The following is a 72089-nucleotide window of genomic DNA, read 5'->3' as shown; positions in this document are numbered from 1 at the left end:
TGCTATGGAGGATTTTTCTCATCATTGATTTTCTCCAGACTGAAACAGCCAATCTAGAAACCTCAATCTTTTTCTCAATCAATATGATTTCGCATGCGTTTACTAAAGCTGAAATGGGCTATTATAGTGAAACAGCAACTCTTTAGAAAAAAGGCCTATTTGATGAGAATACTGTGTTACACAAAAGAGTTCTTAATCTGTCCGTTTATTGCATTCTGTTCAATTGATTATAATGACGAATCAAATAAATAGTACTACAAGAATATCAGCTTAGAATATTATTCATTGATTTCAATATGTGCATTCCGTATTATTCAAAAAACTTTTAAAAAATAAGATTATCTTCCCACATAACATTGACACATTTCACGTTTCCCACATTTCTTTAGTGAGGTCCATGTTATAATAGCAGTGGAGGAACATAGGATATCAACGTTGCCGATCCTCCGTCTTGTCAATGCCTTCTATAGACGGTAGCTGATACAGGTTTATTAATGTAATATTAAACTGTTCATTCTCGTTTGAAATAATCAATTATATTTTATCAAGTAAGAAGTTATATTTTTCAATAATTTCATAATGAATTTTCATAATTAAGACGAAATATTTTGTTAATTAATTATCAATTCTACATTGTTAAAAGGCGATCTGGTAACAGAGCAAAACGAGAAAGAGAAAGAGTGGGCGCTATCCGCTTTGTTGAATGATAGACAAGGATAGGAATACCATTTCTAATAAAACACTGCCATTATAACGTGGACCACACTATAGTAACATTTTTTAGAGTGTATAAAATTTGATTGTATAGATTCTCTGAAACAGATGTTAATTGGACGGAAACATGTTTGGACAGAAAAGTCTCAACAGTAGCCAATTTATCATAACAATAATTGGATATGAAAGAAATAGACAGATGCGTATGATATTGGTCACGAGAACGCTGCATGTTAAAAATGAATAATGAAGGTTCGAACACAACTCCATGCTATACTTTTCAAGTAACTAACTCATGTTCCAAAAAACAGGTATCCTATTGAGTTGAAATAACTTGATTTACGTGGTTCGCTAACAGTTGAGACAGATTATATTCTACAATCCACGATCCTGATTTCATTTTCAATCTATACAGAAGAGTGGAGCGTTTCATTCGGAGTACAAACATGCAAGTTTTATTTGTAACAAACATAAGTTTGTATTATACACGTTTCATTACAAATTAAGTATGCTATAGTAAGTAAGTTATTGATCGCATTTGAAAACAATTATTATTTTAATATAATTTACATGCGAATCATAATATCATGCATATTGTTGAAACAGTCAGGTTATGCCCTGTCAACAAGAAAATTTTTCTCGAAAATTCTTCATGTTCTTATAATAAGATGTTGAAAAAATCATGGATGAAGTAATGAGATGGATGATAGTCAATAATTATGTTCAAATCAATTATGAAAGCATGACGCTGCATAGAACTTTTATGAATTTTAATTATAAATATAATGATGACATCGTATAAATAACAAAAGTTATGTCCTTATCACATAATAATATTTTTTCATCTTCTTTGTGGGAAGACTATGAGAAAAATGTTGATGAATGTATGTATATCCATGTAAATGTAAATCTACCGGAAATGCTTGATTACATTTATCCATTCTTATCCTTATTCTCTCATCAATGTCAATCTGATAAACTGAATTGTTAAAATTAATACATAAATCAGATCAATTTATCAACACTATTTCATTTTAAGATGTATGGAAGATCATACAATAGTTCAAGCATAGATGTATTTTAGAACCTAGATTATAGTAGAACATTATCGCCACGTCTCATGTGTCTCGCAATGAGGCGAATTCTCTCCAATATTATGTAAGCTAAATAAAGTCAAGTGAGGTATGATAAATCAAGCTCACGGCCCGTTACAGAAAAGTCAATATCAGTCTGTTCTCTTGTTCAATATTAATAAAGAGAGAATTCCAATGAGCTCGTTCTGCTCTCTGCCTGGAATGAGGAATCCGTTAGACCAAAGGATGGTATGAGCCTTCGCTAGGATTTGCATACGCTCCAGCTGTTTTCGATGTGCGATGTGCGCCTCTCTATACATACATACCCTTGCATATCACTATCACGACCAGCTCTACAAAGGTGTGTGAATAAATCTCTACTCATTCACACGTGAGGGAATCTCGGCCTAGCCGACATCAAGGAGACCCAGCGATATGTAAACATTAATCCAGCCTCTCAGACATCTGTTCATGTCAGCTTAATCACTCTTCAATTCGATATTATTTATAATCGTATCAGAATATTTTCTATTCCATCTCAACTCACTTTGCATTTCAACAATTGCACTTCCGATGCCGTCGATATCTGGTTGTAGCCTGCACGAATAATCTGAATGAAAATTATCGCCCTTGAAAAATCAGGCCGTGAATTATTATTATTCACCGTGCAAGGGTTGCCATACAAATTGATTCGAAACAATTAATCAAAATCGACGCTTCTGCCATTAATGTATAGTGATAACTAGTTAGTGAACATTAGGTGGAGAGGCTTGTAGCATCTGCTTTGTGTGTTACATTTGTATAACAAATGAGCGTCACATTGTAGCCAACCGAAAATTATGGGTTACAGTGTGAATAATATTTGATCAGTTTTGAAATGTAAATGACTCTGTACATCGCAGTAAAATTTTTCTATGATTTACAAACCATAGTGCCGGTTGCAGGAGAGCGGGTTAAATTTTGATCGTGTTTAATACCACGAGAACCAATCAGAGAAGCCGTCTTTTCAAAACGCCTTCTCTGATTGGTTCTCTTGAAATTAATCACGGTTGAAATTTAACCGGCTTTTGTGCCAGAATTTTTATCTGATCATTTCCCAATTGAAGCTACGCTAATCACGGTTGATACTCTAGAAAGAGAGAGCACAATTCTAGCACTCTTACCGAAGTTGAAATGGAAGGAAGCGAGGAAGAATGAATATATATCTAAACTCACCAATGCTTGTAGAGAAATAAATGGTCTTCCCGAGAGTAGTGAAGAGACTTATGAAGTATTGAATAATCTTGTATATAGAGCTGCAAATTATGTGCCCCAACTGATAGAAAGAGAGAAGGATGGAGAGAAAAGTGGTTCGACAAAGAGTGTGCGGTTATGAGAAAGCGAGTGTTCAGCCTATTGAATGTGTTTAGAAAATCAAATTCGGAGCAGGTGAGAGAAAATTATATGAAGGTAGTAAAGGAATAGTCGCAGTCATTGTCATAGTCACGTTTGTATTAAATCTTGAAAAACTAGAAAATTGAACACAAAATAAAATAAAGAGAAAATAGTGTAAAGTTTCAGCTATTTTGAATTATTCAGGAATGTCTAATTCCGTCAAGGAAAAACGTTCCCAATTATAGAAATGAGAAAATAAAAACTAAGACTTCTATTATAAAAGCTGACCTTTTGGAAAGCCAATTTTCTGACAATTGATGTTTAGAGTCTGGGACTTAGCTAAATCCTGAGCTCGGAAACCGGCCTAAAAGTTCTAGTTTAAAAAAAAAATTCCAGCTTTGAAAGTTTCAAACTTCAAAAGGTTGAATCCAAATATGGAATCAGAAATCATCTCCCATTATCACTCAATAAAATACGAGAAAAAGTAACCTTGTACAGTTAACTTCACTGAATTATTTACGTTGTCGGGATTTCAATTTTGTCATACAACAATCTAATTCATTAGGTTGAAATCGTTGAATATTACCATGGATTTCCTGTTGAATCATTGACTTAAAATCTTTGCAACAATCAATAAAATCTATTACACAGTATAAATATGCAGTCAGTGAGTATAGAATGTAACATTCCATACTCACTGCATACAGTAGGCTATAAACATTGTGCTGATCTGAACAGTGAGTATAGAATGTAATTACATTATATTACTCTAACAGCTAACTGGATCTGAATTGATCTATTGTAATAATGGACATAATGAAATAATGTCTTACTATTCCAAGTAAAACGAAACTAATGTTTGTGTTTGTATAAGAGCTGCTGAGTGGATACTGCATACTGAGAAATTCATAAATGATCCAGACCAGCCTGGCGACTTCGATGCTATCGACACTGGAATCTCCTTTTATTTCTATCAATGAATGAATCTGAATTAAAACCATGTATTGTATCAACTATCCTACTATCGTATTGTAATTTGTGAAGCCTGTTTAATAAAAGCCAGTTACATACACATCGATTTTTTACCGTCCTTATAAAATTCTATTAGATCAAACAGATGATGTTTGACAAGTTGCACTTATTCGAATTCATAAAGATGGCAAAAAACAATCGTACAAAAATCAACGTGCATGTAACTGGCTTTCGAAGACCCATACTATATTGTATTCTATGATCAAATAGAATAGTAAATATCGAAATAAGTGATGCAGCCAGAACTTGTGTTAAGAACTGGTTTTGTCCCGCTTTGTAAGTTAAACTAAACACACAATTCCTCCCCGGAATGTGGGTTTGAAGTGTACACACCATTTCTCCCCGCTTTGTGCAGTGGAAGTGTACACACATTTCTCCTCGGTATGTTCAGTGAAAGTGTACACACATTTCTCCCCTTTTTGTAGGTTTAATGCGTAATTTTTTTTTCAAGTTAACAGAAAAAAAAGTTACAACTGTATTGAACACATATTAATATACTTTCTAAAACAAAAATTAAGTCTCCAACATGTGTGTAAATGTGTGTAAATCAGCCTCCCCGCAATGTATGTTCATTTCTCACCTCCCCGTTTGTTACCTTGTTCCAGTATGTGTGTGTGTGTGTGTGTGTGGTGTGCATAAATCGGAGAATAAAGAGTGAATTCAGTTTTATGGACTTGGAATTCCAAGACAGTCCATTATTCTATGAGAAAATAACAGGATATTCCAGATTCCAGTTTCTCTACTCACTTTCATCGTTTTCTTCTCCTTCTTCTTTCTTCTCCTCTAGAAGGGAACTAGATATCCAACCCAGGAGCTTTATCAGAAATCCATACCAAGAAACAAACTTATTGTAAGTTGGGTACGGTAGTTCATCCAATCATCAAATGGACCAGAGTATGATCTAAATCTGAGTATTCAAGTATGATCGATCTCCTCCTATCATATATATGATTTTCGCATTAGTTCTTTGTAGTGAGAAAAAGCTAGTAGAGACATGCTTGTAAGAACTCTACCTGAGTAAAACATGAAACTGACATCAGGAATTTGATCGTTGAGAGATAAGTTCTTCAGAAAAACATCTTCCCTAGCAATTCTATTGTGTTTCTACATGTACAGGAAGAGTGAACGTTGTTGGCATGAATAAGACTAATCGACACACACGAATTGAGCTTTCCACTATCAATTGAATAAATTATTATGTTAATGAACATTTGTGACAAAGGAACACTCTCTATCAGAGTGAACAAAGACAACACAGGTGTGCTGGCTGCTCTATAACCGACACATTTTCGCACTCACTCATCAATAAAACAAACTCGAAACACCCACATTCGAGCAACCTTCCATCAACATTTCTTCCGGTGATAACTTTTCACCCGCAACTGGAACAATGAGGTTTTCTCTCATGTCATGTTGGCGCTTTTTCAAAACATGCAGAACGATTCAACTCGTTTTTCAAAAACGTCTTCTTAATTTGATAATGTTTTGCTTTCACGCACTTTTTAGTCCAGTCACTATATACATTGTTGCATGCAATTTATATTGTAGTTCTGATTTTTTAATAATATATTATTTGGGTACATAAGAGAAATCCAGAACCAATTTCTTCATGCAAAATTTTTTTGTGAATACCTTGTGGCCCAAAATTACAGGATGGCCCAAAACCTCGTATTTTCGGTTAATTTTCCAGTTTTCAGCTATTTCTGCCAAATCTTGTAATCGGACAGAAAAATTTGCTCTTGCCTTTTTCCTAGATTCTGAAATTTTGAATAGAATGGGATCGCTCGGAGCTCTCTATCTCCAATGAGTACTGAGTTATAACTTTTCAAAAATGAGTGAAATTTTGGAAAAAAATCAATATTGATGAATTTTAGTTTTTGATCAACAATATCTTCCGATTGTTACCGTTTAGATGTATAATTCAAAATCCCTCTGGTCGGTTTATTGTGCTCTACAATCTGAGATTCTCTTCTATGAGAATCACTCTTTAGATGCACTACATTCTAGTATGTATCTGGAGAGATGGAAAATTCTAAACACTCATAACTTTTGATGCAATGCTCAGATTTCATCGTACTACACTTCATTCTTCTCGGCTCGTCAAGGCGGTCGAAAATCATGCATCATCAAATTCATCAAGTCAAATTCGGTCGAATAATGGGCAATTTATTGTTGAGTGTACTTAAGCCCATATTCCTATACACAAAAAATGGCCAATTTCTATATTCAAAGATGCATGTCTTGTGAATAATTACTTCTGATAAAATTTCCAAATCTAGTGAGGATGTGAAAATTGTCCCCCTCTACCCACTCCGATAAAGAATACTCTCGATTCCAATAAAATTCGAAAGTTACAAAAGATTTTAAAAATGGCGATTTCAGTTTTCACATTTTTTTGTGATTTTACTGTTGATCAAGAGTTTCTAAAACGAGTCAGATACATCGTAGAGACTCGCGATTGATTCCAAATTTTAGATAAATTCATCCTCTACAAGCTAAGTTGCCTGAATTCATCTTGAATCACTTTTCCCCATCATAGAACTGCCAAAGCCGTTAATATGAGAAAAATATCTAAATTTTCCGGATTTTTTTCAACAATCAAATCTCACTTTACGAACATATTTTTTCATGAATCGTTCACAGCAGATGAAATAGAAAATTCTATTATACATTTCAAGATCAAGTAATGATTTTTATAGTAAGGGGTTACCGAGATACACATAGCTTTGAATATAGAAATTGGCAATTTTTTGTGTATTGGCATATGGGCTTAAGTACACTCAACAATAAATTTTCCATTATTCGACCGAATTTGACTTATGATGCATGATTTTGGACCGCATTGACGAGCCGACGAGAAGAATGAAGTGTAGTAGGCTACGATGAAATCAGAGCATTGTGTCAAAAGTTATAAGTGTTTGAAATTGTGATACTTTTATGTCTATATTGACAGGACTATTTCTTGTGTCGGTTTGCTGATTGTCAGATGATTCTTGAACCAGAGCTATTCATTGATATCAGAAGTTATAACTGCTTATTAGCATTCAAGGTATTCCAGGTTTCAAAAATGAGGTAATTCCTGAAAGGAATACCGAGCGTCAACACTCAACTGTTCTGGAAGATTAGATGCAACGCTAACCAAAGGGACAATCACTTCTCTCAACTATTCGTTTTTACTTCCGTGTAAAATCATGAAGGCCTGGAGCCTAGAGTGTTGGATTATATTATAGATTGGATGAAAAAATTTTAATCTGTGATTATAGAATGTTGAATCATAGTCTCCCATATTATAAGCAATGGTCGCCAAACGTATGAGCCTGTGAGCTAGATTAGCATTTATAGATCTTCTAGTGAGCTACCAAGGAATATTAGACTGAAGAAAGTACGGTACGCAAAATGAAATTTTCACTCTTTTATTGCCTATAAAGATACATTTCTAGTGTTGAAATCTATTTATCTCATAGCAAAAAGTATAACCAAAGTTGAAATGTACATTTCAATGAGAGCAGTGGAACTATTTTTGATCAAGTATTTTATTGATGTTTGGAGTGCACGTTGTAGCCGCCATTCTGATGCAGTTACCAATTGTTCATAACATACTTCCTACATAGATTTTTTATGAATTTCATACTTGAAAAAGATGCTTCACATAAATAGTTAGAGCTGAAAATAAAGCTTTCAACCTGAATGCTACTTGAATAAAATTTGGATATTTTTCTTTGGGGACTTGAGGCCAAATATTTCCAGTTGTAGAAAGTGATCTGAGAGAGATCATTTTGGAAATCCACAAGTTCCATTTCAACCTGATCTCCACCGAAATGTTTTACAACACTAGCTGCAAAATTTTCTGCATAGATCTCTACAAAAGAGAGTTGATGAATTTTACCATATTTGATATGCTTTTAAAATCTTGAAATCGTTGATCAAACTGTTGTTTCAAGTCTGAAAGAATTGTATAGTAACGTATAATTGAATAATTATATGAAAATAATTGAATTGTAACGTATTCTTGGTTATTGCTTCAGTGCTATGGAGGATTTTTCTCATCATTGATTTTCTCCAGACTGAAACAGCCAATCTAGAAACCTCAATCTTTTTCTCAATCAATATGATTTCGCATGCGTTTACTAAAGCTGAAATGGGCTATTATAGTGAAACAGCAACTCTTTAGAAAAAAGGCCTATTTGATGAGAATACTGTGTTACACAAAAGAGTTCTTAATCTGTCCGTTTATTGCATTCTGTTCAATTGATTATAATGACGAATCAAATAAATAGTACTACAAGAATATCAGCTTAGAATATTATTCATTGATTTCAATATGTGCATTCCGTATTATTCAAAAAAAACTTTTAAAAAATAAGATTATCTTCCCACATAACATTGACACATTTCACGTTTCCCACATTTCTTTAGTGAGGTCCATGTTATAATAGCAGTGGAGGAAGATCGGATATCAACGTTGCCGATCCTCCGTCTTGTCAATGCCTTCTATAGACGGTAGCTGATACAGGTTTATTAATGTAATATTAACTGTTCATTCTCGTTTGAAATAATCAATTATATTTTATCAAGTAAGAAGTTATATTTTTCAATAATTTCATAATGAATTTTCATAATCAAGATGAAATATTTTGTTAATTAATTATCAATTCTACATTGTTGAAAGACGGTAACAGAGCAAAACGAGAAAGAGTGGGCGCTATCCGCTTTGTTGGATGATAGACAAGGAAATACCATTGCTAATAAAACTCTGCCATTATAACGTGGACCACACTATAGTAACAGTTTTTAGAGTGTATAAAATTTGATTGTATAGATTCTCTGAAACAGATGTTAATTGGACGGAAACATGTTTGGACAGAAAAGTCTCAACAGTAACCAATTTATCATAACAATAATTGGATATGAAAGAAATAGACAGATGCGTATGATATTGGTCACGAGAACGCTGCATGTTAAAAATGAATAATGAAGGTTCGAACACAACTCCATGCTATACTTTTCAAGTAACTAACTCATGTTCCAAAAAACAGGTATCCTATTGAGTTGAAATAACTTGATTTACGTGGTTCGCTAACAGTTGAGACAGATTATATTCTACAATCCATGATCCTGATTTCATTTTCAATCTATACAGAAGAGTGGAGCGTTTCATTCGGAGTACAAACATGAAAGTTTTAATTGTAACAAACATAAGTTTGTATTATACACGTTTCATTACAAATTAAGTATGCTATAGTAAGTAAGTTATTGATCGAATTTGAAAACAATATTATTATTTTAATATAATTTACATGCCAATATAATTTTACAAAAAAATGTACATTGTTGAAACAGTCAGGTTATGCCCTGTCAACAAGAAAATTTCTCCCGAAAATTCATCATGTTCTTATAATAAGATGTTGAAAAATTCATGGATGAAGTAATGAGATGGATGATAGTCAATAATTTTATGTTCAAATCAATTATGAAAGCATGACGCTGCATAGAACTTTTATGAATTTTAATTATAAATATAATGATGACATCGTATAAATAACAAAAGTTATGTCCTTATCACATAATAATATTTTTTCATCTTCTTTGTGGGAAGACTATGAGAAAAATGTTGATGAATGTATGTATATCCATGTAAATGTAAATCTACCGGAAATGCTTGATTACATTTATCCATTCTTATCCTTATTCTCTCATCAATGTCAATCTGATAAACTGAATTGTTAAAATTAATACATAAATCAGATCAATTTATCAACACTATTTCATTTTAAGATGTATGGAAGATCATACAATAGTTCAAGCATAGATGTATTTTAGAACCTAGATTATAGTAGAACATTATCGCCACGTCTCATGTGTCTCGCAATGAGGCGAATTCTCTCCAATATTATGTAAGCTAAATAAAGTCAAGTGAGGTATGATAAATCAAGCTCACGGCCCGTTACAGAAAAGTCAATATCAGTCTGTTCTCTTGTTCAATATTAATAAAGAGAGAATTCCAATGAGCTCGTTCTGCTCTCTGCCTGGAATGAGGAATCCGTTAGACCAAAGGATGGTATGAGCCTTCGCTAGGATTTGCATACGCTCCAGCTGTTTTCGATGTGCGATGTGCGCCTCTCTATACATACATACCCTTGCATATCACTATCACGACCAGCTCTACAAAGGTGTGTGAATAAATCTCTACTCATTCACACGTGAGGGAATCTCGGCCTAGCCGACATCAAGGAGACCCAGCGATATGTAAACATTAATCCAGCCTCTCAGACATCTGTTCATGTCAGCTTAATCACTCTTCAATTCGATATTATTTATAATCGTATCAGAATATTTTCTATTCCATCTCAACTCACTTTGCATTTCAACAATTGCACTTCCGATGCCGTCGATATCTGGTTGTAGCCTGCACGAATAATCTGAATGAAAATTATCGCCCTTGAAAAATCAGGCCGTGAATTATTATTATTCACCGTGCAAGGGTTGCCATACAAATTGATTCGAAACAATTAATCAAAATCGACGCTTCTGCCATTAATGTATAGTGATAACTAGTTAGTGAACATTAGGTGGAGAGGCTTGTAGCATCTGCTTTGTGTGTTACATTTGTATAACAAATGAGCGTCACATTGTAGCCAACCGAAAATTATGGGTTACAGTGTGAATAATATTTGATCAGTTTTGAAATGTAAATGACTCTGTACATCGCAGTAAAATTTTTCTATGATTTACAAACCATAGTGCCGGTTGCAGGAGAGCGGGTTAAATTTTGATCGTGTTTAATACCACGAGAACCAATCAGAGAAGCCGTCTTTTCAAAACGCCTTCTCTGATTGGTTCTCTTGAAATTAATCACGGTTGAAATTTAACCGGCTTTTGTGCAACAGAGCCATAGTCTTCAAACTGTATTCTTCACTACGTATGATAATAATCTCTATGTATAAAAATGAATGTCAGTTTTTGTATTAGTTTGTTTGTTCCCTATAGACTCGAAAAGTACTTGACAGATCGGCATGAAACTCTGGGAATATGTTGTGTGAATATTGGGGATGGTTTCTGACCAGAAATTTTAATAGGAGGGCTAATGATAATAATTATATAATTAATCCATTTTAAAGACCTATGTTTTCGAAATTTTTGGCAGAAAGGCTGATTTAGAACGGGAAGATCATCATGATTCAAGATCATGTTGCGATAATATGATTTAGCATCAAAATAGAATATGTTGTGTGAATATTGGGGATGGTTTCTGACCAGAAATTTTAATAGGAGGGCTAATGATAATAATTATATAATTAATCCATTTTAAAGACCTATGTTTTCGAAATTTTTGGCAGAAAGGCTGACTTAGAACGGGAAGATCATCATGATTCAAGATCATGTTGCGATAATATGATTTAGCATCTCAACTTACTAGCTGTAATAAACACTCACTCCGTGGTAAAATTGTTTACTGGTATTGAAACGGTGGTTTTAAGCGCATAGGAAGTCCGCAACGTTAGTAGACAGTCTGTCTCCTAACTTTGGGAAGTCCGTATTGAGATGTAAATGAGAATATTGACTGTAAATAAATAAATTTCATGATTCACCAAATGAAGTCAAGTGTGACATGAGATACTTTGACTTTTTGGCGGTACGAAGTTCGCCGGGTAAGCTAGTTTTAACATAAAAACTCAATCATTATGGAATTTAGAACCTTGCTCTTCATAAAATAATATTTCTGGCATAAAAAGTTGAAAATAGCTCATGATTGTTTAGACAGAATTAGTTGATTAGCTCTGTGCCTCTCATTCCACCTCATAAGTATCATTTCAATATTGATTCTCAATATAATTATAGTGAATATTCAAGAAGATACTACGCAACACGATACCAAGAAAGTAAACCATCTATAGTTGCGTATTTGTATTGGCATTTTGGCACGATACAATGGATTACAGACGAAATTATCTTTGTGGAATGGAAGCCGATCAGATAGGTGGAATGTGATTTAGATTTTTGGAAGAGGCGGCACGACGCTACAACAAATTCAGATGTGAGGAGGAAATAACAAATTCAGTGGTGTGAGTATTGGCCGCATTTCGCCGGTTGATTTCTTTTCGTGCTGAGGAACACTCACCGTCAATCATATGTGACCAACGAGGTTACTTCTCACACTCTCTTTTGCATCTTGCTCACTCACTCACTCACTCACTCTCTCTCTCTCTCTCTTGCTCCTCATGCTACCCTTCCTTCATCAATCTCTTTTCTCGCTCTTCCGTGTTCCTAGTCAGGTCACCCCACTTGTACTGGCGAAATTAACAGCAGCTGAAACAAAAAAGTATAAACTATCATCTCGCACTCTCACCAAACTTCTACAAAGCTAATTCGTTGGTTCCGAAGTGTAGATTAACTATCGATAAGCTATGACTTCGGTTACAAGTCAGATATCTGTTCAGACTAATGATTGTTTATCGACCAAGACACATCGTAAGTATGGCATATTTGACATGAGTAGCGAGAATACGTTTGCTTACTCTCGTCACAGATATTTTCTTCACCATGTAGATGATCTCTGAAGGAGAACATTTTTGCCAATCCATAGGAAGATTGGATGGATATCGTATTCTTGGATACTCAGCTGTTTATTAGTGGATACTCTACCTATCTAGTGAACTATTTTACTCTCCAAATTATGTTGAGTAGGCCTATAGTTAGTTTTATATCAAACATCAGTTACGATACTTCGAGAGTTCTGAGAGATTTGACGATTCAAGAATAAAGGAACATGGATCCTCAAGTTTCTCAGATTGTATCCCAGTTACATAATTCTTATGATAATTATACTACAGTCAACAATAGTTTTACATTGTCTTTTATAATCAATTTTCCTTTGATTCTGTGTATAATGCTTAATTTCCCCCACAGGTCATGGAAGGGTTTTTGAATAGATATGATTAGCTATCAAATAATTTCAATGTTTATTGTTTCAATTCTCGTTTCGCGTAGAATACGTAATTTCAGTTTGATACCTGATCTTAGTATCCGTAACCCATCCAAACTTAGTAGTACCAATACAATAATTATATCCTATCATTGACTTGAAATTTCTTCATTTAATTTCTCTGTATAAGAATTCACGTTTCGAAATGTGAAATAGGTTATTTCTCTTGAAATACACAGTGAATTAAAATTCACACTTCTCGAATAAATTCTCACAATCACAGCAACTTTTTTCTCAACTCTCGGATCAGGTCATCAATTGTGTCAATCACATACTTTGTAGCCCAAGTCGTCGATTTCCTCTGACCAAATTTTTTGTCGACATTCCTTCACTATCCAGGTTACCTACAATCCGATCGGGTACTAATAAAGCAGATATAATTATTCAAGTCAATGATACTCTGTTGTGACCGGGCACTGTTGTCATGTCGTTGGCACTCAGCCAGTGGTCAGTATCGCTCCAGTACAGACTATTTGTGTATAGGTATAGATCTGCAGATTTGTAATTCAACATGGTGATATTTCTTGATACCATACAGCAACGGTGATTATAATACAACAAAGTTATAAGGATAAGGCATCCGCTAAATGTGTATTGAAGCTTTCTGGTCGTGATTCTTTATTTTTCCTAGGAGAACGAGAGACAGTAAACTTATTATAACCATGGCCTTGTTATTCAATCTAGTATAGTGACTTGGTACAGGGTGGATATTTATAGGTCTACATTATCAACGGACACAGAATGAATAGACGGATGGATGGTTGGACAATGGGCGCTGTTTTACAGTAGCTCGTTTGCTAGTTGAGTGCATTATTCGAGATGTAAGTGTCTCCAAGCTGCAGCGGAAGCATACTCAGACTGTGAGCAATTTCTCATTGTGACCAGAGGCAGGCAGCAGGCGTTCGCAGATTTAGTACTCTTTATTCTGCCTCAGCTAAGTACTAATGAAAAGTGGGTAGGTGCTTGGCGTTGAATCTGCAATGAGTCTCGAAGAGAAATAGTCATTTGAATGGTTTGGCCACAATTCCTCGCAATTCATTAATTAATTGACTATAGGCAACCCGGCACACAGCTTCCTTGTTCGAATGCAGCTTTATTGCCGATACGTGATGATAGGGTGCTGGTAGCACCCATCTCTCCAGACATGTTTATTGCTCATGTATTTCTACTCAACTCAATTACCAATGAAGAAATTCTCAAAGATAGTGAAATATAATTCGAGAACTAAACTTTCAGATTGGATAGTGTAATTTCATACATGTCAGAGTTCTCAATGTCTATCAGTACATCGTAATACCATCAGAATATTGAAAATATGACAGAGATGATTTTTTTTAAATTTGAAATTGTGAATCTTTGGAGAAAGATTCATAAGGATTTGAAAGGTATTCTTCCTTTAATAGCTAACAAACCTTTATAACTAAAATTACTAATTACATTTTTCATACATGTTTTAGAAAAGAATATTATGATCACCTCGACACATATTATTATAGTGGGGTATCATAATTAGAACTAAGTTTAGTATTAGCAATTTTGTATGTATAATATAACAACTATATATATGTTTTGTCAATAAACTCTTTTGTTGCAATCCATTGGCAATCAGAGAAATAATTATTATTATTTCTTTGCGGCAAGGCTGGATTATTAGCAAAGATGTAACATGCTTTCTGAATATTAGTTGTGTTTTCTTTCTTAGTAAATTGTATACACTAGAGTCTCGATTAACCGAGTCTCGGTCAACCGAGGTTCCGTGTTAACCGAGCCTCGGATCGGCCAAGGTCAAGGTCAGTTTGGCAGCTAAGAAGCGAAGCAGTTCGATTACACAAAGAACTGTCAAAGATTTTTTCAAACCTTTGTAACTTTTTAATACTTTAAAGTATGTACTACTATTATCTAGTTGTGTGGTTTTGAATATAGTTCATGTTGGTGTACATCACATGGTACGTATTTTTATTTGATTTCCTTAACCCCTTATTTAGATTAGGCCCTCCGTGTTAACCGAGTATTTGACTATCCGAGGTTGTAGCGGTCCCGATTAACTCGGTTAATCGGGACTCTAGTGTATATATTTTTCACATCCCAAACTTGTGAGAAATCAATTTAGCCAGCTTCAACTCAAAAGCATCAACTACACTGACAAACTCGTCCAGACTCTGATTTGCCCAAAGTAGTTGGTAACGCAAACAACTTTTACATTGATAAGTTTCCCTCTATTATTTTTCGCGTATGTCAAACGCTACAATCTCATAAACAAACATATATTACTGTGGATACAATTAAACTACATTCCTACCATACTATCACACATAAGAAAGTTTTATACTATGGGGAGTTGTTAATTCGATATTAATTAATCGACTATAGGCAACCCGGTACACAGCTTCCTTGTTCGAATGCAGCGTATACAAAGTATATCCTGGAATTCTTCAGAGTTTCATAACAAATAATGAAAAAATATTATTTGATCATTTCAATTCAATGATAGCTGAATGATGGTTTAAAAATTGTAAATAAAAATGAATTTAGGATATTATAATCTAATTTTCAATTGAAACCTCATCGGGGTGCAGAATCTGAATGCAGAACTTAATGCAGAACTATGATTATTGGGAGTCTCGAAAATGGATTGAGAGTGCTTCTTTTCCACACGTTTGTCAGCTTAATCTTTTCAGCTGAGGCATGTTAGTTATTATGTTCTAGACACATGACATATTACAAAAACAAACAGGACAATCGAGTCAGATTGAGTGAGCCCTGGGCTATCTTATGCAGGAGAGTGAGTATTTAACGATGTTATTTATTCGACCTTAATTCAGCGAGTCAGTGAACCCGCCCCTGTTCTGTACTGAGAATATTGAATTTGCCGGCGATCGGCAGTTGGTGTTGTGAGGAGTGAGAAGAAGAACGAGTGAGTTAGAATTGAGGAACGGCTTCCGTAGGGCCAAAAAACCTCTAAATCTTGTCTCAGCCTCCTCTTACTTAATTAGAGATCGAATGAGAAGGCAGGCGAAGCCATGAAACAAGGCTATATACTCTATACTTTCAGAAACTTTCACACTGGAGCTATTTCGAAAATATAGAATTTATTGAGTAGCAATCTCATAAAACTAGAAATAAGAGACCACTCAGTGGATAAGCCATCTACACAATATCAACCAGAGAATAAGGAGTTGGTTTGTTTTTCTTGATTGGACGTTCATAAAATTTAACATCATGAAAACAAGGCAGCATCGCCTAGTTATCGCCCAATTGGACAGACTCGCTGCTGGGCTAACAATAAAGTACACCTTCACACATGAGGCTGAAGAGGGAGCTTCGAAGGTTCACTTCCTAATCGATATTCATGACAAATTTAGAGAAATTATGCCATAATCGTTTTAGTAAGAGAAATTGTGCAGATAATTTTGATGTATGTTCCGGAATTCTTCACCTTTGATTCATTTTGTTCAACAATCAACATTATTTGAATAAGCTGTGATTTCAGAGTACAACAATAAATTTTCTCTTCTGTTTTCGATTTTTTTCAAGTAATTCCGAATTTTCTACTTATCTAGTTTCTAGTTATTTCCAGTGTATTCTAATTGGACTATTTTCTGGCAATAGCGATGAAGTTCTATCAGAGAATTCAGCAGTTTCTTGTGCATTTGTAAATATTTCCAAAGAATTTTGGTTCTAATTGAATATATATTCTCATGAAGGAGAAGAATGGTTCATCGGCTAAGCAGTTTGCTTCGTAATTATCAAGATTGCTGGTACTATAAACATTTTTTGTCGCAGATTTATCTGTACGGTCCTTCACTTCAGTTTCGGAGCGACTTTTTCAATGATCTTTGCAAATGGACGAGATGTAATTCAGGTGAAAACAGTTGTGGAACAAATGCGAGCAGTTTTTTCGAGGAAACGAAAACATACGTTAGCAATGATACGCGTGCTTCAAATAATCTTGCAGTATTCCTGCAAAACCTGAGAGAATAACAACCGATTGTCAATTAAGGACATACAAAAGTAAACTGCCAATTTGGAACATCTTTATAATCCCGGCAGATGCAATTTATTGCCACTTTGATGCGCTTCAAGCTCTCCTTGTCGAGTTTATTGCCTTTCCTTATTTGCAGCGAGCCGAACAGGCTTTTTCTCACAGTGCACGGCAGGCATTCCCTCACTACGCTCAAGATTCTTTTCGGACGAAACATTGAAGTTGAAGTCGACTCAAATATAAGTCACTCTTTATCCATGTTTCCAGATCATCAGACGGTTCTGGCCAAATGAGGCCAACTTCTTGACAGACCACTGCTTTATGTTGGTATGTATGTGGGCTACGGTATTTCCAAATAACAAGTAGAAGTGCATATTGATCGTACTCTTTGATAAGGGCTGACGTCAACGTGAAAGAAAGGGTTTTTGTGATTTTATCAACTCAACATTCTGATATTATTTCATAAAATAATGAAGGAAAGCCTAGTTTGAATTGAAGTCGAGAAGTTGCTTTAAATCGTATCTCGTAAATAATAAATAAATAAATGTTATTGTCGTAGATTATGGTTATAATAGAATTGTGATGAATTTATTGTAAAAAATTCGATTAGGTATTATCTGTATTCAACCGAATACAATAAAATGATGAATAAACCGTTGAACATCTAGTAGGATGTATGGTTCTGAACTTACTGTTCTGAACATCACTTTTACGGGGTTAGAGTGATTGAAACAAAGTGACCGATAATTTTCAAATACAGTATTACCACCACCGTTCAAAATCTAGACTTAAGATCACGGGTCTTCATATACGACCTTGGATTCACCTCCTATTTTTCTCTCCTTCTATCACATACTATTCTATCAGGCATCCACCTCAGTCAACTGGATCCGCTCCCCTATAACCTTCGTCACATCTATTCAGGCAGCCTATTGTGAGTGGAAGGAGCCCCATCTCTTTTTTCCTTTTTTTCTCCTCCACTGTAGCTGTTTTGATCTCATTTTCAACGCTTGACCTTACCTGCAAACGATTTATTTATTTACTCAACTCGGTTGCGTGTTGCTCTTTTGTCATGTATACGTGGCTCACCTCCTGTGCTATATTTTCTTTCACAAAATCCGCTATTTCTCGTTTTACTGAAAATGGAAGCCAGGTGGTGTGGAAGTATCTTCCACGTTCGTGTCCTGATGAAAGGCAGTTTCTAATCCAATTTCCAAATTAGATTGAATCCACGAGAATCTGATTTCTGTGATATTCGGAAACGTGCAAACTTTGTCACAAAGGCTGAATAATCCTTTAGATGTCCTTAGTTCGAACGATGGGTTGAGGTTGAATTATTTATTCAGCTTTTTGGAGCTCACCTGGGAAAATGTTTTTTCTGATGAATTGAGGCTTCTCCACCCAAATGCAGTTGAAATTTCCTGTATTTCGTTATTAAATTCGTTTCAGTTGATTCTCATGATCTTCCGAATATATTTTATCACTAAAATAATTATTTTTAGCCTTTATCTATAGCCTTTCTCTTATACAATTAATTATCAGATAAGTTAATTATTAGCCTTTACTAAGTTGATTACATTGCAAATGAGCAATTATGCTGTCACATTATGGATTGAATCCGTTCAACGGATTGCTATTCAATTTCGAATCAATTTCAATGTTTGCAGGCTGTATCCTGTCACAGATAATCAAAACAGATATTATTTTATATGTTTCCCTCGACAAATTAGAAGTCTTTCTCCTTCTAGATGAGTGAATCGGGGCTCATGACCTGTCGACTATGTAGGATTTTTATACGTTTCTATTGCATAACAAAAGAGGAATCTACATAGACAAAGGTGGAAGAATAATATTATTAGGATAAGTTTCCAATTTCGCTCAAAAGCTCCACTATGCAAACCATAAATACATGATTGTATAGGAGGAGATGTGGTATTTCCTCATAATTGAAGGAATACCACTCACTATGTGAATGGTATTGACAACATTATAAGTCCTATTCTTTCAATAAATACAAGACACTCATAACGATGACTATATAACTTTTCAAACCAAACAAACCAAGTAACCGAATACTAATTCGAGTTTTGTTGAGTCCCTTTAGTGCATAACGATATAGCAATTCCTCGATTGATTTGTGCAAAAGTATCGAGTTTCAGCATAACAATGGATGGGGAGGTCCTGAAACCGACACCTGGGACTATGCTGACAGATCACCACGAAAACGGTCAACAAAAAGGCCACCTGACGCTCACCTCGTGCCTTCTCTTGTTCTGTGCAGCACTGTGTATCACTAGGCACGTGCCCGAGATGTCCCCTCCAATCGACGACTCAAAAAGCGGCTAGTGCTGGTGTCTAGTGTCTAGTGTCAAGAAGCATTGTTCTCAGACTGCAGCAGTGTGCCGTATGCAGCTCGCAAAGATCATAAAGTGTGTAGGTATGTGAAAAGCATTAAAAAAACTTATTGAAAGACATTAAAAGGAATCGTTTTAGGTTTATGCGACGATGGTCGGTAGATTTTTATGTTTTGAGAATTTTTACGTTTGAATGGAATATTGCGCTCGGCAACCGCATGTCGGGGCCTTGGCAATAAGTCAGCGAATAAGCAGTAATTTCATCATTTTTGTCGTCTCATGAAAACGGAGCCCACTCGGCGGCCATTTTTATGAGCAAACAGTTAATGTTATTGCTTCACATTTTGAAGAGTATTCCGTGGTCGGTCCAGTCTGCACCCCTACCCACCCTCCTCCACCCTCGCACCACCCACCCCCGAGCGTTAATCTCATCTTGTCTTGTAATTGGCATATAATAGCCTCAACAATAAATCCTTAGTACATCGTCTACCACCTAGGCAACGCATACAGGTGTCATAATGATAAACACCTTTGACCGCACACAAGACGTGGCACTGCTACTCTACTCCTCTCTTGTTCATGATCTTCCATCCTCGTCTATGTCGCTCAACAATAATATTCTTTTTCTCATCATCACTAGTTGCTTATCATCCTTGTTCTTGTACTCTATTGTCTGGACATGATCTTGGTCTCGTTCTCATGTGCGTTTCTCCACTTCTGAGTTGAGAAACATAGGACGTGTGCTGCTTCTATTTTAAATCAAGGGAAATAGAGGTAATTGAAAAATTGGAATGAGCTGATTTTAATATATATATTGCAGTATCAGCGTTATTGGAATGATTTGTTATTGATTGGTGAGAATTTATAATTATTATAGTTATACAGTACCTCCTTCACATGCAATCGACTCTGATTTATCCAATGAATTCGATATAAAACAAGAATTAGAGATAATGTTCTCAATGTGGAGTTGATGCTTTTAAGTTCTTTGTAGTCTCTTCTATATCTCTATGAAATATACGATCTCTTCACTTGACATTATGACGTATGTTCGACTCGAACTTCTCTTCAGCATAATAAAGGTTGCTTTTTTTATTGGGCATGTCTGAAAAATGCTTTTTTTTGCTTCTATCAGGAAACGCTGATATTCGCCCTTAGTTGACCGAGCGAAGTGAGGTCTAAGATTTAAGTCGACGGTTTTGGCATTTCTCTTAATGTTTAAATGTTTGTATGTTTTTATGTTTTTATGTTGCGCATTTACGGCAAAACGCGGTAATAAATTTTCATGAAAATTTGACTGGTATGTTCCTTTTTAAATTGCGCGTCGACGTATATAGAAGGTTTTTGAAAATTTTGCATTTCAAGGATAATATAATAGAAAAAAGGAGCCTCCTTCATATGCCAATATTAGAGTAAAAATCAGACTATATAATTATTCATTATAAATCAGCTGTCTAGTGGACTATAATACTATCCGTTCAAAAACATCGAACATCTTGGAAATGTATCTTTCCATCAACGTTGTAGACAGTTGCAGCCAGACCTGATAACAGCGCTCACACTCACATTCTGGGACGACATGTCACACGGTACGATAGGACAGATAGCTCTATGTTTATTCAGGATTTTTCTAGACATTTTAAATTGATAAACTATTTATCAATTTTTGAAAAAACATAACAACAGGTCAATGTAACCTACTCAGCGCGAGGTCTACTGTCAACAGAACTACTAGTTGTTAATTCTCTCTCGTTTTGAATCTCCAGTTTTTTTGACAAATTTTTTATTCCTCACCTTTATTTCTGCCCACACTATAGATAATAAACTATCATTTGTTCGGTGTACTTAATCATTAATTTATTAGCTTCATTATTCTCAGTTCTGATTTCCAAAAATTCTGATTTTTTTCTCGACGAATAATAAGTTATTATTAACAATGTATTTGATAAAAAAGTCGTATAAGAACGGTTATTGTGACGAGAAAATTTCTTATTGTTTTTCAGGTGGTACGCTCACGAGAAAATGATTGGAAATATGCACTGGATAGCTGAATACAGAATCAGTTGAAGAGTAGACAGCTACTGCCAGTCGGCTCAGTTTGTGAATGAGTATGCAAAGGATTCTACCAATATTGATAAGCGAGCTTCAAAGTTCATCCTGGTTTCTTCTACCATAGAAAATACGTCTAGAAGTGACTAATCTGAAAGTCTGACAAATTTCAACTATGTACCTCAGGCGCACCAGTTCCTGATGACTTTGCAACAGTCGTTATGCTAAAACAACTCATTTTATACGCCATAAATCAGCGGCAGGAGTGGCAACATTCACGGCTCACATTTGCAGAGTTGGTATTTTGCCGGTTTTTCAGTAGGCATGATGATGATAAACCGTCTCGACACGAGGTGCCATTCTGCGAGGGTAATCCGCGCAGCCGAGAATTACTGGAAAACGGAATGATAGGTGGCAAGACGTCTTATTAATTCAACGACTGAAGTTCTATCCGTTGAAGAGCTTAATTAAGGCGAGGAGGCGGACTTAATTCGACAGTGGGGCGACAAGCAATGGGAGGGATCGGAGACATCTGCGAACGACTTTGACAGACACCCATAACATTAGCAGATCTCACCTTGGCTCGTTAAGCGAGCTGCGAATAAATCGCGTGGTCGCTCGCTGTGTAGCGCAGCGCAGCGCGTCACTAAACTGATGTCCGCCCGCTGTAGCCTGTAGCCTACTTGCCCGCTCCGGCTCATTTGCATCTTCTCGTGCCGCTATGCTGCTATGCGTCTCTTTCTTTTTCGGCGATCCGGATCCACTGCGTCTGCGCACGTGCCTACATAATATTAACTCACTTCGTTGACCACGTTCATCGCTGTTATTAAGTGTTAAACGAAATTATCTATATTATTATCTATAAGGAATTTTTCAGCTCTCAAGCGATTAGCTGTTTACACTAGCTTCTTCCTGTTATAGATTTGTCCAGCGAAGCGCAAACTAAGTATCAGTATTCTACAAAGAAAAATCTGTTCCTGAATACTCTGAAATCATAATACAAACAATGAGTTTGAATACTCACATATTGAAAACTTTATTTTTGAAACAGACTTCGGTTATCACCACTTTCAATTTCAATAATAAAATTTAGCTCAAAGAATATTGGAATTTTTCCAAAATAAATTGAGAGAACGCAACTTTATTGAATATTAGGGAGGGGGGACAAATTCTTGGGTGGGGGGGAAGCTCAACATTAAATCACATTTTTCGAATTTCTGATTCAAAGTCGGAAACAAATGACTTTTTTACAATTTTAGAAAAAGTGTCCATAACCTTGGGAGGACGATAAATATTATATTATGAATATTGTTATACATCTGATAATAATGTCTATATTGAGAATATTTTTCATTTCTCTGTAGGAATTTATAGTTTTTAATAATCTTCATTCCACTTAGAAAACTTTCATATTAACCAATAACTCTCAGCTTGCAAATAATAATTATTGAGCATTATGCAACACGTTGAATGCGTACATAACTAAATTTATGAAACAGCAATTGTGGTAGGATGACGAACGATATCACACATTCCATTCGATGTAGACCAGTCTCGAGCGTCCAGGTTCAAGATACTAAAGTTAGTTTAGTGGTGGTGATCGAATGCATAATGGAGAGGTATGTAGCATGGCTGTGTCATGTCATTGTCCGAATAGCAACAGGACTGGATGAAGGAAGACATCGTGCTGAAAATTAACATAAAAGCTGGTTGCCCCTTGCGCTGCACCACATCTCACCGAGAAATAGAACAATCGTGTACGTCGCCCAGTCCACGGCAATAATGTAATTCTTGTATAAATGTAGAGCCTAAACATAGTATAAATTAGAAACTAATGAACGCTGCCTGTGAACAGTTCCTGGCTTTCTCTTCGCACTGGTTCGTTAGTTAGCCTCAGCACAAAATGCTCAAGATGGATGGGCATTTCTCTGAATGAGAATTTAGTAGCATTCAGTTTGTGTTTCTTGATACACAGTCCTCATATAGCATACTGAGTACATGAAATCCTGCTTGACAATAATAATTGTGTTTGACACTATTCCTAGACCCCGTTGTTGTGGTCAATAGATAGAGCTTCAAACTCAATTGACAGTTTTATAATATACAATAGCTCATAATAATAAATTATCATTTAAAAATAAATAAATGGTGGGGCTCATTCAGTTTGACTGAATTGCAGTTTGACTGCAATCTAAAATGATAAAGATTTTTATTGATAACTATGTGGAATATCTTGTATTCGAGAGATATCATTGAATCATACTCATAATACTCAACAATGCTTCATTGTAGATTGATTTTATGATTAGCAAGATAGGAGTCAGGGCTGATTTGACAAGATGAGGGCTGGCACTCTCTGGTAACAGAAGATGAGAGAGTATCAAATTGAGAATTATAATTACTACGCACTATTTTATTATAGAATCATAAAGATTATGTTTTTCCTTAATGAATTTAGCCAAACCAAAAGCTGGGTAAAGAGTAATTTGTTGCAATTCTCAATAAACAAGAAAAATTGACCATATTCCTTTACAGAAATATTCTACTCTAATCGGAACAGAAAACAGAAAAGTCTATCTCCCCTCCAGACATCTTTGGATCACTGACTTGTTCAAGCAAGTTTTTCAAAATCCTGACTGTAATCAATCGTCTCTGACACTCCAATTATGAAGAAGCTGACTTACCATCAAATTATGACCCAAATTCAGTCCACGTCTTGAATTCCATCTGTTTCCATCCTTCAGCTCCTCGTATTGAGTTTTTTCTGTGTTCACCCTTCTAGTTCTCATTATTTTTGATTCCAAGGTGGGTGTCAGAGTAACCTGAAAAATCTCGAATGTAATTTGAATGAGTAGATTTACGAATGTTCATGCTCCGCACACATCTGGTGTTTAGGGGATAATTCATCATGTTTGTCAAATCATCTTTGATTAACAGTGTCATGATAAATCAAATTATAATCAATTTTCCAATCGTACAGTAGAACTTATAGAATCTATCAATGATTTAAGATTAGCACAGGCTCAATTGTTGATTGTATCAATAATAAATATCAATTGTCGCCAATAAGAATAATAATCCGTTAGAAACAATAATGAACAATCAAAGATTTGAAAACTTTGATATAAAAGCTATGTCCAATGAATTCTATTATAGTTTACATCATGACATATTATAATGAGATATATGATAAGAGCATCACTGTATATCAATGGATAATGGAATCTTCCTTTTGAATTCGGATGATGTAAGTGATCTAGATGGAAAAACGAAGAATAACATGAAACAAAGAGTTTTACTTGCCAATGTTAATAGGTATATTTCATGGCATTTTAATAGACCATACATAATAGAGCATACTTCATCTTATGCATTTCTGAATAACCATAATTTGTGAATATGATTTCACAAGTACGCTGTATTACATATTACCATAGAGAAAATATAGCATAAGGAGATATACCATGGTATAGGGCGGTTATGTCGTGAATTTCACTCAAGCCGATCGATATTCCTAGTAGTTTTTTTTTCGTGGAGTTTTGTTACACTGTGGAAGTCTCTCAATTACTGTGCAATTTCATTACACCCTCACCCGGCCAAAACTGTGATAATGGACCGTAGATAGATAGTGTCACGTGGTATTTTAGCACCACAAAATATTTTTGAAATGAACTATTGAACTTTAATAGAAATATAAAATGGAAAGGAAAGATAACCTAGTCAAAGAACCACTCAAGTAAAATCGAATGTTTTTAGTGATAAAGAGTAATCGTATTATCTAAAGCGATAAGAAAAAACATGCATAATTGTAATTCAACAATAATGAGGATCCATTGGCAGAATTAAAAATTATAAAGCGGCTTATTTATTATTGGCAGATCATAAAAAATAAAAGTTTGAATGTACATTTGAGGTTAGAATTGTTTATTTACACTTTTAAATGAATCAATCGATCTAGAACAAATCGATAGTTATTTGAATCAACACCTAACGAATCAGCTGATCGTTCGTTCAACCAGTATAAGTTGAATTATAAAGTCTACTCACAAAAGATGTATTATATATACTAAGGAAGGTTTATGTAAATAAATAGGGACAGCTATTATTTCCGCATAAATATTTATAACAATCTAAAAAAGCACGAAAATCAAGAGTATACAAAACTCGTATAAAAAATTAAATATATGTTGCATGATAGCATCGTATATCACGATTTATTTATTAGAATAGTTTAAGACAATCACTCTATATATTTATAAAAAAAAAATTTTATTTATTTTTCTATAATAAAGTTGACGAAACCCTGAATCTGAAGTAACCAATTGTATTGAGTTTTGCTAAATTAAAAGCCAATCAGGAAGAGGCTTAAAAATCGTTCAAGGAAGAGATAAAATTTTTCTGAAAACCACCTCTCTTTGGCTAGTGATCTCGTTCTGGAAGGATGCACATGGAAATTAGGGTCTTCCTTCTTGTTAAATTTTAAAAAATTATCAAGCCAATCCCTTTTTTAAATGTGAACTTTTTGTAATTAATGTTTATTTATCTGTGAACTCAGTGTTGTTTAAGAGTTCTTAATTGTAATCAATTCCCATAAATATATCTTTAATACGGAAAGAAATCGATAAGAAATCTGGACCACGCGCGAGCCCAGCTGAGACGAAAATGACCTGCATAATTAATTATTGGAAATAATTAATTTATTCTACAAGACCTCCAAGAACATCATTACTGTGAGTGTTTGTTCAAAAGAGCTCGTTTTATAAAGGCCTTTTTTATTGGAGTTGGGGAATTAATCAAAGCGCTATATAAATAAAATCAGTCAAAGAAAAATTGGCAACGTGTTGAGTGCTATCATATAGTTTATAAGAACGCTTTATGAATTTTATTTGATTTATGTAGGAAGCTTACTTCCATGCATGGCACGGACTCATTAAAAACCCTGAGATTTTTTTAAATATTAATTTTAATAATTATTATTTGCTAATTGATCAAAGCATGTCCTATTAAATCTACAGACCGAACAGGTTTTAAATTGTAGAATTCTGACATGACTTGAAGTCCATGTATCAGTATTAAATACAAATTTATAATTTTTAAAGCTCACAAATGTGAATGCTATTAAACCTTGTGATAATTGTTAAACCGTTAATGAATTTATTTAAAGAAAATTATAGATATAAGAATATTTTATATATATATTGTTTTATGGGAATATATTTTGTGTTTTATGTCAGCATACAAAAATCATAGAAGTTTATTTTATCCTAATTCATCTCGTGATATACAGTTTGGGCTGTCTCAGTACCAAGAAAAATATTCTGCAGCATATAAAATTAGTGAATCAATTAATATTGATCTTATTGAGAGCATTCAGTACTTATCATCCTTTGATGATAGTCATACTAGTCCGCCAGAAAAAACACATTGATAATTATATTAAGAGCAATGTTATAATTCAAAAAAAGGGCTGAAACAGGCACTTCGTTCTAGCGTGTTTCGGACGCTATTTTCCAACCGATAATCATGAAAATGGTACCAAATTGTTCAGAAAGATTTGGACATCTGGCGCCGTACCGCCAAATTCCAATTTTCCAACTATAAAATGACTTTAAAATTCGATGAACTTGGAGAAAATTTGGCAAAGTTTGACGTTCAATAGGAAAAAATTGATAAGTGATATCAAAATTTGGCGGTACGGCGCCAGATGCCCAAATCTTTCTGAACAATTTGGTACCATTTTCATGATTATCGGTTGGAAAATAGCGTCCGAAACACGCTAGAACGAAGTACCTGCAAAGAACTCGCAATCGAGAAAGCTTCAATTCCCTACTAGCCTTTCGAAAAAGTGTGGTCGAACTCACTAACACAGTCCCAACTGCTATGATTATACAGTACACACACTCACACCGGAAAACTGGTTTTCAGATGTCGAAACAATTGATTGTTTTTGTTCAATGAGATATTGCCCGTCTTCTTGTCTGCGCTATTGTGTTTTATGTTATATACTATATTCATATAATATGCTGTATTATTCTATATGTTTATACAGTAGTTTGACATTTATATTATTATTTATTCCCATTTCATTTCAATATCACATGAAATCTGTACTATATTCTATTTGTACAGCTATTTTGGAGACATGGTTCATTCTTCTCTCAACGAATTCTTTATTACCCATGTTGGGCCATGCATGGCAATTCAAATTCAACCCAAGAACTTTACATGATACTACCCGGGAAAAATTTAGTTTTGGAGAGATCAAGTTTTACATGTTTTTTTCTTATACTGTAATTATAAAACAATCAATCATTCCTAAATTCTCGAGAAAAAGTTAGTTCATGCTTCAACGAAAATTTCTGCAATAAAAAATAATTTTAGTATACTGCAAGATTTCCAAGATAAGCCAATTCTCTGTTCACTTTTTTCATTTACATTTACTTTCTTTGAAGTAGTAATAGGGTACAAGTATTCAATTGGAAGAAAGGTGAAATGCAAAAACTAATGTACAGTATGACACTGTACAGGATTGGTAACGTTGGGGGGGGGGGAGATTGCGCAGACTATGCATGAACCATTTTTATTAACAGCCTTCAGCACTTACTGTATCTATATAATACTGGTCGTCAGGCTTGCTTCGCTTGCCATATCCGTTTAGCCTGACATTTAGTCTGTACCCCCGACTGGATCGTCGTAACATATTATGATAAAAATGCTCAAATGAAAAATGCAGGCGAGCGAAGCTAGCCTGCTGATCTCATTCTTGGACAATCCAGTCGGGGGTCCCGGGGCGGAGCCCCCTGGCTAGACGGACATGGCGAGCGAAGCGAGCCTGACGGCTAGTAGTAATATAATATTCCCAGGAATAGCTCTGATTGAAGTAGCAGTACCCAATCAATTTTTCCGCGATAAATCAGGACCTCCTAAATAGGTATTTAGGAGGTACTGGATAAATTGGTATTTAGGAGGTCCTGGATAAATGCATTTCAATCTTCAACTTGGTGCCAACCTAACAAAGTCAACTCAACTTAATGCCAATCTGACAAAATTTTTAATTTAGTTACCAGAACAACTCTGTGGGTAGATGACACAAGTTGATAAGTCACATTTTTGAACATATTGAGTATGCATATGGTTGTGTTCAGAAAAATTAGATCTATAAGATGGTATCTATATAATAAGAGAGAGTAGGGTTGTGTTTGTTCGTGTGTTCGTTTCAAAACATGTCAACTTGTGGATTGCATACCGGAAAAACGGGAATGATTTCGATTTCCAAATTTTGCACATAGATTCTAAAAATATCAATCTCGTGCACCTGGAAGCCCAAATTTTGATTTTCCTTTTAAATTTTTCAGATTTAATGTTTAAATTCCATTAATGGTACATTCGATTTCATTAAAAAATCACCAAATCATATGGTCGAAATTAAAAGAGGTACATCTGTTTCTATATTGCTTTCTACCTGAAAAACATAGTTTTGAAACTTCGTTTTCCTGATGCAATGTTTAGGCCTACACGTGGCATGGATTATTAATTTTTCAGCTAGAACAATTTTTGAGACAAATGCTAAATTAACGTCTACAGTTTCATCAATGCTGTATCGGCAATATGAAAACGCATGCAGTTAATATGTCTTTCAATGAAGGTGTTGTTATTTACATAAAGAAATTATATTCTTCCAGTTTTATTTGAATAAAATTTCAAAATTTTTCGAGCCCTGATAGAATGACTGACTCTCTGTACATAGGCCTATTTTGAATTCTTCTAGATTTCATTACGTCAAGTTTCAAGAAAGACCCTTGCGAAGCACGGGTTACCTGCTAGTAACTAAATATGTTGTATAGCTGAGATATAGGCCTTGCTCAAGCCTGATAGAGCATTTTCTTCTAAACCCCAAGTTGACAAATATTGATAAGTACATATATCTCAACACTCTTCTACCGGTTGGTATTATAATCCAATTATCAAAAGATGGCAAAATTTGATAAGTGTATGTACTGGTGGGCTATTATAAAATCTGAAAATCAATAACCTCTATTGAGAACTACATAACCCATACAACTTTGCAAACAGTTCAAGTTTGTTTAACTTGATCAATAATAACTTGTAAATAATATCAATTAATTGTTGAAAAATATATTCAAATTTCTCAATAATCGATTTTGAAGATATTTCCTATACTGTTACATTGTGATTTGAAACATTTGGCAGATGGCAAAACATGATATCTCTGCATCATTAGCAAAAATCCTCAATAGTTAATTTAAATAAATGTTTTAATCCTTGATATTTTATATTCAAATAGTCAATGATCAGCTGATTATATTAGTGAAAAAATGGGTAAGAAAAAATATGATAGATAATTTTTGCAGCTATGCCAAACTTTCAAATTGCTCTCCTGAAAAGTTTACAAATCATGACTTGTCAGCTTGTGTCATCTACCCACAGAACTGTTTCGAAGAGGTACTCTCTCTAGATTATAGTTCTATATTAACATAATTATGGTATGGACATTTCAATTATAATTTTAAGATATTGGAATAAGAAGAATATACATGCTGAAAGTCGAACTTTAAACACTTAAAAACCACCCTTAGAGTTAAAATATCGCCAAAAGATTTCTTAGTGCGCCTCTAAAGGGCCAACTGAACATACCTACCAAATTTGAACGTTTTTGGCCCGGTAGATTTTTAGTTCTGCGAGTGAGTGAGTAAGTCAGTCAGTGAGTGAATGCTATTTCGCTTATATATATATATATATATATATTATATATATATATATATATATATATATATATAGATAGATAGATAGATAGATAGATAGATAGTGCACTCATATATTAATGAACTTGTATGTCGATTTAGAAGAATTAGTCAAATGAAGTGTTATTTGATAACACTGTTGAAGCAATAGAATACAATCTATAGCCAGGCTACTCAAAATCAGATCAATCATGTTAGAACAGCTGCAGAATGAGTAGACAATGCAGTGTATAATAATAATAATAATAATAATGGACTTTTCTAGGAAGAGAAGACTGATGTGAGCGTGAGTGCGCGTGTCAATTGTGATAGTGGTGGTACTGAAGTAATGAACTTCTTTCTCTAGAAAGAGAAGACTGATGTGTGAGAGAGCGCATCGATTGAGAGCGAGTAGAGCTATGAAGACCAATGTTTGTGAGCCAGCATGCTTTTTCACCCCGTTCCCCATCTCATCAGTTAAATTTACCTAGTACTACACTTTTTGAACAGCCTTCCTAGACATGCCTCTTAATAAGGTTCCAGTTATTTCATATAAGCACGGAATAAGCATAAACAGAATTATGACGGCTAGTTCTCAAGATTCTCGATAGAGCGCGCTTGTGTTCAGATTTTGATCACATAATATTATGATACATGCACAGGCAGTTGACACACTCCCACCACCTTAGCACTAACACATACTCAGGCGCGTTAGTGGTCTTTCGCATACAATCATCGCATGCTTGGATGCTTGCCAAGACGTGCACTGTTGCCAATCTGCCCTGTTGCCAAGTCACAAGTGGAATGTTTTTAATTTTCCAACTCGATTCTGTCCACTGGTGCGGTGTTCAATCACTATATTATTAGCGCGCATTCGTAGTTCAGCAGCAACAGCAGGCCTCTGCTCCCGGCATCCTTCAGTCTCCCTTCTCGGCTTTAGGGGTTGAATTTTCTGGCGCTCTCTAAAAGTTGTTGAGTAGTTATTTTAAATACTGAATAATTATAAATAAAAATATTTATTATAAATATTTTAAAAGTACTGTAGTTATTTTTAATGAGAATTTTGTTATGAAAATACTTAAATTCTGAATAAGATTATGAAAATTATTAAATTTAGATCAAATAAATTATATTTTAAATTCAATTGAAAGTTATTCTAGTTCTATTATAGCTTAGTCATTGATTTTCAAAGATTTATTAACTTTAATTATGTAGGCTTCTCAGAATTTGAACATACCTACTTTGAATAATTATTATAGTAACTAGTTTAATTAAAATAAAATAGAAAATCATGTCGGGAAATAGATGCGCATTTAGGAAATGTTCCAACAGTCGTGCAAAAGTTAAAGGATTGAAAATGTTCTCCTTTCCCCGGGATACTGACACAGCAAAGATCTGGGTGAACAACTCAGGTGAGTTTCATTTTTATTCATTATTTATTAATCAATTCAATGTAGAATATAGCCTAGATATTGAACAATATTCATGAATAGTACTTCATTTTTCAAAGTTGAAAGAAAATTTTCAACTTTCGGATAAGGAGATAACATACATTTCACAAGTTTCTAATTTTTTCAGACATTTTCCTTATAGATTTTTAATAAAAGCATCGTTGGCACAAACATGTTGAAATGCGGTATTGTACTTGAAAGATTTACTTATCCCTGCTGCATGAAATAAGATAAAATGACAGTTGAATGCTATATACAGGAGCCATCTAGAGAAGCAGGAGACGTCATTAATCGGCACCTAATCACGGTCAAATTGCATAATGTGTTTGTGCAACCTGGCCCTAGAATAGTAATATTCCTTAAACATTGAGAATTCAATTGATTGTAATAATTGATAAAACTTTCTATTCAGAAAAGAAAATAGAAGTCGATCATGTGTTTAGATAAAAGTAATAGCATCATGTTGACATTGGTTTGAAGTAGCTAATCAAAGTTCTAAGTGATTTCTCATTAAATAAAATACAATTTTTATCCCAAATATGTTTTCAATTTCTCAGGGAATCCAGAACTGATATTATCATTTAAGTTACGTAAGTAGCATAACCTTTAGACTGTGTATTCTAAATTAAGGTTTGAAACAGTTTTGGGCAAATGCCTGTTGTTTTTACCTGAATTGTATTTGCATATGAATAAATAAATAAATAAATAAATAAATAAATTATCACCAAAATCACTTGGTAAAAAGGAGATATGCGAGCAGCATTTCCAACAGCAGGATATTTTACCCAGTGGACGTCTCATGAGAGGTATGTAAAACAATAATACTCTAAGCAAAAATAATTTACTTTGTAGGAGTCTAATCTAACATTCAGCTAAATATGGATGTTTCAAGGGACTGCAGTAAAAAATGTAGTCTACTTTAACAGGGAGTGTACTATAACGGGGAACGGGGTATATTATATCGCGGTTCACTGTATGTATTTCTCTTCTTCTCATTTTTCTTCTTCTTCTTCTTCTTCTTCTCATTCTTTTTCTTCTTCTCCTTCTTCTTCTTCTCCACCTTCTTCTTCTTCTTCTTCTTCTTCTTCTTCTTCTTCTTCTTCTTCTCATTTTTCTTCTTCTTCTTCTTCTTCTTCTCATTTTTCTTCTTCTTTTTTTTCTTCTTATGCTGCTTCTCTTTCTTCTGCTTCTCCTTCTTCTTCTCTTTATACTTCTATTTCTTTTTTCACATTTCCCTTCTTCTCCATCTTCTTTTTCTACTTCGTCTTCTTCCTCATCTGCTTTTTCTTCTTCTTCTTTTTCGTCCTCTTTTTCTTATTTTTTCGCTTTCTTCTTCTTATTCTGGGATGTAGGTAGTGAAAAAGAGTAGGAGAGTTAGGGGAGAAAGCTTGAAACTATCACTCGCCAAATACGTTTCTCTATCACAGCTTCTCCAAACTCAGGGGTGGGAAGAGAGAGAAAGCGAGAGTCTGAGAGAGTGCGAGTTAGGTTTTGTTTGGATGTGAAGTATTGTGTCATATTGTTTCCTTGTTTTGTTTGCTGAGTCAATGGCAATATAATACAGTATACAGTAATACATATTAGTATATGTTTCAATGGAGTAAAGTGTTATACAGTTTAAGTTTATATACATACTATAATTATATGGAATTACTATCTTCAGCTGAATTGGTAAGGGAGAAAGAAAACATGAATACAAGACATTCACACGCATACGATGATCATTTCTGAAAACGTCATTTCTGAAACGATGATCATTTCTGTCCCCCTACTATAAATAAAACTATTAAAAACAATAGATGAGCGTGCACATTTCCTTTAGGACCTTGGATTTCAGAAGAGGCTTTTGTATTTCGCCGATCGGAAAGGAAGTCGGGGAAAATCCAATAATAATAATAATATTATTGACAGGATAAAGATTTTTAGTTGAATTGCAACAATTAATTAATGGTTAATGGAGTAACTAATTTACTCCCTGGTTGTATGACTATAATGATAATTGTAATGTGCTTACAATTATTGCTGAAAGTAATTGAATAATACAGTATTCTACTCGCTCTTTCGATCTTATACACTCTCTCAATGATTGAATGAAATTACCGTAATATCACAATTACGACAATGTTGTTAATTTTTCAGGTGCCTTTCCGCAAGTCTATTGTGGCTGTGACAGTGATCCGGGCCCATCCACAACCATTCACTCATCTAGTCCAGCTTCTCCTCGTTTCAACATAACATTGGCGTCACCAATGTTTCTATGATGCATCGGACCAGCTCTAAAAAGCTCTAAACTAACAGTAAAGTAGGAAAATAATGAAAATAATAAAATCGTCATTTCTTCAATCAATTGTAACTTTCTAATGATATTGGAATCGGAAGTATTGTCGACTAGAGTGAGAAAAAGAGAAAATTCTGCACATCCTTGACTATATTTTGAAGTTCCAATTGAAATATTTCAAAAGATGCTCAGATTTGAATAAAATTGGGTTATTAGCTTAAAAAATTATTCTTAATAAGATAATAGAAATTAAAACTACAAAATATTTACATTGCAAGCACATCCCCTTTTTTCATGTCTGTATTGACCAGACCAATATGGAAAAGTGGAGTTTCATCTTGATGAGATTTTATCAGCTGCTCCATAGGCCTACTGTACATAAAAAATTTGCATTCATCAAATTCCAAAAGCTCCAAGCTCTAGAAAAATTTAAAATTTGATACTTTTTGATATGTGTTTCTAAATCTACATTACGATATAACAGAAAAATTGATATCCATGCAAAAATAAGAAATGATCAATTTTTTTGTGGACAATTATATTTCATGACTAGATCCATGAATTATTGAAAATTGTTAATGAAAAAAAATTAATTGATAATCTCTTTTCATTTAAAATTTAAAATCTATTTCTTATATAAGATAATATTCAAGATAAGATAATAATTATTATAAATTTATTTGAACAGTTTTTAAGGTTGAAATAAAACAACAATTTATTACTATTGTATAATTATTCAATCACTTGAAAAGCCTATCAAATTAATGTTTATGAATATCTTTAATATCACTATACATGATAATCAGACACATGATGAAATTTTGAAATTTCAAAAGTATAAAACTCAGTTTGAATAAAAAATATTTGACCTGAAAATTGAGTATGTAATTGAATAAAACTGTATTATTCCGAATAAAACTTTTATTATTAATTTTGTGCTACATCTTATTATTTGTGCTTCACCTTTAATATTCTTTAGTTTTTAATGCTTTAGATCATGACCATACACAAGTTACACTATAGATGGCCATGTTTGGATCAAGGTCTATAAATACACTCATGTTCCTTATGGTGCGGCCATCTTATGGGGTATTTATGGCAGTCTTAATGATAACAGCCGTTGAATTTGAAAATTGGTGAACTTGAACCCCATAAAATGGCGATTTTGCAATGCATCACAGGATTGTGTCATGACCTGTATTTATAGTCTTTGGTTTGGATAAGTTGACGCTAGAACTCTAGCTGCTTCCATCAGTAACTAAGTTCTTGACACCATAGTGAGGTTCACATTATAATGGCAGTGATAGGAGAACAAGGTTGCCTCTGTCTTGTCAATGATTTCAATGGCAGTAGCTGATACCACTTTATTGATACAATATTAAGTCTTTATTCTCATCTAAAAAAATAAATTATATTTCATTAAGCAAGAAATTATAATTTTCAAAAATTATATGATGAATTTTAATAATAATTATGGAAATTCATTATGAAATAACTGAAAAATATAATTTCTTGCTTAATAAAATATAATAATAATAATAATATATACCCTATATAAATATATATGAGTTATATTTTAATGATAGTAAATTATATTATTTTTATAATAATTATGGATATTCATTATAAAATTATTGAGAAATATAATTTCTGGCTTGATAAAATACAATTGTTTATTTTAAACTACAAAAAAGAGTTAATATTGCATCAATTAACTAAATTATTGAGATTTATTATCATCTTATTGTAGTATCCCTGGTTACCTAGTAACATAATATTGATGTTGATTCAATATACAAATTGAGTTACTTCTTATCTATCATTCACACTTATTACAATAATCTAATATATTATCTAAATAATATTTTATCTCAACAATAATCCAATCTTAATGAAAACCTTATTATAATCTTAATTATTAAGATGAAATATATTGTTTACTATTAATTATACATTGTTTTAAGACGATCTGGCAACAGAACAAAGCGGGAAAAAGCTATCTGCTTTGTTGAATGATAGACAAGGATAACAATACTATTGATAATGAAACATTGCCGTTATAACGTGGACATCACTATAGCGCTCCAGGCGCTTTCATCAGTAACTAAGTTTCCCTCACTAGCGCTACTGATTGCACCGTCTAGAACTAAGGTTCCAATGCTGGCGCTATCTCTGATACTCGTCTAGAACTATCTCGACCCGTCAGATCTCTGGTAGTGTTTCTTTCCTCTGTGATATAAGGATCCAGAGAGCTTCAAGAACTGGCGTTGTAAGTTCTAAGGAATTTCAGAAGGATAAATTGGTGGATACCTGTATTCATGGCGAGCGTTTTAAGAATCAACTAGAAAAAACCATAGTTGGTCTTTATTATCCTCAATTGGATACATGGTTACTGATAATCAGTCATCAACTATCTTTTTGATTTCCTTATTGGTATTGTTCAAGAACTTCACAGAAGCAGCGGTAAGAATTATTAATCACCAGTCATTGAACCTTGTGGTGATTAATAATTATATTTGGAAAATTCATGTATCTACCACTGAGCTAGAGCTGCGGTTTGAACCCAGCAATTTTGCGAGCCGGACGGCCTTAACTATTTGCGAATTTATTCGCAAATTAGGGACTTTAGCAACCGCTCATATAAATATCAAGAACACCGTTTCATCTAAAAAGGATTTACAATTTACCACTTTACACAACGGCTTCACAACGTGGGACTCTATCATAAGAGATAACCCCCCAGGAAGCACGTCTTTACAATAGATAGATGAAGAACAACTAATAAAGATGGATAAAGATAATGTTTTACATTTTTGTACAATTATATCACTGCAATAGGCTACAAGATAAACATTTCATATATCCTAATATCCTACACACTGTATGAAGAACAAATGAAATAACAACTCAAATTCTATTAGCTTAGCCGAAGCCGTCAGCCAGAGTTCAGTAGTTTCTACTATCTAATCTCCATAGAATCTCCCCCAAAATCATTCCGATTCTACTTCCCAACTGATAACAATAACACTAAACAAAACCCAAAACTATTATCAAAAGCCCCAGTGGGTTCCTCATTATCTGTTTTTAAATTCATCATCTTTAAATTTCAATCTTAACGAGAATCTGATACCAGCGATTGAAAAAGAATATTTCTCGAATCAATTGTCAACACTATTAAATAATTAAAAAAATATAACTAATTTAGTAAGTGCAGAAAGATCTTTTGAAAATAAATGTATCGTAACTTAAATGCGAGAATTTCAATGACATAATTAAGCATAATAATAATAATCATGTCCTAGCATAGAGAAAGAAGAGAAAGGAACATTTATACAATCATATGCTGAGACATCAGTTCTTACAATAAATAAATGAAATGTTCAATATTACTTAATATAAACAAACCTTATAATCATTAAACCTTATCGGTAATCAATATTGCACCACGGTATGAATGCGCGGATCGAATTTCATATAACTTACAGTATTTAAAAATTGAATTCTTTTACAAGAGAATCTCTATATATCAGTGCTGACTTTACATAGCCTACCAAGCATTTTCAATTCTTTCCATTCAAATAATCATGCACTATTTCATTAATCATTGCCGTACAACCAAACCATTTTTCACGAAACTCCGCTAAGGCTTTACATCTCCCTATAAAATGATAGATATCTTCTACCTCACCACTGTTGCACAAAGAGCATATGTAACTATTTTCTCCTCGATCCACTCTAAAATTCAATGGCAATAATGACCCCCTTGCCCTAAAAATAATGCTGATCATTCCTCTTTTTCATCAATATCATTAATATACTCTGATTGCAATCTATATCTTCCTAAATTAAAGTAAATTTTATGAAACTGAGAAGTTGTTGCCCTGTCCCACTAGATACCTTGAAATTTATCACTTATTTTGCCCACAATTTTCTCGCACCCTCTCCCACAACGATCTGGTTGAGCTATAGGATCTATCCACTCTTCATGTAATTGATTAAAAATTTCCTTCCAATCGCCATACCAACCACTCCTCTTCGGCGATAATGGACAGTAATCAACATTAATCGAATTAATTTGACATAAAATCGGCTTGAAAATCGAAAACATAAACGATGTATGCCGTGGAATATATTTTCATGCTATATTTTCTCCATGGTAGTACTTCACTGTATTGAAAAAGAATGAGTTTGTTTTGGAAATTCAGAAGTAGAGTTCTCTCCAGAGGTTCAATTCATTATTATTGAGTGCAATATTGATATAATAATATCGAGATTCACTTATTCTTTTCTCATCCTGGAAACTGAGTTCTGCTAGAAAGTCTGATGGTAGCTTATTCATTGAAAGGAACTTTTTTTGATTGAAATTCAACTGGCAATTTTTTTCTAGAAAATGTAAGCGTTCGGTACTAAAGCCAGAAATTTCTTTCTTTCATAATGAAAAATTATACTAGTACAAGACACTGTATCGGGTAAGCCTTAGGGTTAGTCATGAACATGTTGAAGGAGCAAGCAATTCATGCATATTTTATTCTATTCCAGTCATATTCATATCAAGGAGCGATCCGCACAAATCGTAGCATGGGTTGCATTGCGGTTGAACTCTATCATCGGCAGAAATCAGTTCACGTTGTTCCAGCCAAGCCAAGCCAGGTGAACTGACAAGTTATTTCTACGATTGGCGGTGAGAAGTGAGAAGGTCAACGACAGATGTCACTTCTCCCTTCTCCTTTCTACTTTTCCCCCGATCTCTTCATCAGCTGATTTCTTGGCAGCACGCTCCTCCCTCTTGGACCATTCTGCTATCAGCTTATGGCTCTCACCTGACATTCAAGAGGCGGCGCTTCAATGGGCTATCACACACCTCCATTGGAAATGACCATTCTGATAGAGAGAACTGTTTTGTTCATGAACTAAAACACCAAGCAAAACCTTTCATTGAAGATTAGCTAGAGATTGAATCTCAGCTCGGTTTATTATCCTCAATGGAGATCGCTTATGATTTTCCAATCATTCACTTCTCTCCTATGATGCTGAGGTAATACGAGTCTCAACTATAAACAGTTCTTTTGAAATCGTATGATCGATTACTCTCATTGATTGTGTTTTGTAGATTGTAGAGGATAGAATCCTATTCTCCAAGAGTTAATCAAAAACTCCTAGCAATGAGGAAGAAGAATCCTAGCTTGGAAGAAATTAAAAACATTCGACAGGGGTGACAAACCCCCCCTCTCAAATGACACGTACCATCACATGAAAATCCCGAAATCTGTTTTCTATATAGTAAACACTATATTAAACACTGCTGACCTGGAATTCCAAGAACGCAGTCTGCGTCCGCGTCCTCCTCGCCATTCCCCTGTGGCCACCCTTGCATTTATTTGGTTAGTAAATCTTTGAATCGAAATTTGTAAGATTTTTATTTTTTGTCATGTTGGCAAACAAAATAATGTGTTACAAACGTGTTGAAGAGCAAGCTCCGTGCATGAAATAGTTTCAAGATCAACGTTAGTACGAACCACTAAGTTCTACCCTGTAGTACTACCCTGTGGTACTTTTCTGTAAGTTGTGTAATTTTGAATGATTGAATTGATTGATTGAACCACTAAGTTTGTATTTTTGGGATCTTCAGTGAAAATTTGTCCATTTGGGAGAATCTTCAATCTCCGTGGATTATAAAATATGAGAGGCGTAGAGAGGAAATACGGATATGAATGGAAATCTATCCATTCAATCATCAATTATTATTATAATTATTATTCATTGTGCATCATTTCCATCAATCATAAGAGATGGAATAATCATAGAGCTATGTAGAGTTAAATAAATCCCTTTCACGTTTTTCGTCGAGACAATAATCTGATAGTGCTTCTCTCCTGTCTAAGAACATACTATAATTGTATTTCATCAATATTGAACTCGCAGTTTATGAACTTTCGGTCAATTTATATCAATCAATTCATTATTAAACTGATTATATTCTTATACCAGTTGGATGTCAGTGTTCTGCAATTCTAAATCTTCACTCAATTATACATAATAGGTTAGAGTAAGAGCTAAGGAAGTAGATTCAATAAAAATGATATTCCTACATCGAATCCACTACATTGGAATAGGTCCAGAAAGAACCTAATTATTAGAACATTGATACCAATCAATGATGGAACTTAACATATACATTTCTATTGATACAAGATGAAGTTTCTCCTCAGAAGAAAGAGAATCTTCAGATGAACTGCAATTCAGACTACAGTATTCTATTAAGAAACCATTTCTCTTGAACAATGGGATAATGTGTATAGTGTTCAGTATTTCATTGTTTCCGACTTGCAATGAAGTATGCCTATTTGATTATTCAATTTCTGTTAGGCAGAATAAATGTTAACGACAGCACCTGACATCTATTCAATGATATACGTCCTGCTACAAATAGCAAAATACCAATTTGTGCCTACCTGCATTGTCACCATGTCGCCGTAACGACATTTTGTTTTATTTGAGCCCCTATTCAATGGAGAATAGAATAACTCTCTACCTTATCTATACCAATTGCACATTTCACTGGAATTGTACCTATACATGGTGAAACAATTGAATTAACCAGGTAAAAGATAGTTCATATTATTAAGAGATCATTCAACATTTCAAATCCCATATCTCAATCATTATAGATTAAGTTACATTTTTCATTCAATAATATCACATTTGAGTTGATATAAGAAATTCCCCACTTTAGTAACTCAGTAATCTTAACACTTGGGGTGTTTGATCAAATTATTGTAAATCTGAATTTCCAGTTCAAAAAAGGTGAAAGTTTATGAGCTCAATCAACACCTTTCAAAAAATTGCGTCTCCTATATCTCCCATCTCCATATATATGTGCTTATTTCTTCAAAGAAAAAACGATATTATTATAGATTGGTAAGCACTGTTTACAACTTGATATTATACTGTCATAAACTTTGATATTATTTCCAAGTTTCTTCCACCTGAGTAGAGTATATTACAATAATAGAGTTTCTTAACAATTTCCGGGAAATGGTCTGTTGCTGAAAAATACCAAATTTCTTCTTGCTGTTGACTCAACGTTTTTGTGAAGTCTTTTCAAAGTATGAAGAGAGTTTTTCTCTTCTATTTTCTAAAATATATTTTCTGTATTGGAAATTATAATAAGTGGAATATGATGAGTAATAAAGAGGGAATTTTTTTTTTATTATTTATATTACTTTCTCCAATTTATCCCAGGATATTAAGATTTTTAGTAACATAATTTCTAAATTATTTTTACTTCACACTATCTAGTGATTCAATCAAACACGATTCTGTGATGGATTATTTTGACTGCAAGACATCGCTGACGTCTGGTCTCACTTATTGAGTTGAAGCGTTGTCGATCGACTTTAAGCGTGAACCATACATAATTCTGGCGCCGAATAATGTCCGGCGCTATCTGTTTCAACCAAACACATTGTTCTCCTGCAACGCGTCTTGTCGCCTCTCAAGATGGTGTGAAGACGCCTTCCTGGTTAAAGACTAGTGCCTAGTGCCGACCGCAATACAGGAAATTTCATGATAGAGGTACATCATTCCAGGGTTTGGAGAACTACTAGGGGGAGGGAGAGTTTGGACACAGACTGCAAGCTTGAAATTCTTGGAAGTGGGGTCTCGAAATCAAATCTTGAAGCCGAATTTCTCTTGAATTCAAGAGGAGATGCGTCTATGAGTTTGTTCACCCCTGATTATCCTATTATAAATGTATGGTATAAATTTTTCTTTTTCATTACAAATCAATACTGGCTGGATATATAATTCTTCATTATATCTCATTGAATTCATTCAATATGATGCAAAAGTGGAGTTGAGTAACAATGACTCTCCACAGACTGAACATATTTATTCTCCATCACATAAAATAGAGTATTGTTAATGTAGCAATGGTTATTGTGATGATGATGGATAATAAATTAATGGTGCTGTAATATGCTTGGTCCTAAGTTTCCATTGCAATTCAGATCCAGTTTTGGTTCCGATTCTCATATAGATGAACAATAGTTCATACTGTATATGAAATCGCTTCTCCTTTTTTCCTCAGTAGCAGCCAAGAAAATAGAATGATTCTCTTCTTCTCTGGTAGCAGCGAGCAACCACACTCAACTGAACAATAATGATCAATTTGAATCTGTGAGAGGCGAAGGCGCATAATATTGAGCTTCAAATACTGATCATGTGAAAAAGAAACATTTCCAGTAGTTTTGAAAATGATTTCATGGGAAATAGGGTTTCTTTTTCAATAATGAATAAGGAAAAACCAGTAGGAATATTTTTTTTATTTTTACGATCAGATTTGGCAAATAATAATGTTCAAATCGGTCCACTTATCTCTCCCATCAACATCCTTCTTATCAACTCTACCTGATATCACAGATCTAACCACTCTCACAGTAAAAATATGTGTTTACTTGGTCTATGCTGATATTTTATCAATCAGGGCTTTTTATGAGGCTCTTTTTATCTGATATTTATTAATTTTTGTCATAGTCATTCAATATCAGCTGTTCTACATGCATGAAATCAAGCCGGTAAATAGCTGATTGTAGAACGAGTAAACATATGATTCTCATTACAGCATACTATACTGTATAAATCATATGTTTTATCTACAGTCGAGTATGTTTATTAGTTCCGAAATTGGAACAGCAACACTGTTGCAAAAACCCACTGTTTAGCGCACCAGGTGGAAGTTTTGTCAACTACAATCAAGAAATTCCTGATTCGGAATTTGTAAATTAGGTTATGTTTACAGAATGCTTGTAGTAACTTCAGCACGAGCAGGTAATGTATCTATTTTTCAATTATTCTTCTTTAGATTGTTATGACAACAAATAGTGTACGTTACTTGGACGTGAATGTCTTTTGCAGTGCTCGAATGAAATTCAAAATCATTCTAGACTGCAAAAGGCCCCTTCCCGTCCTTGTGACGTGAGATACTATTTCCATACTCATCCTAATGATGTTCCAGCTGTTATTAGCTAGCCGTAGTTCAGCTGGCTCCTTTTCCAAGCTCAAACTTGTATAATGATAAATCATGAATAATTAATGTTGCATAATGAATAATGAATAATGATTAATGAATGATGAATTACGAATGCTGAATGATGAATAATGAATAACAATAACAAATAATGAGTGATAAAATAATGAATAACAAATAATGAATAACGAATAATGAATAATGAATTCATTGCCAAATACAAGAAAATTTTCACAAATAAAAATAACCATGAAAATACTATATATTTTGTTATGCCTGAAAAAAGAAGCATGAGCTCCAGCCATGAGTTCTGAAAATAAGAAATACATTTTTTAATCTAATAACAGTGATGAAAGATTAATTGTAATAGATTCAATTGTATACTTTTGCTTCAAATTTGCTACAGTAATAATATTGGTCCATTACAGTACAGTATTGGGAATAGTTTTACTCCAAATTTTCCTTTTTCCTTTCCATCTCTCGATTTGTTGATTGAGTTTTGTTTAATAAACGTGATGTAAATATTAATCTGTATACAATAAGTTAGAGAGTTTCTCAGATATTTAACTGTAAAAGTGGCAAATATTCTAACAGTTTATTTCTATAAACAAGGAATAACTTTCTATCATGACGAATTTTATTTCGAAACTCATATAATCGGACATGAATGACGTTTATGTGCAGGATGATTGATAATATTTGTAGCTGGAGGAGTGTAAATAGCTACAAGATTCCTTATAGTGGCGAGGCGAGTGGCATGTAGTTTGTTTCGAATGGAGTTGGAAATCTGCATGGTAGCCTGGCGAAGGCGAAGGCAAAGGCATAACCCTTGCTGCCCTTACCGACCACAGAGCAGGGAGCAGACAGTGAGTTGGCGTGAGTACAGGTTGTAATACGAGCGATGCTACTAATGGCCAGTAGTTGGCTGCATCCAGCACACAACTACCCTGCAATTAACGATAATTACCGCGAGTATTGTGTCTTGGCAGAGATTCCTGACATTACTTAGCGGCTGCTACTGTTTCCGTGGAGCCGGAATCCTCCGCACTCCTTCCGTCCTGCTTCACCTACTTTCTTGTTAAGCCGCCAGCTCCTGAAAGCGCAAAACCCAACAACCTCTCGAAAAACTACACCACTATCCATTGCAACATAGCACCGATCGATACAAGTATGTATTAAGTAGCGATATTTACCATAGCAGAATATCTTGCTTGTCCAGATTCACTCGCAAGTCACGGAGCGATTTTTTCGATTTGGTAGTGTTGTGGGAAAACCAGTTGGAACATTTTTTATGTTAACGATCAGATTTGGCAATTGGTAATGTTCAAATCGGTCCACTTATCTCTCCCATCAACTCTACCTGATATCACAGATCCAACCACTCTCACAATAAAAAGATGTGTTTACTTGGTCTATGCTGATATCTTATTCAGGGCTATTTATGAGGCTTTCTTTACCTGATATTTATTAATTTTCCATGCTTATCCCAGGGCTCTTTTAGTTGTTATTAGCTAGCCGTGGTTCCGCTGGCTCCTTTTCCAAGCTCAAACTTGCTTTTTTTCGGTTTCTAGTTTTAGCTTAGTTTTCTAAAGTAGTTTATAATGTTTCATTTGTAAAATAATGTCATTATTACAGTGTATTTTTCACTCTATGTTTGTAACCTTCTGAGGTGATCACCACTCTAAATAAGTCAGAAGCTGTGAAATAAGTCAATAAGCTGTTGAAAAAGTACATGCAGCAATGCAGAAATCTTTTCCATGGAGAGGTGGCCTAGGTAGTATGTAAGGTATCAAAAGCATCATGCTAATGATATTTGTATTAAATTCTATAATTGTTTACTTTATGTTGTTCACTTTATTTTTTATTTTCGTGTGACTTAATGTGTTTCGATCATGCAACCCAAGACAAATTGAGTTCAAAAGTAATAACGATGAGATCTGTAATAATACCTATATAAAGTATCACGAAAGTCTGAACAAGTTCTACGGATGTAAACTATGATGAAAAATTTATTCCATTCAAATAATTTGTTTTGAATGCTATAGTGAAATTGAAGAGAGATCGATGTATTGGAGTAAGTTATATATTGTGATGTGCACGGGGTTTCCATTCTTTTTTGAAAATAATAAGCTGGAGTATCATATAATGCAATGTATAATTGTATATAAATTGTTGAATTTTCCTTTCCATCATAGTAAATCAATTGACCATGAATTTTCAATTATAATTATCATTTATTCATTCATATAAATACAATATTATTCTATATAATAATTACATAATTTTGAATTTGAATGCCTTAATCTCACTTGTCAAATTCCAATATCTCCTCATACTCTGTGTATTGCTATTGATCTATCTATCTGAGTAGGAACTTGATATCCTCTCATATTGATATTATGATATCTCTTGATATCTTGATATCTTGATATCTCTCTTGATATTATTAATTTAAAAAAATACATAACTATAAAAATCTGTCCTGCTATCCTATATCCTAACGGCAACTAAATAGAGAATCTATCAAGTGAGTGACAAATCTTGTTCATTAACTTCACATTGACTCTTCATATCTTGAACAATGGAGAGTTTTATTCAAATGTTATTTTAAATGGAGCTTCAATTTGCATTACCTCTATTAAATATGAGCTGTTTGCCACTGTTGTCTGAAAATGGAAAGGAAGCTTGAAGAGTGCCGGAAATACGTGCTGGCCAATACAATATACATCAATTCTGATTCTCTACACAATGTAAGTAAGTGCATAAACGTGCAATGTACAATGTAATTTATATTCTTACAGCGATTGCTGCAATTGATATTCCGCACCATTTTCTCTTCCATATTATAGGTAAGAGGATGGATGTCTCATAGACAGAAATCACGTCTTTTAGTGAAGTGATTGTGACATCACACTTATTTATCGATAAACATTCATCTCACAATCGCATAAAGACATGACTCCAGAATCTAGATCGGGAGGATAAATCTGATTCGATGGAGAGAATGATACTTCATTTATATTAGAAGGAATAGAGGATTCACATGGAATAATAAGCCATTATTCATAATTATTTCTCTCTTGAGCTACAAAGAGGTACCGTACAGTAATTCTCTTCAGTATATCAATGATCCCTTGCAACATTATTTTTAGAAGGAATTTAATAATTCATTTTGGATTTTATTTAATTGAGTGAAGAGGTACTTTATTTAGATGCCCCTTTATTACTGAAAAAGTACTTCTTGTTAAGTCTTGGGTTATGTCCACCGTAATGAAATAAAAACATACATATATCATCAAATTCTACAGTTTTATTTGGTACAGGACCATGGTTTCGTAAATTTTCATGTCCACCGTTTCATTCATTTCAATAATACTAATTCAAGTTGTTTAATGATCTCTTATTTGACGTAAAAATCAATTTATTGACTGAGAAAATGACTGGAATGATGCTTCAGTGAAAATATAAAATGATTTGAACCTAATATCACACAATTATTGTAGTTTATGATAATTTCATGTAGTTCTTGATTCTGATAAGATTGTAGTTTAGGACATGTACAATTGATTTGAGTTTATATTATTGATATGAGTTAATCATTGATATTGATTCTTATCCATTAATTGAGTTCTTTCTTACATGCTGAAGCTCCTTGTCTGTCTTCCCCTTTACAAGAATATTGGTATGTATGAAAAAACACTTTACCAGAGTAATATTGTGGTCATATTTTAAAGTTACCTGGAGATAATAGCAATTACAATCGAAATAATTCCCAAGGAATGGTTGAAGCGTTAGGAATCCACTTAATGTGAGGAGTGAGGTACGGAAGAATCCGCTGGTCATGCTACTCGATGGGACTTGGTGCAAGTCATCATCCACTGCCAGATGACTTCAGTAAGCCAAAACTGGAAATATTCCGACATAAAATGAGCAACTAGTTACAGGTCACTGATCCTTGGAAAACTACATTTTATTACGAAAGTGATATTGTCTGAATAAGTTTATTAATTCATTTTTCAAATCAAAGAATAATAACAAAAGATTACAACCAAAATTTTTTTTATCTATGAATTCCAATATCCTAAAATTGTCATTATTATTGCTGATTGAATATTCCACAGGGAAAATAATTCCCTAACTTTTCTGAGTTTATTCATGAAAAAGTTCATATTGATCATTCATATAAACATATTTATTCATTTATTAGGTATCAAAAACAATACAATAATCGAAAAAGAAAAACAGACTATTGCCCAAAACTTCTTCAATTTATTTCCTAATTGTCCAAATATTATACATAGGTTATGTCCATTTCAATTCATATTCCAAATCACTATCTGAAAGAATAAATCAGAATAGAACAAACAATTTAAAATTAGGATAGATTGATAATAAAACTATCGTAAAAACATGAAACAAAATTTAAATTCACAAAATATGAATAGAACCACTAAAATTTTGAGCTCCAGAATATCACGTTCAGCTACATAACATTGTATGTAGCAATGTCATTGATTAGTTGTTGGTTTATTTCAGCCACTCTAATCAGAAACATTCTCAACCTTGAAAAAATATCCCCTATGAGAAATTAAAACAATGCTTTGTTATTGTATGGTTAACCGTGTAATTGAGGAACTTCCCGATAGAAGTGAAGTTAAAAGCCCCTGGTTGAATTTCAAATTGGGTTTTTGAATTCGAAAGGGAATACTCCAATCTCTCCATGAAATTCAGCTCTGTTTACAGAATGGTGGAATAGTGTATTCAGAGTGGCATTAGAGATTATTCAACTTGCGTTGGTATGAACTACATTAATTTCAAAAGGATTTTGAAACTAAGTTGAAAACTTGTCAACGCCTCAACAAGAAGCGCGATTCTATTTTAAACTCGAAGTTGTCGTGATACAGTTTGAACTGATTAAATTCTATCAAATTTCTCCGGCAGGAGATCGATTGCACGCTTCCAGCATTGTCGGTGCAGCACGTGAAGTGGATCACAGATCATGGCTTGGAAGGATTATGCCGCATCTGTATGGAAAGTGTTCGGATTTCTAAGAAATGCTCACAGTTATGATTAATGTACTCGACTATCACGATCCAAACACAATGTGGATCTTGACTCTGCTGTTGGAGCCATCTTTTGTTTGAATTAATTGAAACAGGGAACAGCGCTGTTTGTAGATGGAGTGCATGCTGATCCCGGCTCCAGTCATTTGGGAACGCAGCGTTTTTGTCCGCTCTCAATACGCCAAATACCTTTCTCTATTAACACCGTCTAATTAATTGGACAAAAAACTTTTTCCACAGTATTACGATTATCGTGATGCGATCTTAATTGGATTTTGTCTGTTTCGGTGTCGTCAGCAGCGTCATACAATGGAATCATTCCAAGTGTTCTGACTCGAGTAAAGGCTTACAATCAACTTCACAAAATTATAACCTATTCAATTCGTGATATACTGCTCAGGTGGAAATATAAATGTGATGTGACTGTGGAGAAGAAGTATCTAGATAATCAACAATGATCATTCCTATGCATCATTTACAGTATTATTCCACATCATGAATGAAATGTTGGATGCACGAATCAATAAAAACGTCTTAATGTGAATTTCAATTTTACTTGATTTTTCATGTAAAAATTACTGAATTTGAAAGTTTGAATGAATGAATAGTGTTCCACTGAATTTCCTATCCAGGATTGGATTACAACCATGATTTTTATTGAACCAAGTCATAGTTGAATAGAGAATGTGGAGCCGCATTCAAAGTTGATACTGACGCCTTCCAATTGATTAATATAGTTCTTATTGATTCATTTGGAGTTGGAATATGGTGAAACGTTTGAGTCATTTACCATAAAGTTTATTATGAAGCAATAACTTGTAGATGACGAGACAGCTAGAATTCACATTTCTCTGCATTTTAACTTTACTCTGTCCATACATCTTGCCTAAGTCCAAAATTTAACAAATAATATGAAATATTATGAATTCATAATATGAATAATACGAGTAAAATATTTATATAAATAATATGAAAAGTATACCACTGTGATGTATTATTTCGAAAATTTCGAGGATCAGGCTCTTTATTCATTATGATTTGTGCCAGCCAACAAACAGGCACAGAGTGCTTGAAGATGAATTCATTAAAATCCTGAAGATATTTCTGTTTTGGAAGAGTAATCAAAATATGTAATACTCGAAGCCGAGGCACTCAAGAGGCTTACGACCTTCCCACGGTAATATTTCCCCTCAAACTTGTTGAAAGTGGCTTAATTCCTCCAGCTTTCTCGCAGTCTCTTGAACGCATGATGAAGAAGAGGCAAAGTGACAGAGAGAAGGAAAGTGTTCTCATGGCAGTCTGTAGCGGAAGTGGAATTTTATCCGAGTGAGATTAAAATATGTGAATGGTGCGCTTGCACGGTACATTTCACGTTTCACCCTCTCGCTTCTATCCATCTGGAGGGTGCAATGCGACAGGGAAGGGTTAGAGATGGTTATCACGTCTTGTGGAAAGTGAACAACATCAGCTTCAGCTTTCTAAGTAGTTGCTCAAATTCAAGACTTACGCGTCATGTGTGTTTCTTCTCACAAATGATGCACTCCATTCGGTGAACAGTGCAGTGTTTCCGGTCACAAATCACGCTCTATTTGAATATTACATTAGTTTCTAACTCAACATTTCCAATTTCTTCTTATTTATTCCTTCAATAATAATTTGTTGGAAATAATTGCTTGAACTGCAGATGCTTGATGATCAAAGACGTTATATACATTTTTGTCAGATAATTGTGAAAAGTATTACGAATAGGCATAGATTGAATAGCTCTTTGATATCTCTATCAAAGTGTGCTGTGAAGATAATCATGAAGATTTGAGATTTTTTGGTTATGAAAATTGTCTAATTTGAATTACCCTATAATGTATACGAACTGTTTTCCTTAAATTTGATAAGACTTTGAACTATTGCTCAATTCGACTACACCGTCTTTATTGGAAAATATTCCAATGTACAATAATTTTGCTAATGTAAAGTGAGAATACTGTAACCAACATTTCTTCGATATGTACTGAATCTACAACTCTGCACTGTGATTGGTAAGCTACCTCATAGCTACAACAATAGTTAAGAGCATAGGAGTCCAACTGTTTAACATGAAAATTTATTTGATACGGCTACATTATTATTTTGGCAAGAAATTCATTCAGTTTGTGAAGGAATCAGACAAAGCTGCAATGAAACTTCAAAATAATATTAAGCGGTTCAGTGGTTCGAAAAGAAACATCAACAGAAAGTGACTCCAGGATTTTTCGAGGTTGTTGACTCTTTAAAAATCCAGTAATATAATGGGAAAGGGTACGCATAATATATCAAGCTAATATCATTCTTCTTGAGAAAAAGCCAGTCTGCCCTCAAGATATACACATCCCTTCTCAAAATATAAGAAGCTGTGTTAATTATATGACTGTGAAAGGGGTGCGCACTGCGTGAGAAACGAGTTAAAAGGGGAGAATTTCTCCCTAGTTTGAAGCACAGCATGTGTGCTATGTTTCCTTATATGACAGATGCTTTCAAGAGCTTTAAAATTTACCAGGACGTATTTTAAGTAATTCCATATTATATATGTATTCGAAACATTAAGACCATTACTCCGCTTGTTCATTAGCTTCGTTCTGGTAATTCAAGAGAAATATGAATCAGAAGAGGGGATGTAGTAGATGTAATGGAAAATAACTTCATCATCAATGGCATAGAGGTTTCTGGCTCATCAGAGTATTTTTTCCAATAATTGACTTTTTTGTGACATTCTTCCCCAAGTGAAGTAGGAGAGCTCAGTTTTCAAGATACAATGCATAAATCAATCACTTTTCTTTTGAATAGACCTATATATTTTTTCAAAGATAATGGCAATCCAAATTTTTTGTTTGAACTAATAGAATTGTGAAAATAAGAATATTGTAAAAGCACAAATAGAACTGTAAAAGCACTGTTGTTGATATGGTTCTGTAATATCGAGTATATTATCGAGATGGAAACTTCTCTTTTGCAATATACTGAGATGAGAATTTCTCACTTGCATTATAATGATACTGTACATACAGAGAACACAAGTGGATATATCCTATTTCCTGTTCTACGATATTCTGTATTTTTCCTACTCTATTCTCTGTACCTAGTTTTTCAGTTCCCTATTTTTCCAATTCCTAGAAAGCAACAATCCAAGATCAGAAAATGAAGGGTAGTGGAATATTGTTCTACTCATTCGAGTCAAGCACTGAATTTCATTTTTAACCGTTAAAATATGCTTATTCTTCGTACATTCAAGAACTAACTAAGTATTTGAATAAATTGAGTGCGATCTAAAGAGAAAAGGGTTGCTCTCGATATCCTGTTAGTCCGCACCTATTCTCCCTTGCAAACTTCCTGTAATTTCCTCCTCTTCACACATAGAAACAATATAGAGGTGCGCTTGTCCCTTGTCGTCATTCCAATCTACATTTCCTTCTAAGTGGCCGTTTTCCTGCGACAAAACTATTAGAGGAATTGGCCGAGCAAGAGAAGCACTTGGACGCATTTGCATAGAGTAGGCATTCACAATATCCTCTCTGCATATCTTTAGGATAGCTGGCATTCTTCTTGTTATATAGAGGAGCGATGGCAAAGTAGTTTCGTATAATATTATGGTGCAGGAAGGGGGTTGTCCTATTCGACGATGATTCTTATTTTACCGTTTCAGACTATATTACTAGGCTAGAAATAAAACATGAAAATCCAAGTACCTTTTTTTTATTTTTTATTTTTGTAAATAAACAATTTAAAAAAGGGTACTTGGATTCTTATTCTTTTATTTCTATTCAAGAGTAGCCCTAACGAAGAAAGATTATTACTAGGCTACTATCAATGAAATTTCACTCTCCAATGCTGTGAATACAAAATTGGAATTCATCTCTCAAATATCCATTACATGCACAATTCGATTAAATTTTCATTGTCAATTTTGTTTTTTGTTTGCATTCACATGATAAAGCCCACTATGATACATTAATATGATTTGCATAGTTGATCAATGCTACGCATTTGCATACAAGTATTCGGAGGAATGGAATTGAGACACACTGTAAACATTGTTATCTATCAAAAACGGAATTACAGGTATTGAATTGAAGTTTTCGTACATGACATCAACATTAAATTCTAAATCATTTCATATTTTTGGAAAACACTAATGATTTTTCACCCCACCTCTAATACTCCCTTCTGGTATTTTACAATAACTTCTTCAGTCTATGAAATCACCTTGAGAAAATGAAAGCTGGTGAAGATTTCCTATAAATATTCTCAGGCCTTGGAATCATTGAATTGAACACAAAATACCTTATCGTTTTCTTCCCTTACTCATTGATAAATGGTTTGTTTGATGTCAAGAAATATGATTATGATCCGTGAAGGAAAGAGTGTCGCATTTCCAGCGTTTGCCAAAGTGTACAAATACTCCCAAGTCATTAGAAGGAAGCTGGCATTTTTTACGGCCTTTCTGGGAACTTTCACGGATCGTACGAGTTTAAGGAAATGTTATAAATTGATTCTCGAAAGGAAAAAACGAAGAGAAGGCAACAAAAGACGCAGACGGCACAAAGAATTCATTGTAAGCACAATTGTATTAATGTTTGGTAGATGGTGGGGGACAAGCTCGGAAAAATGATGTTTTGAATCTTTTAGGAAACCCTTCGGCGCGGCGAATGGGTTAGCAATCATCCATCATGCGGGCTTTTTCGAAAAAACGGAGTGGTAAAAAAGCGACAGGACTGATCCCTTCTGTAGAGAGCAACCTGATAATCATTAAACTATTCGTCGTTTTTACGTGAAAACCTTGTGGGATAGAACCAGGCTTTCACGTGCAAATAGAGTAGCAGGCGCTGGAAGAAAAAAAACTTGCCACCCCTCGCAGAGGCATAGGTCTTACCTTCAGGTCAAGTGGTGACGGCTGCTGTTTTTTCTTTCATGCTTTCTTGTACAGCTATGACATTATTGTCTCGCGAAACAATGATTTAAACATAGTATGAACAATCATTTTGCGATTCTCAATCTGCTATTTGGATGTTAAATATAGTAAGTTATTATAAAATTTACTCTGTGAAAATGTTATCTTTCTAAAAAGATCTACAATTTCTAGCATATCAATTGCCTTGTTTTCCGAATACAAAAGAAAACAAAAAAGTGATTTCATGAAAGACAAAATTTGATTTCATACAACAGAGTTTCTAGAGGAAGCATGAATAGTATATTTATAAATGAATAATTTATATGTTTGTATGTATATTATGAAATCTGTAGCTCCTCCTATAATAAACTTGTACCATAATCTCTTCATTGCTATTCAGTATCGTTGCCCTACTTTGTAGTATTATTTGAAAATGGTAATGGGTTTTGAAAATTGTCAATGAATAATGAATAAATATTCTTGATCCCTTCCATACTTTCTGTAAGGCTACTCTCACGCATGGGTATTGTATTACCTCTATACATTATCTCTTGACAGTAGGGCTGTTACCTTTTTGCTCATAATCATAATGGATTAAATATTATTTTCTGATTTCAGTATGAAGATTGAAGATGAAGTTGTAAATGAAGATTCACTTTCGATGATAGTTGATGGTTAGATAGGTGGATGATAGATGATGGTCCACTTTCGATGAAGTGATTTGCAGTGATTGGATTGATTATCGAGATATTTTTGAAAAAGTGGAATTTTGCACCTTTTTCCCCTCACCACCAGAACCAGACGCTCCAAATGATGTAACTCTATACCAAACAATATAGGAGTTGTATAGAACAGTTTGGCGTCAGAGGAGAACTCTCACCGTTCTATTAATGAAGGTTCACTTTTGATTAAAAAAATTGGCAGAGTGCTGATAATGTGAGTGAATTTTAGGCTTGCGAAATCGTTTACATGAATATTGAATAAAATCGGTGATAGTATGCTACCCTGAATCAATCCGCATAATTATTGTTCATAACTGCTACTAATGTAGGTACCTATTCCAATTTGCAGAGTTCTATCCACGAAATAATTACTGAATAACCTTAGTAGTTTGCCTCCAACACCTATTCTTATTAATTTCTGAATCATGCTTTCATAATTTACAAGGTCGAAAGCTCTGTCAGGTCGGTTGTTACAGCTATAACAAATTTATTTTCATTTAAAGATCTATTGATGTCACCTTTCATATTCTCTAATGAATCAATTGTCGATTTTCCGGGGATAAAACAATATTGACTCTCATTTATTATTCTATGTATGTTTAGATGTTGTTGCAATTGTGCACCTATGAAATGCTCAAAAATCTTCATGAAAACTGAAACCGATTCCACTGGCCTGCCATAGAAATTATAGAACCCAAAGATATAACAATGCCTATGGTAAAAGAGCTCCAGAGATCAGAATCCCATTTTTGTTAAATTCATTGCCATTAGAGTTGACAATGTTACAGAGTAAGAATGAGATTCAAACAAAACTCAAAGTGCACTTCATAAGGATAAATAATTTTGATTAGTTTCAGGAAATGAGTTTTATTTATTGTGTTTATTCGAGTTTATTATGTATTTTTATTAACTATTTATTATATTCTTTGAGTTTAAAATAATTTTAATTTTACAATTAAGATATATTGTGATTCAATAAATATTTGAGTTCAGAGTGAATAACATTAGGTAATATCCCAGAGTGATTATCTTGTTAACTGTCGATTATCGAGCAAAGTCTTTTTCTATTTTATAAGTTAAGTTAAGTTAAGATATGGTGCAATGGACAAAACAGAACAATCAGTTACAAAAAAATGAAGAAATATAATCAGGTAAATTAAGAAATATAACTATTGTTATTGATTGTTTTTATTGTATGTAAAGGATTATTTTTATAAATCCCTCAAATAGCTTACAGCTAGAGGGATACTATCGCACTATTTTAATACTCAAATAAATAAAATAGAAGTTTTATATAAATAGTTGTACACTGTCATCAAATTATACCCAAGCATCTAACACAATACTGGCAAATAAATTCTTGGTATGCTTAGTATTCATATTCATACAGTGCTCTATAACATATATTTTTTGAAGTCGTGATAAAATTTGAACCCTCTTTATTCATGAATCAACCTCCCAACCATTGAAGATAATCAGAGTTTGCTACAGATTCGAGACTTTCTCTGGTCTCGAACGGGAGCAAAAAGTAGTCATTGGTGAACAATTTCACGAGAATTGATCGTGGGTAAACGAGTTGCCTGGCTGGGGTGTTCACCACCGATGGTGGTCTATTGTCCAACCAGTAGCAGCTACACTTTTCACTTACAACTCTTATGTTCTGCTGGTATGTCATGATTCCCGAACCCATGCATACTTCACCTCATCGATCGTCTATGGTCTATGCTAATGTCGTTGAAGACTCTTTCAACTGTGAGCTCTCAAGAATTTACATATGTATGTTTAATGGATGCTCTTAGTGGCAGTGTCACGATAAGTTAGCAGGGAAGCGTGAGCACTCATCATTGTGTCACGTATGACACACCAGTCACGATCAATTCATGCGGTAATTTCGATCAAACATCATTGGCCAAATTTTTAGCAAGGGGTTGAATCAATTATTCGAAATTCTTTCGAGTGTGGTCAGAATTCTGGTCCAAATACTCCATAATGAGTTGAATTTTGGATTGTGACCACAAACTTAACTTTTTAAAAAGAGTCATCAAATTCCTCTGATATTCTGATAAGTTGGATTAATCATTTCACATTCTCTTTTTAGAGAGATTTTAGGCGAATTTTTCAGCAAGGGGTCGAATCAATTATTCAAAATTCTTTTGAGTGTGGTCAGGAATCTGGTCCAAATACTTCATAATGAGTTGAATTTTGGATTGTGACCACAAAATTAACTTTTTAGAAAGTAGTCATCAAATTCCTGTGATATGCTAATCATTTTTGTACTAATCATTTACATTCTCTGTGCGAAGATCACTGTCAGAGATCATTCATTCAATCGCAAATGTGTCACGTGAAATGTTGACATTTTATACTAGACATCTTGTTACCTACTGAATATCCGTGGGGTTTTGGAATCAGCAAATAATTACATGCGCGCGCATGTTTCTATTGCACAACAGAACATCATCTTGTGATAATATTGCGCACTCCTCGAGTTCCGTTCATGATCAGCGCGTGTTTGTGGGACATAAGTTTAAACATAAGTTTCAATATTAATATTGAGATCGGCAATCAATGTTTTAGTAAAAACTTGCCAACAAAGCATGCCAATCAAAATTAAATTATGATTTCACTTGGATCTATGTTGAAAATAATATTCAAATCAAACACTTATTTCAAATTCACAATCAATTTATTATACAAATTCAGGGAAATGAATAAAGGACCCTACTATATGAGACTCTACCGTCCTCCGTATGTTGAAGGTGTGTTACAGTATTATTCGAAAATAATTTTTCAGAAAATTGTTCTGTTGAAACGAGCTCATTGGATAAGGCAATTTAGAATGTTCACTTGACTATCACCAAAGATAAGGGAAGTACTGACTTCTCTCTGCTATTACTGAGTTATTTGGATTTTACAAAACCATCAATTTCAACACAGTTGAAAAAATGTGCAGCTATACAAAACATTGGCTTAATATGCACAAGATCAGTAGACTAGTTAAAATAATAGCCATCAAATTTTTATTATCTCTTTTTTTCAATAATTTAAATCTCATTTGGCAGATGAGGATTGTATTATATTCTGTTCACGTTGACTTCATAAAAAACAAAATCAAGCAAGAAGCAAACTAATTCAAATGTGATTTCATACAACCCTGCAGAAAGTAAACACTGTTGCTTGTTACTATTCAAGAAAGTATGTGATTTTTGAGAATACTTCAGGTATGATAAAATTGGAAGAATAAGTCAAAATTAAATAATAAGGCCAATCTTAATAAGGATTAAAAGTTTGACTTATGCAAACTTCACAGAGACTGGATTCATTACACAACTTAATCACTTTCCAATCAATTAATTTTTTTTCATAAATTTGTAATCTTGAGTGAATATTATAATGATTCTGGTAACAAGTGACCTCAAGTAAAAATTCTTTGTTGACTCATGATAAGTGATATATCTTTTGTGGTATTTAATCACGTTGTATTTTATCCTGTGATATTTTAAAACCTGGAAAAATGTCATCCTTATTTTCTACAACAGTTTCTTCAGCTCTCAAGATCAAATATAGAGCTATTATAATCAACAGGATGATAACAATGCAGGATACTGAACAGCAGCAAATTCCTGGAAGCATTTTTCAGATTGAGTAGAAGTAGATATTTCTATGACAATCTAGAATGTAAACTAGTAGGCAATAGGTGTTAACGATACTTTTTTCTCCAGTCTCCAATACTTCTTGAGTTTCCAGTTGAATCAGGATAAGATTGAGGTGATTTTTCTCAAGTCATTATGTAAAAAATATAAGTTACTTTTGATTTTATGAATTGGAGAATACACTGCAACAGATATGAATTTTGTTTACTTGTTACAAGATGTAGGTTAGATAGATTCATCGGAGCTGATTCTCACACATATGACAATAATTTATAGAATATTGTAATGCATGTTTAAAACTTGACTGATATTATATCACATGATAAAAATTATCCAAGGCTGTGCTGTCCTTTGTGCGCCTGTGATCAGGTGATCACCTATATAAATGAAAGATTGATAGTATCATTTTTCATTTATAGTTATTTATTGATTAGTTATAACTTATCAGTTTATTTACTAGCTTAGTTAATTATTAATTTTTCATTCACTATTCAATAGTTTCAGTTTGATTTTCAGGATATAAATTCAGTTTTATTTTTCAAGAGTATTGATACTGGAATTCGATACTATCAACAATTGAATATCGATAGTAGTGGTGCACTAAAACATCTGTAACAGATATAATATATCTATATTGATCCACTTTATATCGAAATGTCACAGTCGTCAAGAATAATACAGTATTTATGTTATTATCGAGTCTCCATGAAGCTGGAAAGTTGAAAATTATGCTAAATACAATGATTGATGCCCATCAGAGCTGTGGAATGGAATAGACAACAGAGAAATAGAAGAAATAATGAATAATAGAAAAGTCAAGGATTGAGAGATTAACTTAAGAGGTGAAGTTTTTTCAATGAATTTTCTCTTCAAAATTGGAGTGATAACTAATTCTCTATCTTCAAATTACACATTGAACATTGAAAATAAAAAGAAGTGGTAGATTTCAGTTTAGTTTTTGACTTGGCGGGACATCCGCACGGCGAGAGCATTATTGCTTCCAAGTAATTAATCATCTATTGACAACGTAGAATGAAAATCTTTCCAGTTGATTTTTTCCACGTTGGTTGCATGTATACATAATGAGTGATGCTCATTCCTTTAACTACTACAATAGTGGTGCAGGGTGGAGCTGTGGTGGGGTGGGTCGAGGGGGGTGAATAACGAGAGGTGTTGTATGGCGTGGAAAGCCTTTGCCGGTGATTAATGTACAAAATATTCCGAATACGGCTCAGCCAGAGAAGATCGCTCAAGGCAACAATTAATAACTGTCAAAAATATAATATTATGTAGAAGGGAGCGAAAAAAACCAATGGAATAAAGCTTCAACATTGGTTTTTTAGTCCCTCGAACACCTAGACGTCTCCCCTCTGACCCCGCGAGCCTCTCTCCCACATCCACGACCTAATAATCTCCTGGACTCATACAGCAGCAGCCGCGATCACCGCATCTCTTCCTTCTTAAAAGGGGACTAGACGAGAAACGAGAAGATATATGAAAGAAATTCCTCAAGAATCCTCGTTTTTTATCACCTTCTTCATTGGTTTCTAGCATTGCCCCTCCCTATAATACAAAACCCTTTGAAGTCGTTTGTAGGATCTTCAAACTCTTCAATAATGGAAGCCATCAGCTATCAACGTTTAGTAGAACATACTAAAAACCGTTTAGAGTTCACTATTCAACAACTTCTCATCCTGAGATGGAATTATATCATCCCAGTTCAATGGATGAAACACTATTTGAACCACTATGAAACTTTAGTGAGTAGAGGAGCTTCACAATGAAAACTATTTTTTTTTCCATGTATACAGCTACTCAATATTGGAGCGTTTTAAAAGCATATTTATTCCCTAATTCTATTCTCGACACACCAAGATAGTTTCTGACTGTCAATAATTGAGAGAGGGAATGAAATGATAATACTTCAAAATATTCTAAATCAATAATCGCTAAAAAATCTATTCATTTATATAATCTTTCAGCCGAACATTTATGTTAATGTCTCACTCTGACATCACGAATTCACAACACAGTGAAATTACGTAATTGAACGAAAACATTGCTAAGAGGATTAACGAAGAAATCGAACGATAATTCTATACAATCGCGGTTGAATATAACAATGTACTTGCAGTTGATAGAATATCTCATAAATAGTTGTTTTAATATGAATCATAATAATATTCACAATCATCAAACTTTCAAGTCTTTTTCCAGTAATATGTTGTTTCTTCATATTCGATTGAAATATATTTCGAAAAATGTTCTATTGATAATGAAAAAGATTCAAATGACTAGAATGGAAATCGACATTAAGTTAGTCTTGTGAGTTTAAGAAGTGATTTGATGGTTGCGTGCAGCCGGCTCGACATTAGATACAGTCATAAAATTTGAATGAGGAAGACTTTTCCGATAAATGTTAAGGTATACTATTGAAATATTCATGAGCACAATGGAACTATTTACTTAATCTTGAGAGATTGATTGATCCACCAAATCCACCACTCATGAACAATCGTTAGAGTTACAGAACACTCATCTATTTACAATGGAATGAGAGTTACGGGAATGGTAGAGATAAAAATAATGACATGGAAGATTTCTCCATTTAGTAGCAAGGCATATTCCGCCAGCTATGTCATCTATCAAAATTATCTGGCAGCAGACAATCATACAAATGACAGGTAGTTATCCGATACATGATCAAATGTTGAACTCTGTTCAACTCATGTCAATTTTCTCATCGATTTCGATTTGACTAAATGGCAATTTCGAAATTTGAAACTCGAGTGATTTATTCAAGTTGTTCGAATAGCAGTTGAGCTGTCTTCTTCCCATGGGATGAGTTTGATCTTCAATAATAGTAGGCCCATGTGAAGACGTCGAACTTTTCAAATAAGACAAGTTGATAGCTACAGGAATGCTGTTTTTGTGTTGTATTTTATATTTTTTCAACGTTTTATGAGTAATAAAGTGTTTCATGTAACTGCGTAAAATTCTTAGCACTACAAAGAATGTACAATCATATTTATATTTTCTGTAAATTTCGAACAACGTGAACTTGCTAGTTGAATAATCATTTTAAGGTATGAATGAAGAATTTTAAATGAGTAATCATCAACTAGTTTATAATTATTCTGTTGTTTAAGAAAGTATTCCAATCAATATGAAAATGTGAATCTACTCCAACTCACTGCAAAATGCTGAATACTGTTGTTTATTAGGAACATGTGAAGCGATAAGCATTCAGCCTTGAATTTGAATCAGCGACCATAGCTTGTAGCTGCAAAGATCGAAAAATACTGCTCAATGGTTTTCTATCGGAATGTATTGAATTGAATTGATTAAGGTTTTCTTTAATATTTTATTCGCCTTTTAAATTGAGAGCACATGATCTTCAAGGAATATTTGAAACGGTATGGACTGTTGCATCAAGAAATTTCTCGATATTGCAGTCAATTTTTCAGAGCTATTACTTCTGAGTTCAAGTGATCAGAAAATGGAATGTGGTGATCAGATTGAATCAATGAAACTATTTCAACATTATAGTAATCATCGATCTCTCAAAATGGTGCACTGTCAACGATAATTTTGTAAAATTGAAAAAAATAAATTGAAAATTGAATTGAAAAAAAAATGTGAACTGATTGTGATCAAGGATGATGACTTGCATCATAATCAGATTTGCGATTATTGTCGAAGCTTCTCAAAACTGGAAAAATTCAATTAGGCTTTTCGGAAGGGTTGAGAGTAGGAATAGAATTCATTGATTTTTTTCAATGGTAATCTTGCTTTGCAATGAACTTGCTTTCTCATACAGTTAATCTAGTGCTTTTCGACATGTTTTCAATTGGAATTCATTTCTTGTGGATTGAAAAGCGCAAGTTTTGGAAGAAGGGTTGAGAACATTCCTTTGTGCACGTCATGCAAGACCGTTGACGCTTTTTCAACTGAGATACGTGGTCTGTGACTAATCCACTTGTTACAGAGACGGCTCTCAACCCTTTAGGATAGGAAGAAGGGATTAGCAGTTTTTTAGCGATCGGGAGGGTAAGTTGGAAGCGCACACCTGATTGGGGAGACTCAGTCATTAATCACTTCAGTTCACTGTCGTCATTCTACGACAATGGTTTCCAGCATTACGGCAAACTACGACTCATTCTGTCTCTCTCCCGCTGCTGGCTACCGTGATCCATCCATCAAACGCTGAGAAGAGAGGTTGCGCAAGACATCATCAATAACTATCATCTCTCTTGCAACCATCATCAAAATCATTTGGACCTTCTAAACGTTTTTTACAAAATTCTATCCTTCCGAAGTTTCTCAGCTCACCCTTTACTCGGCACTCTTCCCACCAGAATAACGCGCCGTTGAAAATGGGATACACAGTTTCATGTGTGTAGTGCTGTAAGTGAGACAGCCGGAACGAACACAGAAAATGATCGATCGAAATACTCGGACGACTGTGAGCAACAAACAGCCTCTGGTGATCAATTTGCTCTTGCTTTCGGTGTGGAAAAAACTAGCCAAGATTTTACGGTTATCCGAGTGGGAGCTGATTTCTGACAAACTAATAATGACTTGAAAATTCGATACTAAGATTTTTTGCTCATTACAAAACTTTCAGGTTTTTCAGAAACGGAACAGAAATAATTATCAAATATTTCTCAGCTGAGGCTGAGAGCCATAATATATTTAATTCTCATAAACTGTTCTTGAATTCTCATTGCGATGTTATTGATCATATCTAGTAGCTTATTAAAAGTATCAAAATCAATATTGGAAGTTAAAGGAAAGGAAATTGAGAAAACATTTTCGAATAATTCATACTAACATAATTGTGTTTACTTGTTTACTCACTCATTGATTGACTGTACAGTCTTTACATGGAAAAAACCCTAGCTAGTTTAGTATAGTTGGTTCAACGATTCATCGAGTCTTTTGTTTGATGGTTTATTACCATCTTTTGAATGAGTGAATATGTATTCAAACACGAGAAAATCTTTTATTATATCAAATAAGTTTGTAAAAATATTGGATCCAGATTCTAAAAACGTGAAATGGAACTTGATAAGTTCAGTGATGAAAAAAATATTCTATTCATGTAGTTCTGCGTAACTGTGGATGATTCAGTTCTGAAAGTACGGGTTTCAGTCACTCAATAGGGGCAATTTGAATTTTCTCCAAGAATAATATCTGCTCATTTAGCAGATTGTACAATACCATGTAGAAGCTGAAGCTCATGGCTCTTAACTCAAATTATATCATCTCCTATTCCCAAACAATTGATCACATGCAATAAAACAGGAAGTTACTTTTTTCAAATATAAAAAATTATCATCTTAGGCTACAGAACTTAAGATTTCATTGAAGTTGGAAATTGAAGAAAAAAATCATCCATCAAGGGGTTTTGAATATAATAATAGTCCAGTCAAATGGTCGTTTTTCAGGAAACAGCCCCGAAAGAATTTTTCTCGACGGTTCTATATGTATTTTGGGGCGCTGAATTCGAATCTGAAATTTGCTGACACGCCAGAGGGCGGCTTCACCCCCAAAACCCAAAACATTTCGAGCTTTTTTCAATTTTCTCATTTTTTCTAGTGAACCTTGAGTTTCTCAAGAAAAATCATTCTCGACAAAATTAAGGAAAATCAAATGTCCAATAAATTGAGTCGTTGCGCAGGATTCTACCATTTTTGGTTCCGGAGCTACGAATTTTCAAAAAAGGGGTATCTTTTAAGGGGTTTTCAAAATTATGCAAAACTACCACTTCTACCCTATACAACATGGATATTTTTCTAGAATAGATAAAAAACCACATCACGTGAAAAAAACAGTTCATTATGAACAGGAATCCTTAGGAATTTTCGAATTTAGTAGTTGGGGGAGGGGGAATATACCCAAAAATAGAAAATCATGTTTTACAGCCAAAATACAAATTTTTCATTATAATACCTTTTCAAGGCCTTCCTAACCAAAAAAATACATATTTCGGCTGAAATCATCTTAAGCGGGCTATTTTATATGAGAATCACCCGTTAGAAACATTTAATTTCAGTATTTCCTAGTGGGGGATACGTCATAACTTGGATACGTCAATGATCAAAGCTTTAAACACTTATAACTTTTGACAGAATGATCAGATCTCCTCGTACTACAGCTCATTCTTCTCAGCTCGTCAAGGCGGTTCATAATCATGTATCATAATTGAAATTTCATGAAAAATAGAAAAAATCCACTTTTAGTGTATTTTAGCCCCTTTTTAAATACACAGAAAAATGGCTAATATCTATATTCAAAACTGTATAATATATATCGGTAACCCGAAATGATAGAAAATGGTACTTAGTCTTGATTTGGAGAACAGAAGCTTCTCTTTCATGTGAGGTAAATGATTTTTTTTTAAATATAATCGTGAGGTAAGATATGTTTGATCAAAAAAATCAAGAAATTTGCGATATTTTACTCATTTTCATAGTCTAGACAGTTTTTCGATAATAAACAGTAATGAAAGATGGGTTTAAAGCAACGTAACTAATAGACCATGTAATTCTCTTTCATTTGAAACCAATCGCAAGTTTCTATCATGTATCTTACTCGTTTTAGAGACTCTTGAATAACAATAAAATTGCAGAAAAAATGAGAAAATGAAAATTATCACTATTTCAATTAGCTTTAACTTTTTAACGGTATTGAAATCAGGAAAACGACTCATAGGAGCGGAAAGTAGAGAAAATTCTCTACAACATTGTCTACTTTTTCGATTTTTTATCTCAAGTGTTTCACAAGATACGACTCTTTGAATATGCGAAAAATTATTGATACTTCAATCATTTCCACAGTCTCGTATATTCAAAGTTGCGTATCTTGTGAAACACTTAAGATAAAAAATCGAAAAAGTGGTCAATGTTGTAGAGAATTTTCTCTACTTTCCGCTCCCATGAGTCGTTTTCCTGATTTAAATACCGTTAAAAAGTTAAAGCCAATTGAAATAGTGATAATTTTCATTTTTTCATTTTTCTGCAATTTTACTGTCATTCAAGAGTCTCTAAAACGAGTAAGATACATGATAGAAACTTGTGATTGGTTTCAAATTTCAATCATGATACATGATTTTGAACCGCCTTGACGAGCTGAGAACGAGGAGATCTGATCATTCTGTCAAAAGTTATAAGTGTTTAAAGTTTTGATCATTGATGTATCCTTATGACGTATCCCCCACTAGGAAATACTGAAATTAAATGTTTCTAACGGGTGATTCTCATAGAAAATAACCTGCGTGAGATGATTTCAGCCGAAATATGTATTTATTTGTAAGGAAGGCCTTGAAAAGGTATTATAATGAAAAATTTGTATTTTGGCTGTTGGACATGATTTTCTATTTTTGGGTATATTCCCCTTCCCCCCACTAGTAAATTCGAAAATTCCTAAGGATTCCTGTTCATAATGTTTTTTTTTCACATGATTTGTAGTTTTTATCTATACTAAGAGAATATCCATGTTGTATAGGGTAGAAGTGGTAGGTTTGCATAATTTTGAAAACCCCTTAAAAAATACCCCTTTTTTGAAAATTCGTAGCTCCGGAATCAAAAATGGTAGAATCCTGCGCGTCGACTCAATTTATTGGACATTTTATTCTCATTAATTTTGTCGAGAATGATTTTTCTTGAGGAACACAAGTTTCACGAGATACAATGGGAAAATTGAAAAAGTCCGAAATTTTTTGGGTTTTTGGGGGTGAAGCCGCCCTCTGGCGTCTCAGAAAATTTCAGATTCGAATTCAGCATCCCAAAATACATATGGAACCGTCGAGAAAAATTCTTTCGGGGCTGTTTCCTGGAAAACGACCATTTGACTGGACTATAATGTTTACATTATGTTTTTGTAGTTTGTAGTTCATTGAGTGAAATTTTCAATATTTTTTTGCAATTGTGAAGGAAGAGTTTTATTCAAAATTGTAGTACATACATTTTTTGGGCTCAAAATTGTGTACAAATTATCATTTAAGTTACGTAAGTAGCATAATCTTTAGACTGTGTATTCCAAATTAAGGTTTGAAGCAGTTTTGGGCAAATGCCTGTTGTTTTTACCTGAAATTGTATTTGCATATGAATAAATAAATAAATAAATAATATTATATTCAATTAACGTTTTCCCAATTGCAGATTAAAAAAATTAATGATAGCAAAACTTTTCACAAAAATCCCTCTACTTTAAATTAATCTATTGAAAAAGTTCATTTACTACAAATATTGATAAAATATTCTATATTGAAAGCTTGAATTCAAAGAATGTACAGAAAAGGCAATAATACAGGAAAACAGTAAGTTTCTTTTTTCGAATATAAAAAATTATCATCTTATGCTACAGTACAGTACATCTTATGCTATTGAGGTGAAAAATCGAAAAAAAATTATCCATCAAGGGATTTTGAATATATTTCATATTATATTGATTAAACGTTTCCCCAATTGCAAATTAAAAAAAAATTAGCAAAACTTTTTACAAAAATCTCTGAATTTATCTATTGAAAAAGCTCATTTTATAAGAATATTAAAGGGATATCCTATATTAAAAGCTTGGATTCAAAGAATGTACAGAGAAGAATAGGTAGAATGAAAATAGTTAAGTGAAAATAAAATGGAGAGATTGTGCTTGTGAGATTGTATTATGCCGAAAACCCTGAAAATGAGAACATGGGTGGAAGGCAACAAAAAGTAAATAATTATTATATTATAGTACCTCAATCGAAGAGGATGCATTTTTTTTTTATGCTTCACCATAATAATATGCTTGATTCTACTTTTCATATATAGAAGTTTATTATTCACAAAAAAGGAAAAAATCATAGGGAAAGACATAAAAAAATATTGCCAAACAAGCTAAGCCCCAATTTGTCCCAACAAGTGCCAATTTGGACTTGATTCTCTTCCGTATGATTACATTTTACAAGAACTGATCAGACCAAACGAATTCAAAATACTTATTATTTGAACACACGTATTCTTAAAACAATTCTACAGATCAAGATCCGATTTCGACCAACGAAATTGACTCACACCTTAGTCCTTTCTTAGTAGGATAACACTGAATGAATTGAAAAATTGTAGTTATCTTTACAAATCACATACATTTTTTTGTTCATGATAGTAGCCTAATCTAAATTCAAAATTATCTTTGTTTAAAGTTGTTATTGTGGATGTAAACAGCATGCAATTTAAGCTGCGTTTAAACCAAACTTATTAACAAAATGTTAATAACTTATCCCTAATAGATTCTATTAGATTTGAACAGAACTTGACAAATACAATCATGTTCATCATGTGTATGATAAGTTATGTTCAATCTAATAGAATCTATAAGGATTAAGTTATTAACATTTTGTTAATAACTTTGGTGTAAACGCAGCGTAAAAAAACTCTCAGGCCATATGGGTATTTTATTCTATTCTTTGCAACGTTGGAAGATGGGCTACAAGAACAAAACTCGAAAATGTGTGTTTTTATTGGAAAGGACGACGAAAATATTTAAATATAGGTACTCATTTTCTGGGTCCAGTTTCACAGAGAGCTGCAGTGATTTGAGATTATATATGTTTTCTACATCTATATCTAAGTTTTGCATCCCAGATAAAGATAAAAAAAACACATGGGATTGGGATCGTAAATCCTTCTCTGTGTTATCGGGCCTTCAAGAATGAAGAGTGACTGCTCACAGACCTTGCTCACAAAACTGAATAGGTTTGCTACCTAGCGGACGGCGACTGAACTGCTTGGACTGAGTGTTCTCAGAACAGTACATCTCACGCAACTGCTATTTGCAGTATTCTATTCTTCTATTCTTTCATGCGAGCAATTTTTTAACTTTTTTGAATAATTGTAGTTGTATAACAAATGAATCCAATACAAAAATTATTCGTTTAAATCTTTCTCTCAATGTATGAACGCACATCCTGAAATTAAGTAGAGTACATCCAACGGGTGGTTCTGAAAGAACATAACCCTTAATAGACCCAATACCAATGTAACCCATAATATCGATTTCAATGGTTAGAAAGGTATTGAAAAGTTATTAAAATGAGAAAAATATATTTTGGCTGTACGAAATGATTTCTATTCTTGCTAGTATTCACCCTCACCACAATACTAAATTTCAAAATTTCTGTGGAGTTTTGTTCAGAAATAATTTTACTTTCATAAATGGTATGTGATTCTTCATCATTACGTCATAAAACTACAAGTTGAACCTATAATTTGTATAGAGTGAAACTAGTGATTTTCCATAATTTTAAAAAAATCTTTAAAAATACCCCTTTTTTGAAAATCTGTAGCTCCTAAACCAGAAATCCTACGCGACCACTCAATTTATTGGAAAATTTAATGTCTTTAATTTTGTAGAGAATACTTTATCTCTTTCTCAAAAAAATCCCGAGGTCTACGAAATAAAATGGAAACATTGCAACAAGTCCCAAAATTTTGGGTTTTTAGGTGTGAAGCCGCCCTCTGGCGTGTCAGCAAAGTTCAGATTCGGATTTAGCGCCCCGAAATACCGAAGAGAAAAATTCTTATGTGGCTGTTTCCTGAAAAATGACCTTTGACTGGACTATTTTAATAATATTATTATTGTTTCTTTCCGACTAGACAGTGAGTAGAATCCATTTAAATGCGTTCCTTGAATGGAATCTAATTGCAATGCATGGACGAGCACAACAATATTTTCAATACAGTAGCGCTATCCGAGTTTAAAAGTCGATAAGGGAAATGACTTTTCTGTTCAACAAAAAAGGTCACGTATGGTAACTCTATTACTCGATAAACCCAATATTGATTATTTGCATCGTCAATTTTATCGAATGCCTATAATTTTTTTTACTTTCAGTGACTCTCTCTCGATAAAGTTGTTTTCTATTTGAACTTGGGAAATAACAGGAGTTTACATTTATCAACTTTCTGCAAGTTTTCTATTGTCGTAATCCTCCATCGAAATTTGAAAAGTCAATAAGCCTGTATGTATTCCAATTACCAAGAGAAATTGCCAACTTTCAATTACCTTCACCAAATTCCTGTTAGCGTGATTATAAACTGAAATATATCAAGTGAAAAAATTTTCAGTTTGAGTAAGTGAACTTATTTTCATTTAATGAATCGATAGTACTAATAGCCTAGCTTGAAGTGAGATTGATCATGGAAAACCAGTTGAAAGTTTGATGCAGGTTTTATTCTAGTCAAACATATTGATATTATTAGTCTTCCGTATTTATATTGATAGAATTCATGATTTTCACCAAAAGCTCAACATTTCTGTGCAGCTTGAATTAAAGATTTTCTCGAAACAAATGTTCAGAACGAAAACACTGATTGCCTTTGCGCTTTCTAGGCAAGCACATACACATTCCAATCAGGAAAAACAAAGTCCTGAATTGATCGAAAAAAGGCCGTGATTGTATTTGCATGAAATTTATACTCGAAGTCGAGCAATTCCATTCAAGTATCTGATAGAGAAACTCAGATTAAAATTGGTATCTGAACAATGAAGAATGCAATCCAACAATCTTTAGGGATTTATAATCTCTACAACTTTTAATAATTATTTGTGAATCTCTGATTCAGAATTTCAAAGGATATGTGTGCCATTATCGAGTCCTGAGCTGTAATAAGATTCGCAACGAATCAGGGAAATGGTGCTATTCGCTCCAGCTAAATCCTTAGTACCATTTTCTCGCAAAAACGGATTGCTCAAGTCTATAGGACAGAGCACGTTCTGTGAATTTTTATGAGACGATCTCAATTCAGGAAAAGAAAAGAGGCATCTCCATGGCTTTTGATTTGCTCTGGGCGATTCCGGAATTGGCTGCGAACTGCTCCACCATCCTTTCATCGTTTAAATCTTATAACTCTGCTGACTATATTCGATGGCATGAAGGGAGCAAGAATAGGAAAATGACAAGATCTGAGCTGCAAAATGAAGCATTGTAGAAAAATGAGTTTGTGTGCATCTTAAAGTAGTGAATTCGAATGCTAAGCTATGATTCTACATAAATCATAGAAAATTCTTCAATAAAAATGTTTATGTTCATTTCCATTGCATCTCTAGAATTTGAAAAGATTGAATAAGCATTGCATAGCAATATGTACTTATGAAACTACAGTTTCATACTATAATTATTCGAAAACGCTATTAATGTTCCGTACAAGAATATTTTCAGTTTTGAGTTGAAGGAGAATAGGAAAATAATTTGTTTTTGATGCATGAGTTGAAATTTATCAGAGGTTTATAGAATAAGGCTATAGAATTATTGTGCTGTCTTACTATTCATCATAAGGAGAAAACTATATGATTTTGCATATCTTTCTCTTCGTCCAAATTGAAATTGTCAATTGTATTTTGTAACGTATCAAAATCTGATGGGTAAATAAAATCCCTACTTGAAAGAAATTTATAGGTCTAAGTGGAATAATAGGCTTAAAGATTAGATAATATCAGGTATCATGGCTAAATTTAGAACAGCCAAATAGAAATGGAAATAATTTGCTACTTATATAATATTATATAAAGTATTGAAAATTTGAGGTTAGGTTTAAAATATATATTGATCGGCGACATAATGATCGATTGAGTCGCATAACGTAAAATCTAGCCAGACACCTTGGCAGAAATTTATTGTAATTAAATGGTATGCAACTAGAGGAATTAAAAATGCACATGGCTAATTGTTATAAAGTGAGAAACAACCTATAATCATTAGAAAATTGTATTGCATGTAAAAAATGTACTAAAAACCCAAGATAAAAATAAATTAATATATTAAGGAAGTAGGAGGCTCGTAGGCGCATGTATACTGTAACAAATTTGCATGAACCAATCAAATTGGTAGCAATTGATGGGCGGTAATAGTGAGCCGATTCAAATATATTTGTATATATTTCCATAAATGATAAGAGTTTATGAATTATTGTTGTTCAGTTTATGTATTGGTTATGGCCCGAACACAGATATAATGTCAGATGGGTGACATAAGTAATAATTTAATAGATTGGCACGAACTATTTGAGCCTTGAATGGCGTAGTAACAAATTATTTGAATTTTATGCGAATTTGCAAGTCGGAAATGAAAATTATGAAAAAGAAAGTAGAACTTGCCCACTTGCCTGCCAACCACTACCATGGAATGTCACCAAAATTTATAGAGCACAATATCTTTTACTGTACATTTTTAATGACTTAAAGTTTAATCAAATTAGTAATTTTCCATAAGACTTTGTGATGCTATAGTAAAGCAAAAGTCATTCAAATATTTTTAATCCCTTGGAAGAGACGACCTCGGCCACCAATAATCCAGGACTACCAGGAATTCGGATCGCCATCAGCAACTTATAAAGAAATCCAGCACGTGAGTGATAAATAGTTGAAATAAGAATAGGGCGCCCTCAGTGCTTCGAGTGAAATAAGAAATAAAAGATAGCTCGTCGGAAAGGTTTTAAAAATTAAGAAATTAATAAAAATACTTGCGCAAGTCTTAAAATGTTATAAGAAATATTTTATTGAATAGGAACGAGTCAATTTATATATCAAGGGATATACCAATTAAAAGAATATTAAGTTCTAAGCTAGTAATACTAATGTTCACATGATCATTGACTTTATAATATAATTTGTAATAATATAATGTAGCTCTGGTTCATTGGATAAATTGATTTATCTAATTCCATCAGGTGCCGGATCTTACACCCTGAGATAAATGTATTTATTATAAAGAAATTTATTGGAAACTGTAGAAATTCATATATATTTAATTATTGATTTGTCAATTTATCATGCCCTGAGTTGGGAAGTAATATATAAAGTAGGATTATCCAAATCAACAAGCAACAGCAAGTTTATATCGAAGCTACATGCAAATAAATGCATATGATCAATGAAGTGAAAAGCACATGGTAGAGTTTCGTGCTATAGAACTGAAAAATAATACTGATCTGTGATATTTTATTTGATTTCGGTCTTGTTTCATTGTATATTTTGTTGCTCTATATATTTTCTATATTGATCTAATTTTGAGATTATTCGTCTAATATATGTATCAAATTTTTCATGGTGTACCATTCATTTTATTCCCCAATACCATAGGATAAAAAAAAATTATATATATATATATATATATATATATATATTTGTAAATTATCAGTATTAAATTATTGTGAGAGCTCCTGAATGAGCCTATTAGGATCTTAGTGAAATTATATCCTAGAAAACCACGACCAGATTTTATAATTATTAATTCTCATGCTCTACCGATTGACGCCAAGCAGGAGGCAAAGCGTTATTCCATCAAAAATAACGTTACTATTTGGAACTGAGACTCTGGAAGTATTACTTTCCTTGCCCTATAACCAAAGGTAAGGAAAATATTGCTTTCCGAAAAAAATTAAGGTACCCCAATTTCTAAATTTCTATAAGTTTCAAGGTCCCCTGAGTCCAAAAAAGTGGGTTTTGGGTATTGTATATATATATATATATATATATATATATATGTGTGTGTGTGTGTGTGTGTGTGTGTGTGTGTGTGTGTGTGTGTGTATGAGTGTGTGTAAGTCTGTGTGTACACGATATCTCATCTCCCAATCAACGGAATGACTTGAAATTCAGAACTTACAATAACTAAGGTCCTAACAAT

This window comes from Nilaparvata lugens, chromosome 1, assembly GCF_014356525.2.
Source record: "Nilaparvata lugens isolate BPH chromosome 1, ASM1435652v1, whole genome shotgun sequence".
Lineage (NCBI taxonomy): Eukaryota > Metazoa > Arthropoda > Insecta > Hemiptera > Delphacidae > Nilaparvata > Nilaparvata lugens.
This window is presented reverse-complemented; position numbering follows the sequence as displayed.